This window comes from Vulpes vulpes, chromosome 15, assembly GCF_048418805.1.
Source record: "Vulpes vulpes isolate BD-2025 chromosome 15, VulVul3, whole genome shotgun sequence".
Taxonomy (NCBI): domain Eukaryota; kingdom Metazoa; phylum Chordata; class Mammalia; order Carnivora; family Canidae; genus Vulpes; species Vulpes vulpes.
The window spans coordinates 80,431,257-80,503,345 of NC_132794.1; the positions used below are offsets into that span (position 1 = coordinate 80,431,257).

Sequence of the window (72,089 nt, forward strand, 5' to 3'; positions counted from 1 at the left end):
ACCCTCCTGAGAAATAACTCTCAGAATAAGGCAAATAATGATTGATCAATCACAGACACCTTTCTTACACTGGCTCATTTAAACTTCATAATCACTGTATGAGGTAGACATCACAATCATCCCTACTTTGTAAATGAAAAGGCAGACACCAAGGGCAAATAGTGACTTCCCAGCACTGGCTGGGATTCAAAGTTCTACCTGGGGCTCTCTCACTACACCTATCTATTCCCTACCTTTCCCCAATCCTACGTGACCCTTAGGAGATCACATCACTAAGCTCAGTGGAATAATTGAGTCTTTAAAATACAGAATTATCAATAAATGCAGTATGAAATATATGGGTTTTGAAGACACAGAGAGGGCAGCCGAGGTGGCTCAGCGGTTTAGCGCCTGCCTTCAGCCCAGGGCCTGATCCTGGAGACCCGGGATCAAGTCCCACTTTGGGCTCCCTGCATGGAGCCTGCTTCTCCCTCTGCCTGTGTCTCTGCCTCTCTCTCTCCATGTCTCTCATGAATAAATAAATTTAAAAATCTGGAAGAAAAAGAAAGAAAGAAAGAAAAAGAAAGAAAAAGAAAGAAAGAAAGAAAGAAAGAAAGAAAGAAAGAAAGAAAGAAAGAAAGAAAGAAAGAAAGAAAGAAAGAAAGAAAGAAAGAAAGAAAGAAAGAAAGAAAGAAAGAAAGAAAGAAAGAAAGAAAGAAAGAAAGAAAGAAAGAAAGAAAGAAAGAAAGAAAGGACAAAGAAAGAGGCAGAGACATAGGCAGAGGGAGAAGCAGGCTCCTCACAGGGAGCCCAACGTGGGACTCGATTCCAGAACTCCAGGATCTTGCCGAGAGCCAAAGACAGACACTCAACCGCTGAGCCACCCAGGAGTCCCCTGGCCATTCTCTGAGTAGCTCCCAGACTATGACATACAGCATCTCATACAATTTGTGTTTTTCCACAGTAGAACCTCATTTTAAGAGTCTAAGAATTCTGAAATGTAACTAACTCAATGCAAATAAAAGAAAAAAAAAAGAAACAAAGAAAACTCAAACTAAATTTTATCAGTTGTCAACGGCATGACATAACGACTTACATAGTTTTTAGTTCTCAATGATGTCATTACAAGTGTTAATTTGATGTTGTGACAATATCTATCAAGAAAGAGTAGAAGAGCCTTGAGGACATTATGCAAAGTGAAATAAGCCAGTCACACAAAAGAATAATACTGTGTGATATGAGGTATCTAGAGTAGGCAAATTCATAGATACAGAACATAGACTGGTGGTCACCAGGGGCTGAAGGGAAGAAGGTATAGGGAGTTGTTTAATGGATACTCAGTGTCAGATTTTACAAGATGATGTTTTGGAGATTTTGTGCACAAGAATGTGAATGATCTCACACTTAACGATGGTTACTATGATAAATTTTATGTTTTACCACATAGGTTTTGTTTTTAAAAGAAAAAAATGAGCAGAAGATGGATATCCTTCACATACTATACTTCACATACTTCCCTGCATTTTCACTTTCCTATGATTAAGATTACTAGCTAGCCCTGTTTGCTTAGGACAACCTCAATTCACTCTCATTGTCCTGTGCAATTACTCATGGGTTCTTTTCACTCTTAAAAGTGTCATGGGTTGGGATCCCTGGGTGGCGCAGCGGTTTGGCACCTGCCTTTGGCCCAGGGCGCGATCCTGGAGACGCGGGATCGAATCCCACATCGGGCTCCCGGTTCGTGGAGCCTGCTTCTCCCTCTGCCTGTATCTCTGCCTCTCTCTCTCTCTCTCTCTCTGTGACTATAATACATAAATAAAAATTAAAAAAAAAGTGTCATGGGTGATAATTATTATGCTCATCGTATCCAATATGCCTTTGGTAACAAAGAACAACTAGAGAACTTAAAGCTGGTGAGCACATCTTGCCTATCATCAGCATCCACATTCCTTGATTTACTCCTTCATTCATGTGAAATCAGAAGGACCTCTGCTTACCTTGTATCTGTTATCACTCTGGGCCCAACATTTGTGTTCAGGTGACTGTCTTCCCAGATAGACTGGGGGTCCCTCAAGGGCAGGACTGATATCTAATTCATCTAATGTCCCCAGATCCCAGCCCAGTGCCTGACACACATCAGATGCCCAGCAGAAATCTGCTGGATCACAAGATGTCCTAGTACCAGCTAAAAGACAACAGTGAAGGAGGACTGGCTTTCATTAGTGTTGAGCCCTCAGAACGGTCTTTCCCCTGTGCCCTTGGGGATGGCCTGTTTGGATGGGCAGACAGAGGGAGGGCAAGTTCCTCAGCTAAATTTCTCTCTTACATATTATCCACTTCCAAGACCCTTGAATGGTCTTTATCTTTCCTGATGATACTTTCTATGTTGTTGTTGTTCTTTGACAAACTTGGAAACATTTCCATCAGTCCTGAAATAGATGCTCACAGCAAGCCAATACATGCTTGATAATGCTTGTCCGTGTCCCCCTAATATAAACTACTCATTTATAAATCAGAACTTTAAAACTCTAGTGCAATGGCTCAGAAAGTTGGGCTAATTATCTCAGCTAAGTAGCAGGCTTTGTAAGCCTGGTCTTGGTTTCCTCTTTCCAAGGCAATGCTGCCCTCAAGGTGAGTTTCAGGGAGTCACCTCCTCAGATGCTGCACATTCATCTCCAAGTGTTGGGTTGAATTACACCCTTCTTTGGGTGTTGTTTGGACCTCTTCTAATTTCTAGTGACCTGTGGCCATTTAGGAACTCAGGGATGGCATCTCTATCTTCCAAGTTGATTAAGATCTCTGATTCCAGGAAAGCATGGAGCTTAACATGCTCCAGTCCTCTGCTTACTTCCTCTTCCCTTTTCTTTTCTTCAGTGCACCAGATTTGAGGGCTCAGGAATCCAGGGCAATGGGAGGAGAGGCCTAGAGAGGAGCACTAAGTAAATGTTAATGAACCAGCAGGTTCAGATCAGAGTGTCTTTTAGGGATTTCAGAACTGTTTTGATAAATTAAGCCCAACATCTGGATGGCATTTGGATTAAGAACCATCAAGACTACCTACTTATCCCTTGGCCAGTCTTGCCCAGAGTGCATCCTTTTCATTAGTCTTTTAAAAACAACTTTGGTTTTACTTATCCTCTCTAGTGTTTTTTTTCCTATTTTATTACTTTCTGTTTCCATCTTATGTTCTTCCTCCTTCAAATGTTCTTAACATCTTAATATGCATCTTAGTTGTTAATTTACAACTTTCTGTGGAGCGTTTTTTCCTTTTCCTGCTGATTGTCAGATTCATTGGGGTTCTTCTTTTGACACAGTCCCCTGTGTGTCTTGTGTGCAATTGGATAATGACTAAAAGATGAGACAATTATCTTTCAGGAGGGCTCTGCTTAAGGAAGGAGATAAGATAGTACATGATATGTGTCCAATTAATAACACAATAGAACTGACTCTAAGATTTCATAGGAATGCTTATCAGTGACAGTTCCAGGGAGGAGGGCAGAGCAAAGAGTCTGTCTCTGTGGACAGGCTGAATCTGAATGGACTCAGAGAAGTTGGAGGGAAGGCCGGTGGAGGCACCTTCATAAGCCCACCATGAGCCCCATTCAGGCCCTACCACCTCTGTCCAGGGGAAGACCTCTCCCAATGTGAGGAGACTATGGGGCAAAAGGCCTGAGAAAGGAGCCAAGAACACATTGCAGAGGATCAGTGGTGGGCATGGGGGCATGCTGACACCCAAGAGCAGTGTCTGCATGCAGAGAGGCATCCTTGAAACATCTGGGCAGCAACACGATGAGCAGAGTGAGGTTAGAGAGAGACCGCTTGACTTGGAGACACTGGAAGCAGAGGGACCAGCAGGGAATGAACCGTGGTCAAGATCATGAGTAAGATGACAGAATGGAAGGATGTGGACTGAGTGACTTCCCACCTGAGTTTCTGGAGGTGGGAGGGCCAGGGGGTGCAAGTATGCTCCATGTACGCAGTTCCTCCAGTTCAGACACGGATAGGTCCATTTAACAAAGCATCTTCATGACAAAGTTATAAGTCCAACCTTAGACAGGAGATGGAAGCGAGGCCATATACACGAAGTGGCACCCAGGGAAGTTGCACCCTAGTCTTTGGGGGATGCAAGTCTCTGCTTTCTCTAACACATCCCACCTCCTTTCCAGGCCTTCCTTCACTCAGGTCGCTTTTGATCATATCACCTTATTTCCATCAGAGCATTTCTTATGACCTGGAATTCTTTTCCTTGACCACTAGCTTGTTGTCTCTCTCTCTCAACTACAATATGGCTACTCAAAAGCTATCCTCTGAACCCCCAGTGCCAATGATATTATAATACAGCTGGCATAGAAGGGGCTTCATGTATGTTGGTTGAAATGAAACAACACACCTTCACCCTGGCATCTTCATCCATCACTTAAGAGTGAGAGTGTCACTCTCAAGAGGAACCACAGTGGGATAGAAGGCCAGGCCCATTCTTCGATCAGCCACATGGATTCTCACACAACTTACCAGCCCTGTGGTTCTAGGGCCCCCAGCTCCTACTTCTGAAAAGTGGGAATTCTAACTTGCAAGGCTATTGTGACAATAAGACAAAGCATGTGAAGTGCCCAGCCACACACAGATGGTCTGTGAACAATTGCTGCTATGATCATACCTGATGACCTCACAGGGTCCTTTGTCTGTTTTGTTGTTTTGTTCTATTTATTCAATTTTTCTTAAAGGAAATTGACCCAGGTCACTCAGGACATCAGAGCTGATGATGTCAGGGATACTAGAGGTAGAAGGGAGAGCAGAGACCTGGGTTCCCTGAAGCCCCTGGATGAGAGGAACTACTCCTCCTGCCTCAAGAGACCTTATCCAAGGCTGCAGAAAAACTCCTGTGGCACCCCAGCTCTCCAGGCAGAGAGTGAAGAGTTTTAAGGTTACAAAGGAGTAGGTTTAGACCTTGAGAAGCTTCTTAGATTTTTCAGACCTGCCCCAATAGTATGAGTCAAAATTTCCCAGTAAGAGCCTAATAGTCATTACTCAGGAGAGAAGATGTAGAAAAAGGAGAATTTTGACCTCACAACTGCTGAACAAGATCCATAACTTCATAAAAATTTACCCCCACCCTCGGCCTTTAGGAAACACTCTCTCCTCCTGACTCTGCAGTTTCATTTTCCCCTGGTTGTCCTCTTCCACTTCTGGGGTCCACCTCAAGGTCTCTGTGGGCCCTCCTTCTCCTACCCCAAATAAGCCCTGGTTCCTGTCTATAGCCTTAGTGATTTCTTTCTCCCGGGGCACCCCCATCCCCACAGCATCATCAACTTGCCCACGATTATTGACATGTCCCCCTCGCTTGTCCCACCTCTCTGCTTCAGACCCACATCACATGCCTGACCATCTGCACAGCCCCTCCATTTGGTGGCTCTAAGCATCTCAAGCTCAATATGCCTCACCACCCCCCAAATCTGCTCATCATCTTCCTCTGAAGGCCAGTCTCCAGGTTCTTCAGCTCTGCATGGCTTCTCCACTCCCCAGGAGAAGACAGCAGACAGGAGCTCAGACTTGGCCTTTCCATCCCCAAACCACACACAGTCAGTCATGTGGTCTGGTGGATTTCATCTCTGTTTACCACTCTTCTCCATCTTTTTCATCTTCTCCACACCCTTGCCCATTCAGGCCCTGCCACCTTTGTCCCGGTATCTGAAGAACCTCTGACTCATGTCCCAACCATAGATCAGCTCTTTCCATCTGTTCTCCATGCTTCCATCAGCACCATCTTTCCAAATGCACCAAATGCAAACCAGACAGATTGCATAACCCACTCACCCTTAGCATCCTGTAGGACTCCATTTGATGAAATTGAGTTGAGGTCAAGAAAGTGGCTACTCCTTGAGGTGGGGCAGCAATGACTGTGAGGGGTAGGAAGAAGTCCTCTGTAGATCTGGAAATGTTCTATATTATGATCCAGATGATGGTTACCTGGATAAATAGGTCAACATTCATCAAGCACGAACTGAGCATTTGTATACTTTACTATATGTTAATGATATGTCAAAAAATAAAAGCAGAAAATATATAAATCTATACAATCTATGGAAAGGGGAAAAAATTTAATACCCTATCAGGGCTTTCAAATCTCTTTTAGAATGAAACCAAATATTTCAACATGGCCTGTGTTTAGGATGCCACTTATCTTGGCTGTTCTGGCACAGTCTTGACTTGTGCCTAAGGTCCTGGTATAATTACTGATGTGACCAAATTTGTATGATCAATTATATGGCCATCTCCCTCCTGCCTCTGAGCTTCCCTTGCTGTTCCCCTTTACTCAGTTAACAACTCACTCCTCAGATCCCAGCTAAAACATTATTTTCTCTGAAATGTTCTCTTACTTAGCTCCAAATCAGTCTAAGGATGGTCCCTTTGTTGACTACACCAACAATGACCTGTATTTTCTCCACCCCCATCCAAGTCAGGTGGCAAATTAGGATGGTAATATGACCATCCTTGTAGTTTTGACATTTATTTAGATGTATTCATCTTCTTCTATTATAGGATCAGGAAATATAAACCTCTCATTTTACAGGCTAGGGGCCTGGGATTCAAAGATATTAAGTAGCTCCTCCAAAGTCACCCTGTCAATTATCACCAGAACCAGGACCAGAACCCATAAGCACCCTGATTCAGGGTCCAGACTCCACAAGTTACTGTAGTGATTAGACTTTGGAACTTTGGGGATATGGTTCTGAATATAATTCCTTGGGACTGGCACAACAATTCAGAAAGTATAGAAGATTTAATTTAATGTCTTTGATCCTATTGGCTATCCTGTAAGTTTACCCTTTCAAAAAGCCCTTGAATGAACAAAACTGTTAGCTGAAGCTTTAGGTACCAGGCCTTTCCTGTCGGGTATAGTCTAGAAGTTAAAGTGTCTGTTTATTACTAAGTGTGCATTCATCCAGTATTAATCCATTAACACAGGTGGCTAGCCCACCTATACACTGGCATCCTATGCAGATAGCAATCACTAGAATGGGCTAAAGGCAGGAAGCTGGGGCTCGGGTCACACTATCCAGACCAGTTCCAGCTCCATTCCTCCTCAATGTGTATGACCTTATCTAACCTCTTTAGAACTGAGTTTCTCATCTGAAAGTCTGGGAAATATTCATGCCTACTCATAAGATTGTTTAAATGACTGAATAAAATAATCTGTACAAAAGGCTTCTCATGCTGTAAGCACTAGTAATTCCCAGTTCTTCATCTTCTCCCTCCCCTCCTCCTCCTTCACCACTCCTTCCTCTTTCTTTTCTCCTTCTCCTTTTCTTCTTCTTCCTTTTCCTCTCCTTCTTCTAATGATGTCTAAACAATAAAACCACATCTTCTTAGGATGAAGATTCTTTTCTATTGGCCCAGGAAAGCTACAGTGTGTGAGCCACAAAGTGGTAGGCATGGGAGATGAGGTCATTTTTTATATTATACCATCTGCTTGAGCTATCTTACTGCTTGAGATGTTCTTAGGCCAGGCTTAAGTTTTTTTGCATCCTTTCTAAAAGGTAGGTACTAGAACTAAAACATCAAGGTGTGGTTGTCCCGAGCAGAAAAGACAACCCCACCATCCACCTGCCCAGGAGCCACACTAGTCTTCCTATAGAGTAGCCTAAATAGCATGCTTTGAGGTCACGAGGTCATTGGTTGACTCAAACTGAGCCTTTTGAAAACCTATTTAATAATATGAATTCTTCCAAAATTCCAAGTAGAGGGCAAGGCTGCAGAGGTCAGGTTGTGACCTTCTGAGAGGGAGAAGTTCAAAAGCAGTTCCTCTGGCAAATATTTGCCTGATTTGGTCTGTTACCACAAATCTTGCTTTGTTTATCTGGAGATCACATAGCCTTTCAAGTTTACATCTAACTGGCAGCTGCAGGCCCTGGCAACCACATAGCTGGGCAGATGTTAGAAATCTGAGCTGAGCTGCAGCAGCTGGAATGGCCAAGTGGGTTCCCCAGAGCCAAGGTCTGGGAAAGAAGTACACAAATGACTTTGGGAACACCATCTATCTAGAAGACGAGAAGCCCAGTCTCTGGTGAGTAGCCCTATTGTTGCCCACTGTGACTGGATCACAGCCACTGTTTATACAGGAAGGTCATGTCATTGACCACCTGCAGGACAGCAGGCCCCAGAGCTATTTTGCTGGCAAGTAGGTGGAGTTTTCAAGTCAGCATCACTATTGAGATATTTTGCAAACTTTCTAGCCAGAAAGCAATAGATCTGAGTTTCTGACCTATATTATTTTCTTCTCTTCTTTAAAGAAATTCCATATATATATATATATACATACATATATATATATATATATATATATAGTAAATCAAACCTAAAAGCAATACATTTCCTCGGTTCTTATTTGTCCAAAAGTCTTATTTCTCCTTCACTTTTGGAGGATAATTTTATAGGGCACAGAATTCTAGGTTGGTAAGGTTTTTCTCTCAATACTTCAAATAATTCACATCCTTTTCTTCTTGCTTGCATGGTTTCTGATGAAAAGTAAGGTACAATGTTATCTTTGTCCATCTGTAATAAGGTGATTTTTCCTCTGGCTTCTTTCAGGATTTTTTCTGTATTTGATTGTCCATAGTTTGAAAATGATATGTCTAGGTGTAGGATTTGGGTTTTTTTTTTTTTTGGAGGGAGGAGGGTGGTTTGGGGTTTTTGTTGTTATTATTGTTGTTTTAGGATTTATCCTTTCTGGTGTTCTATGAAATTCTTGGATCTGTGGTTTGGTAGCTGAGTTACTTTGGAGGAGATCTTATTTATTATTGTTTCAAATATTTCCTCCTTATTTCTCTTTCTTCTCTCATAATGCCATTATTCATATATTATACATTTTATAGATGTCCCACACCTTTGTTTTTTCCCACCAGTCTTTATTCTCTTTGATTTTGTTTGTTTTTTGTTTTGTTTTGGAGGGTTTTTTTGGGTTTTTTAATTGTTTGTGTTTGTGTTTTTGTTTTTGTTTTTTGAGGATTCTGCTCTATGTCCTCCAGCACAGAGATTCTTTCTTCAGCCATGTCCAATCTACTAATAAACCCATCAAAAACGTTCTTCATGTCCATTACAGCGTTTTTGACCTCTAATCTTTCCTTTTGGTTCTTAGGATTTCCACCTCTCTGCTTACATTGCCCATCTGTTCTTGCTAGCTACCTACTTTATCTACTAAAGCCCTTAGAAAACTAATCATGGTTGTTTTAAATTCCCACTCCAATAATTCCAACATCACTGTCATATTTGGTTCTAGTGTCATGGAGGGGAAGTATCCTATCGTCCTATGATTAGGTGTCTGCCTTTTAGTAAACCTATGCCTCTGGACTATGAACTTCACAATTGTTTCTTTTCTCCATGTTTTTACCCACTTAGGTGGGACAGGATGGCTAAAGTGGGCTGGAGTTAGGTATTTCTCTTCTCTAGGTCAGTTAGGTTTGATAATATCTCAGCAGGTCAGATCCTGGTTAACTAGTTTCCCCTGAGGTCAAGCATTGTCAAGAACAGAGTACTATGATTCCTTTTCCTCTTCTCCTGCCAGAAGCATGAGCAGATTTTTCTCTGATATTTATGGTGGGCACCTGGTCATTGTGGAAGCCCCATTATAAGTGGGTCCCCCTAGAATTTTTAACTCTCATACATGTTTGCTCTCAGCCTCTAGCAATTCAACTACTGTTCTGATTTTCCTACCCCACCACTGGTTCTCAGGCAGTTTCCTCTTGTGAGTCTTTGGTAAGCTGTGACTTCCTATATTTGCCTGTCTTTCCAATCTTAAAAGCTGTGGTTTGCCCTGTGTTCTTTCCCTCTCTTATAGATTCAAGAAGAGTTGCTGAATTTTTAGTCTATTCAGCACTTTTTCCCTCCATCTATTATTGATTTCAATGCATACCTTGAGGGGAAAACCACCAAGAGTTGGGCTTATTTTACGTGGTTCACTTCTCTCACGAATTTCTGCCACTTAATTCATAGCTATGTTGGTATCTCTTCAATGCCTTCAAAAGATGTTTATTTTGCATTATATCTGGATTTAAAAATTTTTCTTGGCAAAAGAGTCAGTCTACTTCAAGCTACTCTATTTTGGTCAGACTTAGAAATCCCTTTAATTTTATTTTATGAGAGACAGACTAACATACCTCGACAACTCTAGAATTAGAAAGATCTGTGATTCATTTCTGGCTCTACCACTTACTAATTTTGAGAACTTGAACCTGTTTACTTAACCTCTTAATGTTCAAATTTACAAAGTCCTATGACTGCTGGAGCTAACATTTTAATGGCAAGGGGGAAAAGAGTACTAAGAACAAATAAATTAATATATTACAAAATCTGATCAATGCAATAAAGAGATGACAATTATGCATCACTGGCATACAGATAGTATTTAATGATGTGGCAATAGACAGCATCCATTATAGAAACAGGTTAAAGAAGAGAAGAGATTCCAAAACACAGTTTTGAGAAACGACAGCAGCATGGTGGAATTAGGCAAAGAAAGAGAGCTGCAGATAGGTAGTAGGTGAAAAATCGTCAAGTTGCGGCGTCACAGAAGCTGGCAATGGAGGGTCTCAACAGAACAAATGGGTAGACAGCCCTGTCACATACTGCTATGATATAAAGTAAGATGAGGGCAAAATGCTACTTATCTGATTTGATGCTGTGAAAACTGTTGGAAGCTTCAACAAGAGCAGAGATTTTTGTAGACAAAACCAGATAGAGAGGAGTGGAAGAATGAATCAGTGGTAAAGAAAGGCAGATGTCCTATTGAGACAACTTTTGCAAAAGTTCAGCCTTGAAAAAGGGGCAGGTATGGTGGCTATGCTTACAAATTCTCAGCAGGGTGTTTCTCAAGATGCTCCCTCTCCATCTCATAAACCATAGAGATCCACAAACTCAGTGTTGGTTTCCTTTTCCTAAGCTTTTCCAATGAGTCTTTTGTTGTCTATTCATATGGCTTCTCTTTCTCCTTTCCTTTCTATCAGTGGTACAATTAATATTATCTGGTTTAGCGTTTACAGTTTTTAATGAAAGTTGAGTACTTTTTCTTTATTTAAAAAAATATTTCCGACTATGTTTACTTTAGATAAATTAGTTGGTAGTTAATATCTTCTATTTATTTACACTTTTCCAAACAGTGAAATAATCTGTCCTAAAATGATGTAGTCAAATTGCAGTTTCTATAGCAGATTCAGAAGATAGACTGCAGGTAAAGCAGCATGGTAGATTACAGAATCTACAGGATTCAGTAAAAATCCCAAATTCAAGTCCAACTCTGTCATCTGGGGTAATTTATTAATCTTACTTTTATAGATTTTATATAGAGAGAAACCTATATAGCTTATCCATATACAGATTATGTATAAATTATGAATTAATTTAATTAAATTATTTTACATATAAATCTATAATTTTAAGTATCTTTAATTCTTTTAATCTTTAATCATATATATTCATCTATGTGTATATGTATATATCATTTAATCCTTGATTATATATTCATCTTTGCATATATATCTATATCTATACATCTCTCCTTAGTGATCTATTGAGAATCCTTGATTAGATATTCAAATACTGGCCAACAATAAATTGTTCATTTCATTCTTCTTTCCCCACTGCCATCTCTTTAACCAGCAATACACCTTTTTAAAAAGATGTACCCTTCTTTCTTCCTTTTCCAAATTTCTCTTGTTCCTGAGGACCTGTCCCTATTGGCAATTCATCTTGCCTATCTGCTAGGCATCATTCAATGCAATGCAATCGATTTAAAAAAAATTATTTTGCAACTTCCTGGGTCACATATTAGGTCTTTTTTGACACTCATCTTTCATTTCATGGGCTGTTTATTGAGCCTGCTACTTCTTTATTGCTGCTGTTAAAATTATGTTAATAACCATTTTATAGAACCAGTCTTCCTCACACACTTAATTCTTACTTCTGTTACATGATTCCCATCCAACCTCTACCAAATCACTACATTTTCCTATTATCATATGCATCCCTTGCTGCTTGGTCTGCATTTTTTAGATTTAAAATATTCTGCCATCTTCAAAGTCCTGTCTTCGAGGCTGGCTATGTAACTCGTGAGGCCCAGAGCAAAATTAAAATAAGCTACTCTTGTTCAAGGAAACAGGAAAAGGAGTGGAGTTACAAATGTAAAACTATATAGGTTTCCTGTAATAACATCTTATTACAGATAAGATGCAAGGAGACAATAGTGATATTATTTAATCACAGTATAACATACATAAAAAGAACAGGGATGACGTCATGCTGTCCTAGGGCGAAGCCACAGCTGCTGCTGTTACAGCTGCTGCCACACTGTCGTGACTGCCAATCTGGACCCAGATCCCAATAATGACCATCCCTTCAAGATCCAGAAATGCTCAAGACTGCTGGACACACATGGAGCCCACTGTCCATGGTATCCGCAGGGCCTGACCCAAGATGCACCTGTTGCTGCCTTCTCTGATCACACACATGCTCCCACATCCCATCCGGCTTCAATTACAAAACACAAGTCCAAGGATGATGTTGTTAAGAATTTCAAAATGGCCACAGCAAAACAATAAACCAAGGGTGGGCACTTCTGATGAGGGGGCCCCAGATGGCTACCCCTGTTGTAGGCCCACAGATCCTCCAGTCCAGTCTGTCTGTGCCACTGCTGTGGGCTCTCATGGGTGCTGGGAGAATGTGGCTGTGGCATGTCTATGATGGACACACACTGGACTGGCATACCTTTCTTTCTTCCTTCCAAATTAGTTAAGAGTGGCTCAGGACCTGTGTTTTCAAGATTTACATGCCAGCATGGACTGTTGAGAAGCGCACACTTTGAGTTTATAATATTTGTTTCCTATACCTCAGTTTACATACATAAAATGAGATTTCATTTGGTTGTCAAAAAAGTGAGAGGTCATGAATGAAACATTATCTACCCTCAAGGACCTCCTAATTTCTCATTTAAATCCATACCTTTACAGGAGCTTATTTCTTCCAAGCTATCAAATGGAAAGCTTCACAGAGAAATCATCTTGATTTGAACCCAGATGGATGAAAACCAGTTTCTCAAGTGCACAAGGAGAGGAAAGAACATTTTCAGGCAGCCTGTATGTATGAGTACAGAAATGAAAGTTTAGTAAATTTCCCAAGAACTGTAATAGGAAATTTGGAGCAGGTGGCAGAGGGACAAGAAGAAAGCAATAGCAGATGGAATGACCAGGTCATAGGCCTTTGTAGCCTCATGAGGAATTTTAGACTGGATCTTGAGAGATCTTTAGAAAGACTTTTAAACAGATAAATTGCATGGGCAGTTAGTGTTGCTGAGCATTTTTTTTTCTATATACCTATCAGCTATTTGTATGCCTTCTTTGGAGAAATATCTATTCGAGTCCTTATCCCATTTCTTAATCAGGTTTCTTAATCAGGTTATTTGAGTTTGGGTTTTTTTGTTTTGTTTTGTTTTGTTTTGTTTTTTTGCTTTATCAGATATTTAGTTTATAAGAATTTTCTCTCACTCTGTGGGAAAAAAAGTCAGTCTGTTGATTGTTTGATGGGCAGAAGGTTTTTATTTTTACATATTCCCACTTGTTTGTTTTTATTTTTGCTGACTGTGCTTCTGGTGCTATATCCATGAAATCATTGAAATCTTTATGATTTAGTCAAAATCAAAGTCAAGACGCTTTTCTTCTATATGTTCTTCTGGAGTTTTGCAGTCTGGGTCTTTAAGTCTAATTTTGAGTTGATTTTGTGTACTGTGTAAGATAGGGTTAATTTCATTCTTTTGCATATGGATATCCAGTTTTCCCAACACCATTCGTTGAGCAAACTATTCTTTCTCCATTGTGTATTTTTGGTACCCTTGTCAAAGATCATTATTTCTGGGTTCTTATTCTGTCCCATTGATATATATGTCTGTCTTTATGCCAGTAGCATACTGTTTTAATTAGTGTAACTTTGTAATATATTTTGAAATCATGAAGTGTGATGCCTCCAGCTTTTTCTCCCCCTCAAGGTTGATTTAATTGTGTTCTTCTGTAGTTCTATATGAGTTATAGAATTGTTCTTTTACTATTTCTGTAAAAAAAATGCTGTAGGATTTTGATAGGAATTACAATGATTCTGTAAGATCACTTTGGATAGAATGGATGTTTTAACAATACTAAACATTCCAATCCATAAATATGGGATACCTTTCCATTTGTTTGTGTCTTCTTTAATTTTTTTGATTAATGTTTTTGTACTTTTCAGTATATAAGTCTTTTATCTCCATAATTAAGTTATTTCTAAGTGTTTTATTCTTTTGGGTGGTGTTGTAAATGGGATTGTTTTTGTAATTTCCTTTTCAGATAGTTCATTGTTAGTATATAGAAACATACTGACTTTGTATCCTGCAAAGGATACTTACTGAGTTTATTTCTTAGTTCTCAGTTTTGTTTTGTTTTTTGAGTCATTAAGTTTATATATATATATATATATGTATATATATATATAGAGAGAGTAAATATAAATATATATACATATAAATATATATGTATTTCTCTCTATATAGAGAGAGTAAATATATATATACATATAAATATATATATACATATATATACACATATATATGTATATATATATATTCAAGCCTCTTATTTCTTTTTTTTTCCTAATTGCTATGTCTAGGACTTCCATGACTATGTTGAATAGAAGTGATGAGAGTGGGCATCCTTGTCTTTTTCCTGATCTTAAAGGAAAAGTTTTCAGTTTTGACCACTGCAAATAATGCTAGCTTTGAGCTTTCCCTATATGGCCTTTACTATGTTGAAATGTTTTTCTTCTATTCATAGTTTGTTGAGTATTTTTGTCATGAAAATATGTTGAATTTAGTTAATCGCTTTTTCTGCATCCACTGCGATGATCACTTGATTTTTATCCTTTATTACATTAATGAGGCATATCACATTAGTTGATTTTCCTATGTTGACCATCCTTGCATCCCAGAGATTAATCCTGCTTGGTCATAGGGCATGATACTGTTAACATGCTGTACAACCCAGTTAGCTAGTATTTTGTTAAGGATTTTTTAGGTTGTTGGTTGGATTTTTGAGATTGATGAGGTTTTATAACCCTCATCAAGGATATTGGGCCATAGTTTTATTTTCTTGTGATGTCTTCATCTGACTTTGGTGTCTGGGTAATGCAGACCTCATAAAATGACTTTGGAAGTGTGCCTTCATCTTCAATTTTCTGGAATAGTTTGAGAAGGACTAAAGTTAATTATTCTTTCAATGTTTGGTAGAATTCACCAGTGAAGCCACCTGGTCTTGAGCTTTTCTTTGTTGAGAGGTTTTTGATTATTGGTTCAATCTCTATACTAGTTGCAGGTTTGTTCAGATTTTCTATTTCTTTATGATTTCATGTTAGTAGGTTGTATATTTCTAAGAATTTATCCATCTCTTCTAGGTTGTCCATTTTATTGCCTATATTCATTCAGAGTAGTCTTTTATGATCCTTTTTATTTCTGTGGCATAAGTTATAATGCCTCCTATTTCTTTTTTTAAGATTTTATTTACTTATTAGAGAGATACTGTGAACAATAAGGGAGCCAAGGGGGAGAAGGAGGGAAAGGGAAAGAATCCCAAGCAGACTCCATGCTGAGCATGGAGCCTAACACAGGGCTTGATCCCAAAACCCTGAGATCATGACCTGAGCTGAAACTGAGAGTCAGACACTTAACTGACTGAGCCACCCAGGCACCCCTCATAATGCCTCCTGTTTCATTTCTGACTGAGTATTCTCTGTTTTTTTCTTAGTCTGGTTAAGCATTTATTAGTTTTATCTTTCTAAAAAAAAAGAAACAGCTCTTAGTTTTGTTGAGACTTTTTGGTTGCTTTGTTATAACTTCAGATTATCAATTTTTAACACATATATCAATTTAACACATATATCAATTTTTCCAATATCAGCATTGGATTCCTCCTGGCCCTGGATACTCTATGCTTCCAAATGTGTCCCCCCATGCTCACTTCAGCAGCACATATACCAAATGTTTCCCCCTCCTCCTTCTTAAAGTAACCAGTACTTTGGAGTCAAACTTAGGGACAAAGCTGTAGACTGAACAGGAGGCCCATCAAATTTGCCAAGGCCCATTGGAGTGATTCTCTCTGAAACCTCAATTCTAGCAAGATAAAGACTACCTATGATAATTAGGCTCCTTCTGGTCCCCCAGCTGGCTCTCTATTCTGTAGGCAGCTCCACCAAACTGGGAGTTTGTAAGGAAAGTGGTAGAATCTCCCAAGGGTCTATGTTTGGTCTTCAGTGGCCACTTTTTCACTATAAATTCCCAGGATTTGAGGTGTTCTCTGTGGTCCCTGCCTGACTATATACCAGACCTTCCAGTGTGAGTAATCAGCTGGAAGATCTGCTTCTGCCTGAGGTGCAGATTCCTTGGACTAATAATCATGTGCAGCAGCTTCTAGATTCCAGTAAGAAAGTCAATTGCCTCTCAGTCTGCCAGATGGGAAGCAGGAGGAATCATTCTATAATCATTTACTGAAGGGCGTGAAAAAAGAGGATGTGCTTTGGCATTGTACTAACTTTTTAATTATGACTCTGGCAAAACTTTTAGCTTCTTTAAAACATGGATTTTGTTTTGTTTTGTTTTTTTTCATTTGCAAGATGTGAATAATAATATTTTTCTTCTGGCATCATATAAAGATTAAGTATAATGCATATAGGAATTCTTAGCAGAGAGCCTGGCACATGGGTGAGATAAATGGCAGCTGCTCTTTTTATGCAAAGAAATAAACGAATGATTAACAAGGAATGTTAAGAATCACATTGTCTAGTCTTCACACTATTTTTTCTTCATGCAAGGACACTGACTGAATCCTCTAATCTCTATAGATTCTAATTGCAAAAAATATTTTTTTTGTTTTCTTCTTATCATGTATATTGAATTCTGTTTTTTGTTTTTGTTTTTGTTTTGTTTTGTTTTTGCAATAGAAAGCTCCAACTCAATAGCCTGAATCACATTGGTTTCTCAATTTAAGCATAACTGGGCAGACCTGTAGAAATCATTTTGTATATTTCCCATTCACGGAGAATGGGAATATGATAACTTGGAGCAAGGATGATGACCCCGTATTGCAGGGAGAGGTGATTTTGATTACAATATGTGGACTCTCAATAGATTGACCTGTAATACATGAACTAAAAAGACAATAATTAAAAAAAAAAGGAGAGCTATTTTACTAAAAAAAAAAAAAAAAAAAAAAGAAAGAAAAAAGGTGAAGGGCACCTGGGTGGCTCAGTCAGTTAAGCATCCAACTCTTGATTTTGACTCAGGTCCTGATCTTGGAGTCCTGGGATGGAGCCTCACAACAGGCTCCACACTAAGTAGGGAGTCTGCTGGAGATCCTCTTTCTCCCTTTCTCTTTGCCCCTCCACCTCCACCATGTTTTCCCTTGCTCTCGCATTCTCTCTCTCTCTAAAATAAAGAAATAAATCTTTTAAAAAAATGTGAGAATTGGAGGTTGAGGGCAAACCCTCCCTGGGGTCCAACGTAATACAGTGTTGCAGGAGTAGTGGTCAGAAGTACTCTTGCCAAATGAGATGTTTTGGGGGCATACTGGAACATCAGAAAAAGTATGAAAGAATTTGAAGTAGAAAATAGATAACTCACTGCCCTATACAATGAACACTTCCGAAGTATCCCTGCTTATCACTGCCTTTGAGCTGTTTTACAGCCCTATAAATTGTGGAAAAAAGATAATGATGCAAATGACTCTTGTCTATAGAACTACAAACTAATTGTGTTCAATGAAATGTAACTATTGCCCTGTGGATATGCCATTTTTGCAAATAAGTTAATTTTAACAGGTTTTCTCTGCTTATGCATGCATGATACTTTGAATTCACCTGTGAACCAATTAAAAGAAACATCTTACTCATCACATTATTATTAGGGCAACATTATTATAATAAATTATTATACTACATTATCAATGAGTAAAGTATAACACTTGGCAAGTGTTACCTTTATACCTGCATGAGACATTTGGTTATATCCTTTTGAAAAAAATAATCTTTTAACAGTTTGGGATATCATCTGAAATGCTCAGTGAACTCACCTGCAGATGCAGGTTAAATGTGTTACCAGGAAAGTACATAGCATATAAGTTATTTCCCATTTGTGGCAGCAATGAATAAGAATTTTGCCTGACCAGGATGCCTGGGTGGCTCAGTGATTGAGTGTCTGCCTTCAGCTCAGGACATGATCCCCAGGTCCTGGGATCAAGTCCTGCATCAGGCTCCCCCTGGGGAACCTGCTTCTCCCTTTGCATATGTCTCTGCCTCTCTCTGTGTGTCTCTCATGAATAAATAAATAAAATCCTAAAAAAAAAAAATTGCCTGACCATCTGGTCATCTCCCTAAATAGATTAATGGATAAAGATCTACTTTGTGTTGACACAGAATCTGGTTTTAGGCTTTTGTTTGTCATTATGCTTATTTTGACTCAATCAAGAATGGCATGTACAGCTCATTGAGATATAGTAGAAATAGTAGATATAGTAGAAATCAATTGTAACTCTAGGAGAGTTATGGGATCAGAAGGTCCCATCCAAGGATAAAGGGTCTGTGAGGTTTCCAATAGAGGCTGAGATTCAAAGGTGAACTAGGTGTGGGTAGATGAAGGACCATGTCCTCGGTAGAGGAAGCAGTGTGTGAGAAGAGGAGTCAGGGGCTCTGTGTCGTGCCAACTTAGCCATTTTTTTGTCATAATCATGACTGAGCATAGTATGCTCTGTCACAGATGCACTTAATGAAATGAAAATCAATTAAGGACCATCTACATGATTATGGCCATGTAAATACTGTTTCTAGCAGAATGCATAGGTTTTAGGGTGAAGGTCTCAATCCCTGGGCCACTATAAAGAAAATATCTCTATAGAAGGGCCTGAAATTGGAAGGAGAGGTCTATCTGTCTCCAAATTTACCAAATTATTTTGCCTTCCAATCCTCCAGGACATGCTGGCAAGTGGTTCAAAAGTAAATACAGCCGAACATTTCTTTTTTAGCAATGCTAGATATTTTCTGTCCCAGAGTGCACACCACCACAGTCCTGAGCCCTATGCCCAACATCTCCTAGAGCAGACATCTGGCTAGGATGACTCAGGGAACCCCAAAAGGAGATGTTCACAGCCAGGAGCCTGTGACCCTGGGCACCCCTTGGAGTATCCCAGCAGTAAGAGGAGAAACCTCTCCTGGTGACATGGGCATGTGCTTGTGGTATGGGAAAGATTGGAGAGTGTAAAGTTAAAGACTCCAGCCTCTCCTCTCCTGAGTGACAATGGACTTCCTTCTCTGGCCACTGTGGACCTCAAATGGCTTTTCTTATCCTTTTAGGACACAGACACACACACTAGTGGTGTTCTTTCCCTTCTACTCACTCTCTGTCTCTCTAAGCCAGCCCATGCTGGTTCTCATGCTTTGTGGAACATTTAAAAGTCTGGGCACTTTCACTTCCTGCCTTCTCTGGCTCCCTCCTCCATTTGCCCCACTGAGAGGGGAAAGGAGGCAGCAAACTCATTCTCTTCTTTACACTGATTTTCTTTAGTGATGCATGACTGCAAGAAAAGCAGAGGGAGGATTCAGACACCTACACAGATCATTCAGGTCTGAAACCCTTAGTTTGTTTCTGTTGGGAAAGCACAAGCATGTGATTGCTCAAGCTCCTATTTCATGTTGCCTGATTTCAATACAGAAAAATCTAGAGCTGTAAAGGTTATACAAGATTACCTGTTCAACCACCCCAATTCCCATGTTATAGATGAAGAGATTAAATTGAGACCAGGGAGGATAAAGGACCCCCCCTTCCACCCTATTATGGGCTGAACTGTGTCCCTCTCCCAAAATTTGTATGTTGAAGCCCTAACCCCCACCCAGCACTTCAGAATGCAACTTAATTTGGAGATAGGGTTCTTTTGTAGCAGTGATTAAGTGAAAATGAGATCAGTAGAGTGGGCCCTAATCCAGAATAGCTGGTATCCTCATAAAAAGGGGAAATTTGTGCACATCACAGAAGGAAGTCCATGTTCAGACACAGGCAGAAGGCAGCCTACTACAAACAAGATAGAGGCCTCAGAAGAAAGCAAACCTGCTGACACCTAGATCTCAGACTTCTGACCCTACGGGACCATGAGAAAATACATTTCTGCTGTGTAAACCACCCAGTCTGTGCCATAAGTCAGACGAAGAAAGATAAATACTGTATGATCTCACTTATATATGGAATCTAAAAAAGCTGAAGTCAAAAACAGACTAGAATGGTGGCTACTAGGGGATGGGGCTAGTTGGGGAATTGGACAGATGTTCAGGGTTACAAACTTGCAACTAGTGAATAATGAAGTTCTGGAGATCCAATGCACAACATAGTGATTATACACTACAATGCTGTCTTATGAACTTCAAAATTCCTAAGAGGGGCAGCCCGGGTGGCTCAGCGGTTTAGCGCTGCCTTCAGCCCAGGGCATGATCCTGGAGACCCAGGATCGAGTCCCATGTCAGGTACCCTGCATGGAGCCTGCTTCTCCTTCTGCCTGTGTCTCTGCCTCTCTCTCTCTCTCTCTCTCTCTCTCTCAAATAAATAAATTTTAAAAAATTAAAAAAAATTGCTAAGAGATAAGACTTAATTGTTCTTACTACAAAAAATGATTATTATGGGATATGATAGTGGTATTAGCTAACTCTATAGTGGTAATCATATTGTGATTTGTAAATATATCAAATCAACACATTGTATATCTTAAACTTACAAATATTGTGTGTCAATTATATCTCAATTAAAATAATACATCTGAAGAGCAGTTGTGATCTCATGCATATGAAAGCAGTCCTGTATGAAAGGCACAGAAACCTTATAAAAAGTATAAGGAAGCAGCAGTTTCCCTGTTGATAAGAGTTCAACAAATAAAATCCACATGTTATTCACATTTGTTTGGCTCAGTAAACCATTAGCTCCCTATAGCTGAGATATAAGAATAATTGGGTAGTGACATTATTTCATGTGGGGCATGTTCCATGTTCTTAAGCTAAGAAGTGACTATGGGAAAGATCTAGAAGGAGGTATTAAAAGTGTTTGGGTAGCTTGGAAGATAATGGAAGAGGCAGCGTATAGAAGCCCATTCACAGCAAGATTACAAAAACAGGAGGGCTTTATTACTTTTCAATTATGTGATAACGTTCCTATAAAAGTAATTTATGGACAGACCCCAGGCAAAGCTGGGAAGCTGAACTTGTGGGTTTTAGAGAAGAACCCATAAGCTCCAGGCAGGAATTGTGTTGAGTTTGTGTTTCATGGTTGAGGTCACTGCTCTCAGATTTCAAAATTGCTATGCAGTGGACAGCAACAAAGCCAGTTACAAACCCAATGAATCAGGAAGGAATCTAGAGAATTTCCACATCCCCAAGTTCCAAACTGTGCAGAAGCAGGTGATTTCCTATGAGTTTTATGTTCATTTCTATGAGTTTTGTGACAATGTCAGGGAGGGTCACTGGACCCTGATGCACAAGGACCCCCAGGGACTAGGACCAGGAAGATTCAGCAGGTTGGTGTTTGCTTTTACTCACAGAAATAAGTGGAGCTTGGGAGTACTTTTGCAAATGAGATGAAGTACAAAGTGCAAACCTCATTTTTTACCTTATTAAGGGAACACTGTGATTCTAAATTAGTACTAGATGGGAACTGGGAACTTGTGGCCAATGTAAAAGAATCAAATCTAGTCTGGGGTAGAAAAGGAAGGCCTCTTAAGTCAGTAACCTAAAAGTCTAAATAGACTCAGGAGTGTGGGGAAGAGTATTCCAGGCATAAGAACTGCATGTTCAAAGGCCCTGGGGCAGGAAGGAGTTTGGTGAGTTCCAGGAGAAGAAAGAAGGCTATTGTGGCTAAAGCCATAAGTGAGAGCATTAAGATAGAAAATAGAGCTGAAATACTGGGCCAGAGACTCATGATTCAGGGCCTTGTAGGCCATGCTAAGAACTAAAAGAAAATTCTCTGCCATGATATGGGCATGTCACCAAGAGCAATGCAAATGAAATGTCTCTTCAGAGGCCACAAAATACTGGAAAAGTTCTGCCCAGGCTTAAGGACAAAGCCTTTGGAAATGGAAGATCCTTCCCTTTGGGATCCAAGGTCTTTCCCATCAGTGAGATATAGTCATATGGAAATGGAAACAGTGGACTTCAGTATGCCAACTGGTTGGAAGAGCTTCTGGAACATTTCCAATCACCTACTCACCACCATTTAGTTTACATTCCAAAGGGAGTATTTTCTTCAAATTTTCCCTTCCTTCTTTTATTCCCCTTCTATTCCTCTCTCCCTTCTGCCTTCTGTCCCAATCTCTCCTTTTCTTCCTTCCTTCAATTTTTAACACCTTTATTGAGGCATGATTCCCACACAATAAACTGCATACATGGATCTACACACACACTCATGAAGCCATCACTGCAGTCAATGTAACCATCACCCCCCAAATGTGTCCTTGTGCACATTTGTAATACATCCTCCTAATAAGCCCCATACCAGGACAATCCAACTGATATTATTTTCATCACTAATAATTACTTTATATTTTCAGGAGTTTTAATAAATGGAATACTATGTCTCCTTTTTTGGTCTGGCTTCTTTCCCTCAGTGTAATTATTTTGAGACTCATCCACATTGCATATAAGAATACTCTATCCTTTTTATTACTGAATAATCTTAATGTATGCAGTACTACAATTGCTTATCCATCGAGCTGTTGATGGACATTAGGAGTGCTTTCAGATTTTGGCTATTACAGATAAAGCTGTGTGAACACTCATATACAAGTCTTCATGTGACATATGCTTTCATTTCTTTGGTGAAAATACCCAGGAATGAAATGGCTAGATCATTTGGTAGATATATGTTTAACTTTATATGAAACAGACATATTGTTTTCCAAACTGGCTATATCACTCCATATCCCCATCCACCATCCTCTCCCCAAGTAATGGATGATAATTCCAGTTTCTCCCCATCCTTACCAGCACATGGTAGGGTCATTTCTTTTATATGAACCATTCTAACAGATGTGAAGTGACATCTCATTGTGATTTTAATTTACACTTTCCAAATGACTAATGTTGAACATCTTTTCATGTGTTATTTGCTCTTTGGTGAAGTATCTGTTCAAATCTTTTAACTGTTTTTACTGGATTGTTTGTTTTCTTATTATTAGCTTTTAAGAGCACATTCTATACTGGATGTAAGTCCTTTATCAAATATTTGCTCTTCAGGTATTTTCAACCAGTAATTGTTTAGGTTTTTATTCACATGGTGTCTTTCAAAGAAGTGTTTTTATTATTTATGAAGTCAATTCATCATTTTTTTAAAAAATAGACTATGCTCTTGGTGTTGTTACCAACAACAACCAAGATTTAATAGATTTAAATCTATTACCAAATCTCTGTTACCAAAGATTTAATAGAAATCTTTGCCTAACATAAGCTCACAGATATTTTCTCCTATTTTTTCATATAGAAGTTTTATCATTTTAGACTTTACATTTAGATCTACTATCTGCTTTGAGTTAGTTTTTGCATCTGGATCAAAGTTCACCATTTTTGCATTCAGAAATCCAATTGCTCCAGCACTAGTTCTTTGAAAGACTCTTTTCTCCACTGAATTGCCTCTGCACTTTTGTCAAAAAGTACTTGTCCTACATGTGCGCCAGTCTATTTCTGGACTCTGTTTTGTCGCATTGGTGAACTTTTTTTTACTAATTTTGTGGCAATATCACACTGTTTTGATTACCATGGCTTTATAATGTCTTAAAATAAGTTTGTGTTAGCCCTCTAACGTTGCTCTTCTTTTTCAGTGGTATTTTGGCAAATCTAGATCTTTTATATTTCCATAGGAATTTTTAGTACCAGCTCGTAAATTTTTACAAGCAAGCAAGCCTGTCAGGATTTTGATTAGGATTATATTAAATCTATAGATCGATTTGGGGAGAATTGACTCCATAACAGTATTGAACCTTCTGATCCATGAACAAGGTACACCTCTCCATTTATTTGGGGCTTTTAAAATTTCATTCAACAATATTTCCTAATTTTCAATGTACAGATTTTTCATATCTTTTCAGATTTATCAGTAAGTAGTTAATATTTTTTATGTTATTACAGTGTTATTTTTTAAATTTTTACTATTTTATTGTGCATTGCTAGTATATAGAAACAATGTGATTTCTTAATATTACAACCTATAAATTGCTTAACTCAAATACTAGTACTAGCACCTTTTTTTTTATTATTCCATTTGTACCTAGGCAGACAATAAACCATTTTGTTTCTTCTTCCTTTCCAATCTGGATGCACTGGCTTGAAGAAGCCTTCATGACAAGATTGAAAAGAAGATATGGGATTGGACTCCTTGTCTTTTTTCATGATCTTAAGCAGGAAAAAATTCAATTTTTCATTAACCAGTTTAGTTATTTTGTAGATGTTCTCTATCGGGTTGAGGAAAGTCCTCTTTTGCTGAAAGTTTGTCAGCAACTGATGTTAAATTTTGTCCAAAAGTTTTTGCATTGATTTAAATGATCATCTGGCTTTTCCTTTTTAGTTTATTGGTATAGTAAATTTTACTAATAGATTTTCAAATGTTAAACCAACACCACATTCTTGAGGTAAAACTCACTTGGCCATGATGTATCATCCTTTTAATATATTATCAGACTTGATTTGCTAAGTTTCATTTAATTTTGTTCAAGTCCTTACATCTTGCTTCAGGAGAGATATTGGTCTATAGTTAGGAAATGTTCCCTCCTCTTCAGTTTTCTGGAAGTATTTGTATAGAAGGAGTATTATTTTTTCTTTGGTATATTTCTCCAGGGAAGCTACCTGGAAGTAGAGGGTATTTTGTAGGAAGATTTTTCATTACAAATTCAGTTTCTTTAATAGATACAGAGGTCTGCATATTATTCATTTCTTCTTGAGAGTGGTTTGGCAGTTAGTTCACTATCATGCTTTATGAGAATTTGAATGTAGGGAACCATAGATGAATAAAAAACAAAGGAATTTAGGCCAAAGTGACAGACTGTCCCGAAATGGCAAAATAAAATCCCCTAGATACAGATGTTTTCTGAACTTGAAAAGTTGGTGCCTACTGAGGGGATCTTAGGGGCTCTGCTGGCATCAGAGTTGGAAGGATTTGAGGGGCCCCTTGCCACAGGACCCTATTCTATTACTTAGGAACCCTGCACCCATCAGCAGACAGGCCTTCAAGATGCATCTAAATTATTGGGAATTCTCATCTGGCATGCAGGCCACAAAGATCTTGTGAGAATAGACACCATATCAAGTTGTTGAGTCTTTTTGAGAATGTCAGGTCTCTCCCCGCTTTACACAAACCCTCTTTTTCTGAGGAATCAATGTCCTTGAGTTTGCCACTTTCCTGCTAAGTTTTCCTTCCAAGACAAGGCCTCTGATTGTTGATGAGTAATACAGGTAGAGAGATGCCCCAAATAAGACAAGTAATGTTTTTTTTGCCTCTGGCCCTAAGGTACCCTGCTTTCATGACACCAAGATGAAGTGGAGTGGGCAGTACGAATGAGAGGTGTGTGTGTGTGTGTGTGTGTGTGTGTGTGTGTGTGTGTGTGTAAACGCGCGCGTGCATGAGCATGTGAGAGGTCGGAGGTATGCTTGTGTGTGTACACATGTGCATGGGTGTGTTGGATTTGTGCGTGAGATGGTTCTCTTATAATTCAAAGAGTTAACAAATAGCCAATGGCTTCAGCCTGTCTCTAGACGTGAGGTTCCTTGGTCGGAGGTTCTCATAAGGGAGGGAGGCTTCCTGGCCAAAGCTTCTCTTGGACTCTGGTTCCATCTATAACCTTGAGCTTCACAATGGCCAAAATTGTCATTGTTTGAAGGAAAAATTTTATAATGGGTTTCTGAAATGGTTACAACCAGCTTTTTATTATTAAAGAAACCAAAGCCAACAGTTTCCCTTTATAATGTGTGTGGAGAAGAAAAACTTTTAAAAACAGCTTCTCACTATGCTATCGTTTCAAAATGAGGTCCATTCTGTGCTGGTCCCCACCCTGAGGAGAATTGGAAGAATCTCAGCAGGGTGGTGTCTTTCCCCTGCAGCTCTGCCCTGCAGGGTCACGGGTCACCCTCATCACCCTGGGCTCTGCCACAGCTCACAAGGAGTGAATGTCCCACTGGGCTCTCTTTAAAAGACAAAAGCCATAGACCTGGAGCCAGGGCTTGAAATGGGAAGCTAATGTAATCCTTGGAAGAGACTGGGGATTGCCAGCTGGGTTTTCAGACACTTTTCCTGTCTTGCAACACACATTCCTAGTTAGGCCAGAATCACTGTCCTCTAAATTCTCTGAAAGTGCCTCTTCCCATGGGCAGAAAGAGAAGACAGCATGTGCACTGAGGTTTCTCTCTGTTTGTCATGAGTCACCAACAGTGAATATTGATCCTAAGTGCCCTGTCAGCTTGATGTGCAACTAGTCTCACACAAGAATCAGACCAACATTAACAAAAATACATAGGTGAAGATTTCAAAGCTAGAGTCCCTTACAGAACTATGTCCAAAATGTTCTTTCTCTCCATGCCGCCCCCCTCCACCCACAAATAAATAACACCTCAAATGAAGGATAAATTCAGTAGGGATTGAAAATGGAAGGCTCTTTCTCTCACCATTCGGATGCTCCCTTCCTCATTTCTATGTGAATCAAGGGTCTTCATCTCACTCATCATTACATTTCGTGCACACACAGTAGAGACTAGGCACAGGTCAAATATACAGTAATTATTTTTTTCTGTTTTACATTTTGAGACAACTCAAACACAGTGAATAATAGATTAATTGAAGTCACTACATTCATGATGGAAGAGAAACATGCTAGAAAAAATCCTCTTATTTTCTCCCCCAAGCATTTGCTTGGGTACCAGAATTTCTCCACATAGCACCAGCTTCAACACTTTCATGTTGGCCTCCTTCCTGTGCCATAGTCTCCTCTTTTGTAAAGTAGAAATTTCCTCTCCCCTGTAAATGTGGAGAGAAGCATGAAAAACAGACATGTGACAATGCTGGATTCACTCGGCATAAGCTTGGCAGAGAGGAAGATCCTAAGGAGAATCTTTGGGCTTTCCCATTCCCATCCCACCACTCCTGTCTTTGTGAAGCTGCACTTTGGCTTCTCTCTGGGCTCCTGCATCCTTTATCCTTGCTCCCTTTCTTCCTTCTCTCCCTCCCTCCCTTCCTTCCCTCCTGGCTTTCTTTCCCCATCCATCTGATAGACAACAGCTTTACTGTGCTAATAATTCCTAGCTCCACCATGCCAAAGTCATGCACCAAGCTCCCTATAGAGTCCCTCTTCCCTCCCCTTGTTACATGACATTCAAACTTTTCAACTTGGCATTTGAGTCCTTCTACTATGTGGTTTCAGTGACAGAGCAGATGAGGAAGTCACTTATAAAGGGGCAGGGGGGTGGACAGTAGCCTGTAGAAGAAAAGTTCCATAAGAGTTAGGTGGCAAATCACAGCATGTCAAATCACAGCATGTTCTACTTTACCCCGTGCTGCCTGGGCATCAGTGATCCTAGCTTCCCCCATTTTTGACTGCCTGGCCCTTCAAGGCTCATGAGATTTTCCCCAAAATCCCTGGACTAAATCTCTCTTTACTCATGCCTTCCTACCTCATGGAAGTCCTACCAGCATTCAAGCTGCCTCCTTTGTGCAGGTTTTCCTGACCCTCCTCCTTGTAGATCTGGGCTTCCCCCCCCCCCCCCCCCCCCCCCCCCCCCCCCCCCCCCCGAGCCACAGTGTTCTTTTTGTTCCAATTCAAGCCACATGGTGTCAACCATCTCTGGGATGTGGGACTAGAAAGGATTAAGACCCAGAGGAGCAGACAGTGAAGCTGCAGAGATAGGTAGTGCTGTGGGACTGGCTGAAGGGTGATGTTCTTTACAGCTCTGACCACTACATCGTTTCCCCTCTTACCTACTGTCATACAGACGGCAATTGGAATGGCTGATGAATCCACATGGGCATGGGATAAATGCAGTGTATTTCATAGTAGCCAAAACTATTTGAAGAATTGCTTTTGTGAAGCTTCCAACTAGTACCAAGGGCATCAGATCTGCCCTCACAGACCATGGAGAGGTAGTATACTGCTCAGGGCAACTCTGAGCCAGGCTGCCCAGGCTCAACCCCGAGTTGTCCCCACAAGTAGCTGGTGATCTGGGCAGGGTGCCTACCCTTCCCATGCCTCCATCTGTTCATCCATAAAATTACAATAATGTGTACCCCATTGGTTTGTTGTGAGAATGAAGTAATTATGTAAATACTCTGAGTAGTAACTACTACAAAGGAAGCACTCTCCAAGTACCAATGACCACTCTGTAGTAGATCAGATCCAGAGCCACTACTGTCCAACAGAGAGAGCCACACTGATCCCTTTGAATCCTAATCTGAGAATTTTCCTCATGTTCTAGGAAATTTGATCAAACGCAAGTGCAGCCACATTGAGCAACAGAGCCCCCTATAAATAATTTTGCTTTGACTTTCTGCAAAACACATTCTGCAGTGCCAACCAAGTTCACAAAAACAATTGCTTGAGGAGTCTGTTTTCCTAACTTCTAAATAATAGCTCTGCATTGCCTTGAGGAATGTTATTTACATTTGCAAATTTAAGGTTTGTAAAAGAATTTGCCATAATAGAATTTGAAAACTCAGCAAGTTTTAGTTTTGTGACCGGGTTTTTCAAGTCTTGCATTTCCTTCACTTTCATACAAAGCTAACTCTCATATCCCAAATGTTGCAACCAACTCTCAGTGCAGAACCAAACTTTATAATAGTTAGACCTTTGTTTAAAATCTAGCTCTGCCCTTGGGGAAATCACATGCATTCTCTGCATCTTGGTGCCTTCAACTCAAGTGGGAAAAATGGAACTCTTTATGATTTTTATGAATCCTAACACAGAAAATGTACATGCTATACTTGTTTTTAGATAAAAGGCTCAACAAATAATAGTAAATACTGGTTTGGGGACTGATGTTTGCTATGTGCTACACAATTTACTTATGTCCATAGGTTTTTCCTCAAGAGATTCTGAACTTCTCAGTACAAGAACCTGAAGAAACAGAAATTTAGGCAGATGGCCAGGTGGAGAATGACGGAGGGTTTAAAATAGGCAGAAGAAGTAGACACTATACAAAGAGAGGAACAAAAGGCATCAAATTCAATGGAATAGAATACTGAGACAAAAACTAAGAAAGTCTCTTAGAATTGTTACACATGATTTTAGCAACATCGTGTTGGCCTAAAGGCAAACTGGCCTAAAGTAAGTTGGCTGACGTTCATATTGGAAACCCCAAGATGATGTGGTTTAAGGACACCTGAGTCAAATGCAAACATGGAACTCCTGGGTTACTTTGGACATGTCCTGGTGGGTAGTTTTATAAACTTTGATTTACCTTGGAGCAGAAACTCTAATGTCCACCGGTATGATTAGATTTTAGCTTGTTGTTCCTACTCTGTAGAACTTTAAGTAGTAAAAAAAAATGGAACAGATAATGCCCAACAGTAGATTATCTGGAACAGTTTCTCAGACATGTATTAACAACTTATATGATGGAATTTATATAGAAAAGATATTTAAGGACATATTCCAACTTTGGGCTGAGTGGTTGTTCAAAGGCAAATGGGGCTGTGGAGGGTTTTGTTGTTCTTCTTTGGCGTTTCTGTATTTGTAAATTTTTTAATGAACTTGATTTCCTTTCATAATAGAAAGAAAGACTAAAGGTAAGAGAAAAAGATCTGGGACATTTGGAGGTGTTGAAAGAATATTTTCTGGAAAGAATATTTTAATTCATTTTAAGCTAGTGTGATATGGGCTTGTAGGGGAAAATTCTAGAATTCGGGGCCAGGGAATTGAGGGGAATGACCTAAAGAATAAGGAGAGGTGGACAATGTGTGGGTCTGGAAAAGACATGCCAGGACCTCTGATAAGCTCATATCTCCCTCCATCCCTTCATCTTCCATCCTGTGGTAAAAATCACTATCACTGCTGAATATTCAAAGATTAGGCTTTACATTATAATGCAATCTTCTGTGCATGCCTTTTCACCTGAATGGGGAAAATGTCTGCAAGTACCCCAGAGGGATGCTTACTTCTCTTTCTGTGCCTGCCCAGTGCAAAGATAAGGGAAAGACACTTTGCAGTGTTTGTAGTTTTGTTGTTGTTGTCATCAGTTTGCCAGGAATAGCACACAGCTAGTAGTTCCCCCCATAAGAACCTTCCACAGGGAAGCACACAAACAAGGATCTGAAGCTATGCAAATGTCACCCAATGAAGCGAGAGGCAGGAGAATTGGTTGCTGTGTGTACATTTAGTACACGATGCGTGGCTTAGAGCCCTCATGGCAAAACTACCATGTATGATGTATAAACAAAGACATCACACTCTCAATTTGTTGCTTGCTACATTATGTTTTTTCCACTCAGCTGAAATGTGGTAATTAGTCACTGGTTTTGGTTTAGATTACTGCATTTTTCTTTTCTTTTCTTTTTTTTTAAGTGTGAGACTCAAGCTCTTAAAGACAAATGAAGACATTCCTTCTGTCGAATGCGTACAAGAGTTATAGCTTCTTGATTAAATTCATTTATTTTTTAATTCCACATGACTCTGAACTTTTCAATGGGGCAATGCTATAATTTTCGAATTACCAAATTGCAAACTGTCGCTGAATGAAGCATGTTTTTGAACTTGTAGCTCAGATGGATTTGGCAATATTGGTATTTTGCTGTCTCAAGTTTCCGAGCCCTTTGGCTAAGGCATCTGTGCCCTCCATGTGTTCCTCGTTAGAACACTGTCTTTCATTTAGGGAGAAGTTTCAGTGCCTTTGGATGGAACTAAGAAATGCTTTTTCTCCGGCAGCACAAGTGTACCTTGCCAGAGCCATCCAAGAAAGGCAAGGAGGGTCAGGCTGCCTGAAAGACTGGCAAAGTCCACTTCATGGGATAGGACATCTGGAGTTTGACAAGACACTCATTCAAATGACTCAATCGGACAAACTTTTGGAAATAGAACCAATTGTGCTACAAGCATCAGTTACATGCCATGGCACATGAGTCATTAGAGACCACTCGCTCGTAGAGGAAATTTTGGAACCCAGAGATTCCTGAAAATTTGAAAAAAAAAAAAAAAAAAAAAAAAGCCTGCTTCTCTTAGCTCACTGGAATCACTGTTGTGGTGCCAGCCAAGTATCATTGGGACTTAAGTACATATCGTCCGATTGGTTAATAGGTTCATAACAGCAGTTCTGAAATTGGACTACGTCAGACTCATCAGGCAGACTCGAATTACTGAGATTCATGGTCTCCCTAGCTCTGTGCTACCAGGTATCTGTGCATCACACTGGGTTGTAAAGATCTTGCGTTACCATGGGAGCTATGCAGACAGAGTCAAGGTCACTGAACCTCAACTAGAACACAAGAACATGGTGAAGAAAAGGAAATAGTAGTGTGCCAGAAATGCCACAACAATATGCCATAGTCTTAGTGGCTTAAATGATAGAAATTTATCTCTCTCAGCTCGGGAGGCTTGAAGTCTGAGATCAGGGTATCGGCAGGGTTGGTTTCTTCTGAGGCCTCTCTCTTAAGCCTGCAGCTGGCCACCTGCTCACTGTGTGTGTCATCTTTCCATGTCCATCTTTCCTGATCTCTTCTTATAAGAACACATCATATAGATTAGAGCCCACCTAATGGGCCCACCTAATACACTCACATTCTCAAGTACTGGGAATAACTTCACCCTATGAATTGGGAGGAGACTCAATTCAGCCCGTAACAAAGAGCAGAGAGGAATTTGCACCTCTTGCTTTTCCTTGCGTACCTCCTCCATGATGGAGAAAGGGCTAGGATTCCTAGCTTCGTGTCCCAATGCTAAGTATCATATTTGGATATAATACCAGAGAGCCATTGATATCAATAAGGCAACAATTCAAACATCTTTAGCCTTCACCTACTCAGTAATTGCTATATCCCTTATTTCTATCTCCATATCTCAGTGTAGTGGCTGGAAATTCCAGGAAGATAGTAAATGATAATCACAGGCACCACTTCCTTGCATCTGATTTTAAAAGCAACACCTCTTAAGTCTGACATCATGAATGATGTCCACCGTTGAATCTCATTAGATATTCCTTGTCATGCTCATTGCTGATTTACCGACAGTTTTCATGAAGACTCCATGTTGAAATTTATCAAATGACCTTTGATAATTTTAAAAATGAGGTTGTATCATTTCCCCTTTGGCCAATATATTTCGGGTAGTCTCCAAATGGGTTTATTTTCAACAGAGCAGCAATGCATTCTGAAGAAAACAAACATAGGATACTAGTCTTGAAATATGTTGTTGGATCCTATTTGCTTGTTTTCGGTATAGAATTTTTGCTTTGCTATTCATAACTCACCTAAACCTAAAGTTTTCCTCTTTGCTTTAGTATTTTCAGATTTAGTTGCTACCGGGGTACTCACATGAAAAGTGACTTGGGAAAACTTCTCACATTTCTATATTCTCCAGAACAGGTTACACAATGTATAAAGATTATCTCAATGTTGCAAGTTTGAAAAAAATTATCCATACTACCCCACCACAGAACCATTCTGCCACAGTCTATTTCTGTGACTGTTCAAGCTCTACGTTCTTCTGGTAATCTTGGTAATTTCTCTTTTCCTGGGAAATAATTAATTTCATAGGCATTTTTAAACTTGTTAATGTGGTTTTTTCTGAGTGTTTTCTTGTAAAATGTGAAGTTTATGTCTGTGGTTAGATACTCCTCATTTTTAGCTTTTCATCTTTTACTGTATTTTCCCCTTTATTTACACTTGTCAAGCATATCTGTTTAATTGTGGTTGAGTTTCCCTCCTTACCCCGCCCCAAAAGTGTCAGCTCTTTCATCCATCTAAGTGGTTATAAAGTTCTTCTAGGGCCTGAATGGGGAAAGAATTCACAGCATGCATCAGGAGAGAAGAAAACAACTGAACATTTCTCTGGCTGAAGGCTCAGTGAGCTCAACTTTGTGAGGCTTCATGGGGTGAAGACATTGACAATCTCTACAGATTATTGCGACAACATTGTTTAAGTCTCACAGAATCCAAAACCTCAAAGAAGTCTGTCACTCTGAATATGGGACACATTAGGATAAAGTCATAAATTGGTGCTAACGCCATGTTCATGCTCGTTCTGGACAATTAAGGACCTTTTCTATACTGTTATTGTCCTCATTTGATGGAAATAAGCAGAGGAAATGAAAAACAACCCTCTCCCCCGCCACACACACACACACACACACACACACACACACAGGCACACCGACTGTCAGAGCCATTCTGGGCAGTAATCAAAGGAGAGAGAGGAAAAATCACTGAGGTCAATCTTTAGGGACATGGCTTTCAACTCATAATGAAAAGAAAAAGGTGAAAAACATTGAAGAATAATATAATAATAATAGCTTCAATACTGAGGAATTATTATCCAGGGTGTCAGCCAGACTCCTATAATGGGGAAAGACTTGAAAATTAAAATGCACTGCTTTTATTGAGCAAACCCTCTGACCTAGATGTTCTGGGAATCCAGTTGGCCTAATACTCATCTGCAGCACATGATCTTCTGACAGACCAGATCGAACTCCCCTCTGAACCAGGCACTCTGTTGGCAGCTGAGGGTGTCAACATGCACAGAACACAAACTCACAATATTTACTTCTCTTCACTGTGCTTCATCTGCCTTGAGGGGCACACTGATCCCTCAGTGTCGGTCCTCGTTTCAATATATGTTGTCTACACTCAGCATCTTTAACCCATGCCTCTGTGGTTAGCACTTGTCTTGCTCATATTCCCAGAGAATATGCCTGCTGTCTCATCTCAGCTGTTCCACAACATGCCCTTGACTTATTAATCAAATCTGCTCATCACCAAACCAAAAGAGGACTCTTGGTCACATCATCTTGATTCCCCTCCATACATGATAATCCCTCTAATCCTTAGTTTTCTCATCTCTCTTGGAAGTTTGGAATATATTATACATGGGTTAGTAATTTGTTAGAACAGAATATGGCAAGAACAAAATGAGTGGCTCCCTTCAGTTGATGGAATCTTATCAGATAAGACTCAGGATAAGGACAACATGCTCATTCAATAACGGAGCCCTGGTAAGATCTCATTCTGTCACATATAGGCAGTGTGGTTTAACGACTCAGGGGTACAGAGAATGGAGAAGCACGGTGATGGAGATTCTGATCATGGAAGTGTTTTTAATGATGTCCAGTAATACAGATTTGTGAATTATTATTTTCAAACTGAATTCTTTTCAAATTGAATTATTATTTTCGAATTGGATTTCAAACTATGTCTAGTGACACAGATTTGTGAATTATTGTTTTCAAATTGGATTTGTGAGAGTACAAATGTGGACATGTTGCCTCTTCCCTGGCATGTATGTTATCCACGACACAGTTTGGACTATGGCTCATTTCCTATCTGTGAGCCTGGCCCAATGTAGACCTGACACAGGGAAGGAGTACTTCAAGCATGTAAGCATCTATGAATGAAAGAAATGCTGACCTCAGTCTGTGATACCTCTGAAGCATTTTACCTTTAAACTCAGAAATTTGAGGAAATGAAGTGACTTGAAATCTGTAAAATGAGAGTAACCACACCCAACTCACAGTTATTGAGAAGACCAGGAGAGAAAAATGATTGTGATGGCATGTTCAGAATTGTTTGTAAATTGCTAAGACAATGTGAGGGATATTTGTTACCTTGTTTGCAGGAAAACATCCTAAAAATAGATTGGGGTTTCTAACCCCCAACTGATACGAACACAGAACAACTCTCTGCTATCTCTGGGCTATAAATCTTTGAACTTCAGGCCTAAGTGAAATTCCTTTTCTCACATTTTTTAATGAAATCAAAATAAACACAATTACTGAACAGAAGCCAAAGATCACAGGAGGTTAGAAGTGGGGGTGAGGATATAGTCAATACTGTTTGTTTGCATTCTGGCACTGTTTTCTTGGTGAATATTTCACTAATGGGGGGTAGGCTATGAGGGGGGACGGATGGCCTTCACTGCTCCTGGTAGTTGTCTACTGCTGATTTACCCTGAGCTGTAGTAGCTGTGTGATGCCCAGGAAACTGCAGAGTTGCCTTATGAGGACACAGTCTAGTAGAACGTGAGAGATTGAAACCAGAAGATACTAAAATCCCCCCAAGTAAGAGCTTTTTCCATAGATTTGACATTTGCTCTCAAAATCATATCTAGGAATACATAAATATGCATATACCTTTCCATATTGTGTCCCTGCAGCCATCCTCCAAAGACCTTAAAACTCACTTTTTTTCTTTAACCCACATGAGGGTAAATATAAGAATTAGCAGTTTATTCTAATGGAGGATCTATTCTTTAAGTAAAGACTGGAGTTATAATTAATACTCTGGTTAGTGATTAAATTGGCTATTGCTTCCCCATCATGGAGCTAAAGGTATTTGGTAAATGCTATATCCATATCATTGCATTTTCCACAGAATAATCATGGCTGCTAAAAACTGAAAACAGCAAGATATCTGAGAAGCACAGAAAATTAGTAATTATCTAGATTCTATTTCAGTAAATCTCACTTTATTGGAGAAACTGTCTTGTTAAACAAGTAATTTTTGCTGGTATAAATCCCCATTCCCTCTCATTAAGCCATATTATGCATTCAGGATACATATAGGAGAAGTCTTGGCTTCTCCCAGAGGTTGCGGTCAATATCTAATTCATTTGCAATTAGGTATAGTGAGTGCCCCAGACAGCAGAGAACTCCAAAATAAGGCTAACAAACCCGGTTTGTGATTCTCTAATGCAAGTATGCTTGTGTTTTGTTTATACTCGGATCAATGCTCAGGGCTTTGAAATATTAACTCTCTTAAAATCTCTTGGGGATGATGCTATTCTAAAAGAAAAACAGAATGAGTTCAGCTAATATTTGTCAACAGAATTGCAAATATTAAGCTGCTGCCATCTTGCAAGTTGCTAGTCCTCTGTCCCAAACACAGTCACCAACAGCAGCCAAAGGGTGGAGCTTGACTCATTGTTTCCAGTGAGACCAGGGTGGTCTTTCAATCTCAAAGGAGGCACAGGCACCTTCTGCTTCCCTATGTCTTCCTTAGATTTACCTTTGGGAACATGTGAATGTGGAGGAGTCCTTCAAATGCATCTGATGTTTATATTAGCCTGTGAACTGTAGGAAAGATTCCTATAACTTCCCGGGTTACCCTGTCCAAATAAGTGCAGCAGAGTAAGGAAGATATTGTATCCTGATCATACCACTAAATCTTTTTCTTTTGTGCCTCACCAAGAGAACCGTTTCAGGACAACTGTTGACTTAAATGGGTGTTGGAAAAATATGACCAATGTCCTTAGGCTGATTTGTCCACTTCAGTCACACTGGAAGTGGCACAACCACGGAAGATGAGGAGGAGTCAAGGTCACTAGGAGCCCAAGCTTGCCATAGTGGGTCAGGTTGACATTTACGGGCCATATATCTAATTCAGGATGCATGACTTGCTAATGGGGAGTTCTGGACTTCTCCAGCCTCCTGTATGGGCTTTGTTCACAAAGAGAAATGATAACACAGAAATATACATAAGAAGCCAGCTTCTAGAAGGAGCTCTAAAATTCTTTTTTTTTTTTTCTAGTTTAAAAGGCCTTAGAGCCAACAGAGGGTTTAAATCATGCATACTGAGCACTGAGCTTCTGTGCAAGGAAGAATAAATAAATGAAAGATGCCATGAAGGAGAATGCTTGGCTGGCCACTGAGAAGTACATACATTTGAATCTGTTTCCCTCGAGCAATGCATTCAGGTGAGACTGCCCTTTCTTAATTAGTAACAGAACTGCTCTTTTTGAGAAATGAGTTCACTATGGCACAAGTGAGACCTACAACTAACTTGTTGCATTTTTAGATGCCCCACACAGAACATTGCTACTTAACACATAGAGGCAAAAAGGTTACCAGAGAGTAACTATGGGAGCAGTTGGTAGAAGCAACATTTGGGAGGGCAAAAAAATCATGTAGAGGAAAGGTGGCTAACTAGTTCTATCTTGCCCAACACAGTGCCCAATGTTTAACAAAATAGGATTTTGCAATTAATTACCAATAGTTGCAAACCAAAAAGCTTCACATAAAATTCCAAACCCCTGCCATCTCTTGGAAGAAGGCTTAGCTTTCATTCAGGTGTGGCACCTGTTAGAGATGCACCAATCCCTTAGTGAGCCCATGCCCACTAGCTTCCTACCTATAGGCACTGGAGTCTTAAACCCCATTCCTGTTGATCATTACTTATCCACCCCTGTTACATACTTGCCTTAGAACTATGCTCACATCATGCATATCAAATGAATAAAAGAATCCTCTAGGAGAGTATCAGAAACGTGCAAAGATATGTGCTCGGACTAACACCTTCCATGAGTCTGAGAGTCGTGCCTGATTTCTAATCACATATGCTTTGCATTAAAATGACCTGTTTACATAAATACATGTCCCTCAAGATTCTGAACCACCCCTAAGCAGGCATCACTTACCCGGCCCCCACACAGAACAATGACTCTTATGTGTAAGTCGTTGTCAGTGGTGTTTTTAAAGATTGATGACACTGCTCTATCCTTAACTCTTAGCTTTAACTTTTTAAAGAAACGTGTAGAAATTCATTCAATCATAATGTTTGGAAAAGTCATAACAAGCTGAGAGCTGGTTTAGAATTATTTAAGCTATATTCCCCAGTCTCTCCCTACAGAAAGGACTAAACCTCACAGCCCTAAAGGTGTTTGGAAACTCTGGTAATTTGAAATGTCACTTTGTGCATAATCCATTTTATTTAGGGAATAAAAAAGCTAAGTCTGGTTAAACTCTTGAAAATTATACCAGCACCAAGAACAAATCAGTTTTCTCAGATAGTAATCTCACATCATTAACTTATTAAAGGTTTTTAGCTTAAGCTAGTTTGTAATTACTAAATGTTATGCAATAAAATTCTGGAAATTTTTTACCTTACCTTATCTTACTTTTTAAAAAAACAATCATTGTCAGTGTTTGAAAAGAAGAAGAAATATGGACTCTGCTCCATAATAAATGGGTCTACTCTGGGGCACAACACCCCCCCCCCCACCATGATCTCATTAATCATTAATCACTGAGGCTTCACTGGGTAGACTGTCAGAAGCAAGGCAGTAATGAAATTCAATCCCCATTTCACAGATGAGGCCAAGGCAGCAAGAGTTAAGTGATTTTTGAAGACGGTACAGCAAGGGGGTGGAGGAACAGAGCTAGACTAATGCCTGAGCTATCCTGGAGGCTCCGTGAAGCCCCTCATGAAGAAGTGGGGAGTAAGGAGCCTGCAAGAGGGCCTAGTGAGGGGGCCCTTGACTCAGGGTGGGGTTACAGTAGGAACCCCACAGGCCTGCTTTCAAAACATCTCCCAGTTCATGGACTGTGACTTTGGCTAAGGAGCTTCTCTGAGTCCCATTTACTCCCCTTTCAGAGAGTTATAAGGATAATCACAATTAGGTTTGCAGGGAAACTCGCTTAAAATTCACATATGAAGAATCTCTGGCACATTATGGACATTCAGTAACATCTCCCTTTGATGCTGCAACTCACCCACAGATAAAAACTATTCTTTCTTCCCATTCCTGGACTGAGAAACCCTGTGTCCACCCTGTCACCCATCAAGAGGACTGGGGAGGATGGATAGAGCCAGCCTAGGCTCTCCACAGTCCTGTAATATTTCACCTGTATCTTGTTAATCTATGCCATTAGCACCCATTTATGATGCGGAGGAATTGCTAGGATTATAAACATCATCTCCTCCAACCCCTCACACGTGTACTCTGGGCCTCCACATATTTATAAGTATTTACTTCCTTTCTAAAGAGGCCTCTCTATATAGCGCATAAATAGTGTAAACACCCTTCTGCTTCTCCTTTATGTAACATTACCTTGCAAAGAACATCACCATTTGTCCCAAACTGAACATGAATTTCCTTTCAAAATTATTCATAGAGATGGATTAATCATTGTGAATCTATGATGTATGGTGTAGGCTAAAAAGGGAGATGGTGAGAGGATCCCTGGGTGGCTCAGTGGTTTAGTGCCTGCCTTCGGCCCAGGGTGTGATCCTGGAGTCCCAGGATCGAGTCCCGGGATCGAGTTCCGCATCCGGCTCCCTGCATGGAGCCTGCTTCTCCCTCTGCCTGTGTCTCTGCCTTTCTCTCTCTGTCTCTCTCATGAATAAATAAAATCTTTAAAAAAAAGGCGGGGGGGAGATGGTGAAATAGTAAATAGTGAATAGACAGTGAAACATTCTTTTTTTTCTTTTTTCTTTTTTTTTAAAGATTTTATTTATTTATTCATGAGAGATACAGAGAGAGAGAGGCAGAGACACAGGCAGAGGGAGAAGCAGGCTCCATGCAGGGAGCCCGATGTGGGACTCGATCCCAGGTCTCCAGGATCATGCCTTGGGCTGAAGGCAGTGCTAAACCACTGAGCCACCCGGGCTTCCCTGAGAGAGAAACATTCTAAAACCCACAGGGCCAGGAAGATTAGAAAGCTTGAATGACCTGTGTCAGAGGACCAGGCATCCGTGTCCCCCAGCCAGACACACGGGAATCATCCATTGTCTCTCCTCCCTCTGCCGGCAGGCTCCGTGTCCTCCACACTACAGGTCCTCCAGCCTTTGCAGGGCTGTCTCCTTCCCTGAACCCCCCTTGGCTGCATGCCAGCCGTCAGCATCCATCCCATGTTTGAACTGTGGTAACGATCTTCTAGCTCATGTCCATGTTTCCATTTTTATCTACTTCCTGTCCGTCCTCCACACAGAGCCAGAATGTCCTCTAAAGCACAACTGTTACCCTGTGCTTGCTGTGCTTAAATTCCTTGGCGACTCCCCTGGGCCTGTGAGGAAGGACACACAATGTTCTCCCGGAGTGGAGCCTGCCTCCCTCTGCGGCTCTCCCTCGCACTGCGGCCACTTTCCACCCCTCACACCCACATGACTGCCTCATTTCCCCTGAGCCTCACAAGTTGGTCCTGATTCAACGCCCCATCACTCTGCTCCACATCTCCCCATCAGGCTTCTAAAGTGGCCACCTCCCTAGGCCAGTTCTCTCTTTCTTTGAGCCTCTCTGGGGCCTGGGCCCACGGGGCCCTCCTCAGCAACTAGCTCTCTAAATGCTCATCCCCTTCCCATGCCTGCTGGTCTAGACCATTCTGTGGCTTGACCTCCATGGCTCTTGATGTGTTGTCATTTTTCTTTACCCCTTGGGACTCCATATCCAATGTTAACTGAAGATGCAATATGCGTGGAAATTTCTGGGACTTTGATATGGCCTCCCACATCCTCTGTGTCTTCCCTACTTTTATAACTCCTGTTAGATGGACACTGGCTCTCCTTATTCTCTCTACTTCCAAAATTATGGGGTATGTTTTCTCTCTCCAGACAGGTTGCTCAGTTCCATCACCCAGGGATTCACTCCTTCTTCAGGTCAATCTAACTTGCTGGTATGTTATCTTCTTGTTTATCTCAATTACTGCATTGTTATTTCGGGAAATTCATTTGCTCAACTTTGCCTTGCTAGTTTTGTTTTTCCCCAGAATCCATTGTTTCCTTTGAGATTCTGGTCCTTTTTCATCTCTTGAATACATTAAAAGAGGCTTATTTTTAGCTTCTTGCAAACAGCTTGATTATCCCACATTGCTATGCATTATTTTCATGTTTGTTGTGTTTTCTAAACACTTCCCACAGTTGACAGCTGTCTTGTACAGTTCATCATTCCTGTTTTAAGGTGAGGAATTTATTTCTCTCTGGCACTTTGGGCACTCTGGACTGTGGGAAGGCCCAGACAGAGTGGCTTTGCCTGTGTTCCTATGGGGCACCTGTTTTGTGGGGGGGCTATAGTGATGCCAGGCTAGGACTGCCTGGGGCCCTCACCGGAACTATATGCTTGCAGCTGAGCCCCCACAGACGTTTCCTTGACCAGAGCCAACATTGAAGCTAGACCAGCCCTCATGAGTTTGATGATCTCAAGAGGAACCTCAACCACAGTCATCATGGAACTGCAGAAAGACAAGCTAACTTTCTTCGTCACAAGTCTTCAAGGGTACATGGAAGACATGGGACCACAAAGTGAGGTCATACGGAGAAACAGAGAGAAAAAAAAAACATGGGCCTGGGGTTCTGTCTTTATTGGGGGCAAGAGTAGGGGGCCTAGGGCTTTGCAGTTTCACTCTCTCTTGATGAATTTGAAACATAAGAGTGGGAACAGAAGTAGGGGAAGGCAGGCACCCTAGATTAGGGACTGGCTCTCTGTTTTGGCTCAGGGCCTGATCTCAGGGTCATGAAATTGAGTCCTGCATGGGGATCCACACTCAGCATGGAGTCTGCTTGAGATTCTTTCTCCGTCTCCCTCTGCCTCTCCTGCTTACACTCTCTCTTCTCTAAAATAAATAAATCTTACCAAAAAAAAAAAAAAAAGTACAGGAAGGGAAAAGCAGGATCACATAAGCAGTCAGTTATCTTGGTCACTCAGAGCTTTCCATAAGGGGACTTCATGGGCCTGGCTCCTCATCTAGCTGTGTAGCTGGCAGTGTGTTTTTTCCAGAAGGACATCTTTGAAATGAATGTCTCCATAGTCAGAAGTTTAATGTCGGGCACTCATTCTGTTACAATAAAAAAATCCCTGATTGCCAGGCCCTTATAGTACAACACCTTGTCGGTTCAGTGTCACACTCACTACTCAGGGGTTTTCATACCATATGGGGATGTACACCGGAACTCCATACCACCCCTTTGCATGGCATGGGCTTCCTGTTTTGATACCTTACAGGTTACTTTTCTTTCCTTTCTACTCAGAGCCCAGGTGAACAGTAGTCTTCCTTAATGCTTCCAACTTTGAAGCTTCCCTTTATAGAAGGACTTTCAGACTTCCAGTTCTTTTTAGGCCATCTCAGATCCAACCTCCAGCTTTCGACAAGCCTTCTACCCCTTCTCTTATTCTGGTGGGGTATCCTGTGCCCACCCCCAGCCACCTGGACATTCATCCAGATTTCCTCCTCTGCTGTCTGAAACATCTGATTGCAGGCTACTTTCCTGCCTTTGGGTTCCATTTCATTTCTGGCATGTGGAAATTTGCCTTTCTTTCTTCTTTCTTTTTTCTTTCTTTCTTTCTTTCTTTCTTTCTTTCTTTCTTTCTTTCTTCTTTCTTTTTCCTTCTTCTTTCTTTCTTCTTCTTTCTTCCTACTAAGGTCAGCTATATTTCCAACAAGGCTTTGTTTTGGTTACACTTATCTAGTATTTTTCTGCTTTTATAACTGGAAAGGTATCACACATTAGCCCTGTTCACTTGTTTTATGAACTGGGCTCTGTAGGCCTTGAATTAGAACATGTGGTTTATTCAGCATTCAGCAAGTGCCTCCAACATATGAGATACTTAGACTTTGCTAAATAAATAAAACCTGAGATGAATCTCACCTTCTCCATTTAGCAACTGGATCTTAGAAAAGCCATGAAATCCCGGTAGGCCTCAGTTTCTCCATTGTCAAACCAAATGAAAATAATCCCTCCTCCATTGTCTCACACAAAGAATGGGTTGTGAAAGTCAATGCAATAATATTAAGAAAGACCTTTAAACAGTCATAAGCTCTAGTCAAGTGAAAGACACTAAGGAAAAAATAATTCTATATTAAGTGATCATTCCTACATTCATTCACTTCTTTCTCACCAGGAAAGGGAGAGCTAGAGAGGACTGTTCCTCTGGTGTCAGCCAGTTCGTGTCAAACTCTTCAAGTGACATCAGCAAAGCAGGACAGATAGTTTGACGATGCTCCACACATTTTCCCTCAAACATAGACTCTTCTTCTGTGGTCTTGTATTTGAATATTTTGTGTATCAAAGTTTGAAGGGGTCTGCTGTTTGTCCTGTCTTTGTCCAGTACTGGGAGGATTGGGAATACAAAGGGCAGTGGCCCCCCTGGTGGAATGGCACTGAGCAGTAGCTCTCTCTCTCTCTGACTCACACTTTTTGTTTTCATTTATCTAATGGTCTAGTTGGCAAATACTTATTGAATGCCAGCCATGTAACTGTGATTATGAGAGGTGCATTTTCCCTTTCCTTTGGGCTTACAGGTACTTACTGTTGTAGAGGAAATACGAGTCTAATCATTTGAATCATTTGCTGTAGGAGTCTTTTTGCCCCTACCTTCACATGTTCTAGATTTAATCCAGTGCTTTTCACCATGGGGAACCAAAGTCCCCTCTGAAAGCCTGTCCATCTTTTCCCTTACCCCCACCCCCCACACACACACTCCATGCCTAGGCATGCTCTAGTCATCTCCTACAATGTTCTACAATATTGGTCCCTGGGATATCATTTTACCCATTGAGCAGATGCACATATCAAAGCACAGAAAAGGAAATGTCATGGGGACAGACACATTTCTATGTTTCAGTCAGAGCCAGAAATAGAACTGAGGCATCTGTGTCTCACCCTGTGGCCAATAGCATACACTGCTTTTGCATAGCATTACTGTTAGCTATGAAGCACAGAGGGCATAGTTCTTGGTTGACCGTGAACAATAAAGCGTTTCAAATTAGTGTGGGAGAAGGAACAACATGGAAATGACAAACGTACACTCATTCATTTAAATATCAGTTCTCAAGTATTTGGTATGCCTCACAATACACCTGGGCAGGGTATGCATAGATAAGAAGTGGGTGTTCCTAGAAAAGACCTCAGAAGACCTCAGAAAATGCAAGCAGTCCTTGAGGTGCCCTAAATGAAATTGAATTAGATGTGCACAGTTCAATGAGGAGTGAGCCAGAATCCATTTACTATTTTGCAACTGGCTTTTTTTAAACTATAAAAAATATCTTATATTGTTCCACATTAGAACATATCAAGGTGCTTATTATTCTCATTCTTCTTACAGCTGCAGAGTATCTCATAATATTCTTTAGCCAGTTCCATGCTAATGAATATTTAGCTTGTTTCCAAACATTTGCTAGTTATAAAAATTTTTAAAAGACCTCAGTGATATCCTTACACATTCATTATTTTACACATGTGCCAAATATACCCTTAGAAAGGGTTTTAAGAAGTGGATTTGTAAGTCAAATGACATGTGTATTTTACGTTTTGATGGATATTGCCAAATTATTCTCCATAAAGACTGTAGCTGATATTCTAGTTTTTAAACATTATGTATTTACTTCCTACTAAAAACAGTGATAGACTGTTATATTTTTTCCTTTTTTATTCTTTTTCCTAAGCATTTCTTTTAATTGTCTTATTTCCCTGGATAGGACCTCCTTAGCAATAGAAAATCTAACTGGCAAGAGGAGACCTCTTTCCCCATTTCCCTACTGAGTTAGTTTCCTTGTATTCTACTTTGCTGAGAGATCATGCTCTGTATCTTAAGTGAGTCTTGAACTTTGTCATATCTTTTTCTTGTATCTGTTAGGATAACTATATGTATTTTCTCTTATTTTGTTAATGTGCTGAATTACATGGGTGGATTATCAAATACAAACCAACATGCATTCCTGGGGGAAGCCATTCATGATCATAATGATTATCTTTTTAAAATATCATTTGAAAAAATAATTAAATATAGTTTGATTCATTTTGTCCAATTTTGCTAAAGATGTGTATTTCTGTCCTCAAGAGACATTATGGTTTCCTTTTTTTGTAATATCTTGATTTAGTTTTGGTGTCAATATCATATTGGCCTCAGTTTGGGGAGAATTCCCACATTCATTTCCGAAAAGAATTTGTGTAAGCTTGGTATTTTTTTTTCTTTTTAAATACTTGATAGAATTTATCAGTGAATCTATCTAGGCCTGGAAATGTCTTTGTGGATTTTTTTTTTCTAATGAATTCGATTCCTTTAATAGATCTAGAGGTATTTGGATTTCCTATTTTATTTGTCACTTTTACTAAGTTGTATTTTTTATAGAATTTGTCCATGTCATCCAAGTTGTCAAATTTAATAACATAATATTACCCATTAGGTTCTCTTACTACTCTTTTGATGGTTTTTAGGATCTGGAGTAATAATTTCTTTATTGTTTCTGTTATTGGCAATTTGCATTTTCTCTCTCTCTCTCTCTTTTTTTTTTTTTATAAATCAGTCTTGCCAGAGATTTACCAGTTTATTAATCTTGTCAAAGGACTAACTTTGGGCTTTGTTAATTTTCTCTTTTATGTATCTATTGCTTACCTCATTGACTTCTGCTCTTTATTACTTCTTTCTTTCTAACACTTGGGTACTTTTCACTTTCTTTTTTAGCTTGTTGAGATAGAAGCTTAGATAACTGATATTATATCTATTTTCTTTTCTAAAATAAATACTTAAAACTCTAAATATGCCTTTTCTGCCACAAAATTTTGATATGTTGTATTTTCATTGTCATAGAACTTAAAACAGTTTCTAAATTCCCTTGTGGGAAGGGAGAAGAAATGTGTGGGAAATATCAGGAAGGGAGACAGAACATAAAGACTCCTAACTCTGGGAAATGAACTAGGGGTGGTGGAAGGGGAGGAGGGCGGGGGGTGGGGGTGAATGGGTGACGGGCACTGAGGGGGACACTTGACGGGATGAGCACTGGGTGTTATTCTGTATGTTGGTAAATTGAACACCAATAAAAATTAATTTATTAAAAAAAATAAAAATAAATTCCCTTGTGATTTCTTCTCTAACCAATGAGCTGCTCAGTAATGTTCTGTTTGGTTGCTTACTATTTGGGGATTTTCCAATTTTATTTTAATTTATTTTGTGATCAGCCACTTATAATTTCAATTCTTATAGATTTATTGATACTTGGTGGCCCAAATATAGCTTCTCTTGATGAATGCTCCACGTGTACTTTAAGAAAATATGTATTCTGTAATTGTTAGATGTAGTATTCTGTGAAAGCCCATTAAGTCAAATGTATTGATTGTGTTTTTCAAGCTGCTAAAAATATCTTAGTGATATTTTCTCTCCTTGTTTTGAGTGCAACCCACTGAGAGCAATGTTGAAAAATGCCCTACTATTAGTGTGAATTTATTGGTTACTCTCCTAAATCTTCCAGTTTTGGTTCAAGCACTTTATTTATTTATTTTTTAAAGAGGCAGAGACATAGGCAGAGGGAGAAGCAAGCTCCTCATAGGGAGCCAGATGCAAGACTAAATCCTTGGACCAGGGATCACACCCTGAGCTGAAGGCAGACCCCTCAACCACTGAGCCACCCAGACGTCCCTGCTTCAAGCACTTTAAAGCTCTTAGATACATAAACATTAATGACTGTAATGTCTTCCTGATAATTGAATGGAACTGATCATTTTATTATTATAAAATATCCCTCATGCAAAGTACTTCTAGGATGGTGGAATAAGTATCTCCTAAAACAAGCTCCTCTATAAAAGCAACCATAATGCTGGCAAAGATTATCAAAGTTAACTTTTTCAGAACTCCAAAAATTAGTCAAAGTCTTGAAACTATCCCACAACATTTACTCAAGAAAAATGTCTGAATCCCAGTAAGAACAGAATATGGCATTTTGACTTGCCATATTCCCATCCTCCTATATTCAGCTCCATGATAGCCTTGGAAACCAACAGACTCAGAACCATACTAGATGTGAAAAACAGCAGCCTAGCAGATATGGAGGGGGCAGAATGGGTTTGGAGCACCCCAGAAAGCCTCATCCTGAAAGAATTGTCACATTTTATCTGTCTGGAAGCTCCCTGAAAAAGCCCTAATAATAGGATTTATCTTTATTTGACCTGACTCAGAGCTTGCTCAATGAAGAGAATTCTAACCCCAGAGCATTTGCTGAAAAATCAACTGCAACTGTTTAACATCCAAGCTGATAGAGGCAATGCTAATAATTGGGCAAACACGGGGCTGACAAAAATAAATTTTAAAAGAAAATCTAGGGAATGAGATTGGAAAAGCTCAGACATATTCCTGGGAATATAGAATACTCTAGGTTCTAGTTTTCACATGGAATTGTGACACATGGGGGCTTATTACAGTATCAAAAATATTTTATGAGCAAAATATATGAACACATGAATAAAATCAGGCCATGAATTGACCAATGATGATAGTATCATGAACAAAAATGATGCTGCATGCTCAAGGTGAGGGAAAGAGAGACAGAGGAACATCGAACGAGTGGGAGACAACAGTTACAGATCATGATGTGAAGTTAGGAGGCATTGTTTTAACTTTATTCCTGTCTGGCATGGCCAAGGCCAGCCCACCATAAAATGTTACAGAGAGGGCAGCCCTCTCTGAGCCCAAGCTGGAGCAGACTCAGCCTGAGGAACCACTCACCTCATCTTACTTATCTGTACCTCACTCCTCATCCGTTCCCTGAATTTCTGAGTTGAGGGTTGTGGGTTTTTTTTTTTTTAAGATTTTATTTATTTACTCATGAGAGACACAGAAAGAGAGAGAGAGAGGCAGAGACACAGGCAGAGGGAGAAGCAGGCTCCATGCAGGGAGCCCGACGTGGGACTCAATCCTGGGTCTCCAGGTTCACTCCCGGGACTGAAGGCGGTGCCAAAAACCGCTGAGCCACCCAGGCTGCCCTCTGAGTTGAGTTTAAAGCCAGTCTGTGCTTCCTTCCTGCCACTTCAGCTCTCTGCATATGTGTTTCTGTTGTAGATGGTTTGCTGTTCTTCTGACCACACTATTGCCTCTGTATGTCTACTCAGCCATTTGCATCTCCCCCAAGTTACAGCCCACCCAGAATTGGAAGTCATCTTAGGGACACTCAGGTACCTGTGTCCTGCTGTCTGACCCTACTCCCCACCCAGTCCCCAGATGGGGAACACAAAAATTATGTTTCAGTCAGTCTGAAGGATGAATTGAAGGTGCTAAATGCCATTTGAGATTAATATTTTACTTCTATTCCTGCATGTCATGAAACACATGTAATTGAAAAAGAACTTTGTTTTCCAAAGGCTGTCATACTGCTTGATGGAGACATATGATAACGCTGTAAAGCAGAAGAACCATGGGACTTGGCACATCCCAATGGCCATTGCTTTGTGGGAGGAGAGAGGAAGTTTAGACTAGGGCTTGCATACCCAAATTCTGGAGCCAGACTACCCAACTTTGCATATTGGTTTGGCCATTTCCTAACTGTGTGATCATACCAGCAGGGTGTTTGTCCCAGTGTTCGTTAGTGCCCTAATCTGACAGATGTTGATAATATGAATCCAGAGGGTTGTTGTGAGAGATACAAAGGCCATAGGTTAGCATACATAGCACCCTCAAAATAGTGCCTGGTACAAAGTAAATGCTCTATATGCATTTGCTATTATAATTGCTCCTTTTTCCAATATTCCCACCTGTCTATATAATTAGGAAGAAGAGGGTGGTTGGTTCTGTGGGTCTTTGCTGCTCTCTCAAAGCCTGTCTCCTGTTTTCTCAAATGTGATTGTACATGTATCCACTGCAGGATCTGGCAAGAAAGGTGGTTTGGAGAGAAGCTTTGCCTGCCTTTCTGCTCCCTATGCTGCCTCTTCTGAATGCTTTGTGGGCAGAACTCATAGCAGATTCCATAGAGGGGTTCTATCCAGTCCCCTCACATCTTGTCCATGGGCCCATCTGTGGGGGTGGCAGAGGTTGAGTTCTCAGTGATGCCTAAGCTGCCTCAAATCATGCCCAACAGCTGGTTTGGGACCAGTTGTGGGGAAGTCAAATCCCAGGTGTGACACCAGCTGGATCCCCCACTCCTGACACCACACACTTCAGATGATGAGAAAATGATTAGCAATTTTAAGCATCCCAAGAGGTCTGATAAGCTTGTACAATATGCTAGGAAGAAATAAAACTGAGATCCATCCAAAGATATCTGGCTTGAAAAAAAATAGCTGTGTTATTCAAAACATCTGGTTCTTGACAGAGAATAGGATTTTGCCAACCAGTTCTCCCCTGCTAAAGCCCTGAGGTCCATTCTATGTGGTTCTGATTCCTTTTTCCTGGCCTCTATCAAAGGTTACATAAGGACCATGGGGTTATTCTATGTCCACAAAACTTTGACTCTATCCTGCCCCCATGCCATGGCAATTCTCCCAAGTGGGCTGTATAGCATGGCTCAGCCCCAATCACCCACCCCAAGTGGATATTTGCCCAAGGTCAGCCATGCTCCCAGCCAGTGCAGTTTCACAATGCATGGTGTCATGGCCTCCCACAAGTACTCCCATGTGTTCTCTCTGAGAGTCCCCTGATACTCTCTGGGTGCTTGGCAAATATGAAACCACAAACAGAACTGGAGTTCACAGACATGGTCAGCTCAAAGGGGATTTCCTCAATGTGCATTCTTTTCTGAGAACCTCACTGATTGCTCTCCTGAGGCTGATTTTGGAAAAAACTCTGAATTCACCCCATTTTGGTAGATCAAGGGCCTCACTTAGGGGAAATTATCAATATAAGAACGAAGATGAGGCAGGTCAGATGTCAGAAGTCCTCTGAGATACCTCTGGAGTTGCAAAAAAAGAATGTTTTTTTAAATGAAAAAAATTACAGCTGGGTTCCTAACTTCCAGTGACAGAGTCCATAGGGTGATACAACTGATAGCTCTGTGCTGAGTACCTCAGAGACCTGTCATCAGGATGCTCATATTTAATTACAGTTATAATTAAAGTAATTCATGCACATGATTAAGTATCAAATCCCTGTCCCCTCCTATAAAATGGCCTAAAATGAAAGAAAAAATTATTTCCTGTCCCTGTTCAACTCCCCCAAAACAACCTTGGGTTCTGGCAGTTGCCATCATTTATAAACTGAGTTTGGAACTGTTCCTTCTTCTTCTATTTTCTGGAAGAAATTGTTTAGAATTGGTGTTATTTCTTTGTTAAATGTTATTTTAGAATTTGCCAGTGAAGCCACCTGGATAGACATCTCTTTTTCAAGAGTTGTAACTACAAAGTCAATTTATTTTATAGTGGTTATCTATTCAATTTTGAGTGTGTTTTGGTAATTTATGGTTTTTAAAAATGTGTCCATTTCTTTTAAGTTGTCAAATGTATGAGCATAAAGTTGCTCATAATATTCCCTTATTATTCTTTTAATGTCTGCAGGATCTACAGTAATACCCCTTCTTTCATTTCTGATATTGATAAGTTGAGTCTTCTCTCTTTTTATCTTTGTCAGTTTTTCTAGAGGTTTGTTTTTTTTTTTAAAGAATCAGCTTTTGGTTTTATCAATTATTCTCTATTGTTTTTCTGTTTTAAATTTCACTGATTTCTGGTCCTACCTTTCTTATTTTCTTCCTTCTGCTTGCTTTGTCATCTTTTGTTCTTCTCTTTATAGAGACTTAACATGAAAGCTTGGATTATTTATTTGAAACCTTCCTTCTTTTCCAAACATAAGCACTTATTTCTATAAATTTGCCTCACAACATCCCTTTACCTTTATTCTATAAATTTTATATGTTGTATTTTCATTTTTGCTCAGTTCAGGCAATCTACTTTCCCGTGAAATGTGTATTCTGCTCTTTTAGGTGGACAGTTCTATAAATATCAATTATATATATAACCACTTGGCTGATGGTGTTTATCAGTTCTATATCTTGATGAATTTCTGTTAGTTCTATCATTACTGACAAAGCGTTGAGATCTCTGACTAAGATTGTGGGTTTGTTTATTAACCCTTTCAGTTCTGCCACCTTTTACACTATTTATTTTGAAGCTCTGATTTTAGTTTTCACACATGTATGGTTGTTAAGTGTTCATGAAGAGTTGATTCTTTGATCATTATATATTTTCCTTCTTTGTCCCTGGTAATTTTCTTTGCTCTGAAGTCTACTTTGATATTAATATAGCCATTTCAGTATTAGCTTAGTGGTAAATGTTTCTCCATCCTTTTACTTTTAACTTGCCCATTGCTGTCATTTAGACAACATATAGCTGTGTCATGTGTTTGCTTATCCATTCTGATAATCTCTCTTTCATAATTGGTATGTCTAGACCATTTACATTTAATGTAATTATTTATACATTTAGATTTAAGTTTACCATTATGTATTTGATTTCTATTTATTACCTCAGTTTTTCATTTGATTTCTATTTATTACCTCAGTTTTTCATTTCTTTGTTTCCTTTTTCTTGCCCTCTTTTGGGATATTCAAACACTTTTTAATATTCTATTTTCATTTATCTATTGTATTTTCACTATATCTCTCTGCATAGTTTATTTTCTTATATTTCATTTGTCTGTCTGTTTTGGTGGTTGTTCTGAGGATTAAGATAAACATATTTAACTTTAAAAATATCTGGAGTCAATGTTTTAAAACTTCAAGTGGGTTGTATAAACCTTGCCAATATACAGGTCCCTTTTCCCTCTCCCTTCTATGTGGCAGTTATCTCAAGTATTACACCTACGTGCATTGAAAGCCTCACCGGACAATGTTATATTTTCTCCTAGCCATCCAGCTTATTTTAAAGAACTGAAGAAGAGAAAAGTAAGCTATTGTATTTATCCAAATATTTATTATTCCTATTGCTCTTCCTTCATTCCTGATGTTTCAAGTTTCCCTCTGATACAGTTTTCCTTCTGTCAAAAGAAATAGCTTTAGAAATTCTTTTATAACAGATCTGCTGGCTTTTACCTCTCAAGCCCTCTAATCAAGTAAGCCTATTTTATTTACAGGATCATGAATACATGTTGCCAGAATGGATAAATTAACCAATCATGCCTTTCTGTGAAGTCAGACCAAATTTAACAAGCTCCCTTAAACAATGAGAGGTATGATGCTAACTGTGAAGTTTTCACACTTTGGTTCACACAGATAAATTATTGTTACAGCTTCCTTTCATATTCAACCAAGGATTTTTAGGCTGCACTTATCCTGCCTTGATCAAGAAAACACACACACTCAACTTGTCATGCCTAGTGACGCAAGGCAAAGAGTTTCTCTATATGAGTGCGGTCTATTGTCTGGATCTCCCTCTACCCTTCATCTTTCCCTACCCCCAGCCCACACATTCCAGATCAGGGGCAATTTTATAGAGGAGATGGCAAAAAGGGTTTGCATCATTTAGCCCCAACATGATAAAAACAAAACAAAACAAAACAAAAAATTATCAGATGTTTCTATTTGCTCTTTTTGGATCTGCTCTCAACTCCAGAGTCATTAATCATCCCTTCCCATAGGAGTCAGTCCTTCTTGATCCTTTTTCTTCCCTCCTGGATTTGTCTCTGTAGGAACATCAAACTCCTCCCCTTCTCATTTATTAGACAGAATTTTTCTCTTCCTCATGGAAACTAGGCACCAGCCCAAAACCCAGGTCCTTAAAGCTTGTTACTATCCCCTCAATGGACTTTTAAAACCAACTTCCAAAAAAATCCAAGTCCCTTATGAGTAAAGAATTCTTATAATAACCGCTAAGAAGAGAAAACATTTCTTCACTTTATGACATGTAAATCTCAGAAGAGACATTTGTGTTCAAGTTGTAGGGACATTTCACTCTAACCCTCAATGTTTTGTCCAAATGAAAGCCCAGTACAGCAAATTCCACAATGAGTGTGGTTTGTTGTAAGCACTGTTTCCTCTAACATAGTTGTGGGGTTTCCTGTGGTCATTTTTCCCTCTACTCACCAATAAGAACACATTGGGGAAAAAAAAAAAAGAACACATTGCACTGTGTGTTTTGTGTAGGGTCCCAATTCAGCTTCTCCTTTTCCTATTCCACCAGTAAAATATCATTGGAGCCAGCCAGGCTTACACCTTTAACTGGGCTAAACTACAGGCCCATACAATTTCAGCCAACTTCTGTACTCAAAAGTTTGAAAGATTGTACCCTAAGTCACTTAGTTGAGGGTAGCCAGACACCTATATCTTGGGTGAATTCAGCCCCAGAAAAACCATGAAGGACACAGTAAAGAACTACAGCAGTAGGTGGAAATTCCACATGCCTGTTGCCCAGTTCATAAGCCTTGACTCTTTAGTACTTCATTCTATTCAAATGGCTTCCCTATTATATTCTCAAGTGTGATTCTGCCCTCCTACTCCTAACATCAACTCCTATGGCTCCAGTTCATAAAACTGAGCATTTGTCAGCTCCTTCTGATTTCTTTTTATTACCTCCTGATTCCCCAACCCCTGTGAGGACTAATACCCTGTTCTACTTTTATTAAACTAACAGAGTGAAGTGAGGCACTGACTGGGAGCTATGCCTGCCCCCAAATATTATCAAATGGTGTAAGGATTACAACAGGAACAGCTCTTGATGGAGAACATGAATGTTAAAGGCCAAGTTCAAGGAGCTCCTGGTTCTTGACATAAGACTACACTGTCATCCATTTATTTCACTTATTTGTATGCTATAAACATCCAATAATTGTTACTATCGCTACTTTAAAGAATTAAAATTTTTATCAATTAAAAATAAAAAAGGTAAAGATTCTATTTGACCTTCATTTTTCCCTCTCCAACACTCTTTCTTTCTTTATGTAATCAGTTTCTCACTGTATCATTTTCCTTTTACCTAAAGAGCTTCTAAAACGTTTGTTAGAGGACAGGTCTGACAGTGATGAATATCTTCAGATATTTTTTTCTAAGAAAGTTTTTATTTCTTCTTAAGTTTTGGAGAATAATTCTTCAGGATACAAAGAGTAGGAGCCAAATTTTTTTACTGGAGTGGGTGTTGATAGATAAGTAAGGGGAGGAGGCTAAAATGTTCCATATAGAAATGCATTAGAGTTGGGGAAATAAATTCATGTTTAGATTAATATAGATACAAGTGGCTACATATATATAACGTATATATGTACAGGCATACACACATATGAGTTATATATACACATATATTTCCTACCTGTATACCCTAAGAGGATCCAGAAGCAAAGACACCCCAATAGCAAAAAGCATACCTACCACCCAGATCTTGGTTTCTAATACCATTCTTGATATAAAGAAACTGTGCTCCTTAGAAAAAAATGGTGATTGTAGGAATGGGGAAGAAAATGTACAAGATGAGCCTAGAGCATCTCATAGTGCCAGAAAGTAAGGAAATGCTCGAACAACAACAAAATATATTGATGGGGGCACATTAAAAGGACACAGAAGATGAATGAAAAAGTTTCCAGTGGCCAAAGTTGGAACAAGTTGATTAACAAAATAAATAATGTAGTACAGTTGATCCTTGAACAACATGGGTTTGAACTGCACAGGGCCACCTATCTGTAGATTTTTTTCAATAGATACAGAACTGTATCTATTTTCTTTTCCTTATGATTTTCTTAATAACATTTTATTTTCTCTATCATAGGCATATAATATATAATACATATACAAGCTTTGTGTTAACTGTTTATGTTATTGGTAAGGCTTCTGGTCAATAATAGTCTATTAATAATAAATTTTGGGGGAACTCCAAAGTTATATATGAATTTTTGACTGCACAGGAGGTCAACACTCCTAACCATTGTCAACTGATATTAGATTATAGCCCATAATATAAAGTAAATACTCATGAATCTATGCTGATGTAAATAAATGATTGAATAAATAAATAATTGGGGAGAAGAGACAAATCTCCCTTTAAGAATTCCAAATAAGTTATGTAGATACTCAGCCCTCAATGAAGTGGGACATAACTCTCCCTGTGTGAGTTGTACATAATGAGTTCCTTCCAAAGAGTAAAGTATAAAAATAAGAGAGCATAATTTCACAGTGGAGAATCCTGACAAATACTTTCTCAGTCAGGTGATCAAGGTCAATATCAACAATAATGTCATAATGATAACATGTACCCTTGATATGATGTGATGAAAATGGCTCTTTACATCTATGGTCTCCCTCCCAAGAACACAAAACCCCAGGCTAATCATGAGAAAAAGCATCATACAAATCCCAGTAGAGGGGCATTCTAAAATTCTAAAATATACCTGACCAGTACTCCTCAAGACTGTCAAGAATACCCAAAACAAGGAAAGTTTAAAAAACTGTCACAGCCAAGAGGAGCCTAAGAAGACATGATGACTAAATGTAATATAGTATCCTGGATGGGATCCTGGAACAGAAAAAGGACATTAGGTAAAAACTAAGGGAATGTGCATAAAGTATAGACTTTAGGTAAATTTAATAAATCAATATTAAGTCATTCATTTTGGCAAATGTACCATCTAATGTAAGATGTTAATAAAAGGAGAAAATGGGTGTGGGAATATATGGAGCCCTCTATATTATCTTCACAACATTTTTGTAAATGTAAAACTATCCTAGCTTCTGGCTTTTGGTCTGGAGGAGGTGCAAGTACAACTGTTCTCAGTTGTCCCAAGTCCAGGTTCATGCAACATGAGCTGCCTCCACCATGCAGCCCAGGTTGGACCCCAACAAGATTGAAGTTGTATACCTGAAGTACACCAGTCAGGCATTCAGTGTCACATCTGCCCTGAACCCAAAATCAGCCCCCTGGGTCTGTCTCCAAAAAAAGGTTGGTGATAGTATCGCCAAGGCAAACCAGTGATTGGAAGGGTCTAAGGATGACAGTGAAACTGATCATTCAGAACAGACAGGCCCAGACTGAATTGGTTCCTTCTGCCTCTGCCCTGACTCTATCAAAGTCCTCTGGGAACCACCAAGAGACAGAAAGAAGCAGAAAAACATTCAGCACAGTGGAAATACCACTTTCAATAAGAATCATTGCCTGACAGATGTGGCACTGATCTTTAGCCAGAGAACTCTCTGGAACCATTAGAGAGATCCTGGGGACTGCCCAATCTTTGGGCTGCCATGTTGACAGCCACCACCCTCATGACAGTGCAATAGCAGTGCAGTGCTGGGCATTCCCAGTAAATTAAGAATTACAAAAGAAAATATTTCAATAAAGGATCATTTAACAACTAAAACATTTTTTAAAAAATTTTTAAAAATTTTTCATAATAAAACTAACCTTAAAAAATTAAATGCATTTTAAAACAAATGAGTACAAACTTCCGGATAAACATAACAATCCAACTGAGGAAATATTTTCAATCAATACTTTTGGTTTTAACCCTATAGTAGAAATATTAATATACAAAAAGTTGCCCATATTTAATGTTATACATTTTGATGAGCTTGAATATATATATATATATATATATATATATATATATATATATATATTCTGATATATATATCTGATAGCACTTTTCTCAAAAAATTCCTTGAATGGATTATCACCAGACCATTGGATAGGGAAGAGGCAAGACAGACACCTCTAGGTGCCAACTCAGTGTTTATCCCCCTTCTTATTCACCAGCAGAATATTTTGTTTAGGGCAGTAATACAGCCAATTGCTTCTCCAGACAACCTGCCCTGAGCTGGGGTTCTCAGAATAGGTTGCCATCCTTCTCTGCACCTATCCTTCTGTCTGTCTGGAGTGCAGACACAAAGCCGTGGAGAAGCACCCTCCTATGAACATGAGACAGGAAAGGAAGCGAGAGGACAAAAGCCTCACCTACAGGCAGGGTGGAAAGAGGATCCTGGGGCACAGGTGATATGGAGAGCCACTGTGCCAGCCTGGACAGCTATTTCAGGACTTCATTTGGTGTGAGAAAGCAAATCCTTAATTGGTTAAGCTATTCTATTGTGTTTCCACTCTATGGATTTGAGCATAACTCTAATAGAATTAAGTGACTTGCCCAGGGCCTCATACATAGGACACACACACCTGGCCCCCACATCAGATTGATGTGATCTCAAAGCTTGAAACTCCTGCATTTTCCTTCCTTTTACATTTGTGTTCATTGCTCATCATTAACTGTTTCATCCCAGGCCTTCCCAGCTTCCCATTTTCAATATTGACTATATAATTGAGACACTCAAAGATCTATTCCTGGGCTCTCCCTCTGGCTCTTCCTGGTCCTGGCCACCCTAGGCAGCAAACCCACTCTTGCGCACATCACTGGTCCCTGGGGCGTGGGGCCCAGACAAAGCAGACCAAGTGGGCACTCACTTTTCAGCTGCAGCTAGAATTCACCCCCATGTACTCATAGGCTCTTTGATCTCATCATGAGACAGCTGTTCTTCCTAAGCCACATCTCTCAACCCCAGACTCCCATGAACTCATACTAATCACCAAATCAAATAATCAGGGTCTAACCTAATGTCAGAGTCCTGGGTTACAAGCAGAGAAGATGATGGTAGCAGTGACTGTAAGGATGGGCCAGTGGTGAGCACTGCGGGGAGGATACCTCTCACTCCTCCCTTCCCATTTCCTCTCTCCTGCCTTTGGTTAATGCTGTTCTTAGCACATCACAGACAGCAACTTTTGGAAAAAATAAATCAGTAGGGGCCACTGTCCTCTGTTTACCTCCATCTGTCCAGAGCTGCCGGGACCTGCACAGAACTGTGTGTCTGCAGAGCGGGTACCCTGAGCAGTGCCACCGGCTCAGTCTGTTGTAGGCTGAGACCAGGACTCAGACCCCTCTGGAACTATACTGCACCAAGGACATGAGCACAGAGCGTCCCCAATGCCCCATTGCCTCCACTCTGATGCTTCTGAGTCTCACTGCTAAGAACAGAACTGTTCAGAGGCCAGGGGCAGGGTCCTCAATGCATCTTGGTGCTCACAGTCCCTCAGGGCACCTGGTGAGCACTGGCTGGAAGAATCCACAGGCAATGCGCACCTCCTGTGCAGCCATCCCTGGCCTCCCTGCAGAGATGCAGCTCTTTGTGTCTCCTTTCTTCTGGCCACTGCCACCTGATGCCCCCGAGGATAGCCCACATGGCACAGTTCCCCAGTAGAAATCAATCAGCTCCCCTTTCCTAACCTGTTCTTTTTGGAGCTATCAAACAACATTACAGCCATCCTCAGCCTCAGGCTCTGCAGAGAGAAGGACAGAGTCTCCTCTGGCTCACTCTTCTCTCCTTCCTCCTCCTGATCCTCCCTTTCCACAGTCATAGCCCAGCATGGCCTTGCAACCTGGACTGTCCACTGCTGCTCTGTGTCATCACACATATTTCCATCTAACCTGTATTTGAAGCCCTCACTATGATGGCCTACCTCCCTCTTCTCCAGGATCCTTCCCCATTATTCCTCCAGCACACTTGTTGCATTCCAGGCCCATCCCGAAAGCTCCTTTTCCATTTCATTCCCCCTAACTCCACCTGTTGAAAGTGGGTATCTCCCTTGCAAAGCCCCTAAGGCCCATTTCTCTCTCTCTCCCTCTAAGAGCAGATTTTGTTTTCTACCTAATCATGCACTAGATGGTATATACATCGTGTGCAAGCTGACTGTGAGGCAGGACCATCTCTGCATCCTGTATGGTCTGAGAGGACTCATTTTCCATGGTGAGTACTCAGGAAGGAACAGAATCTCAGAGCTTACAAACCCAGGCCCAGGTATCCACATCCCATTGCAAAGGTGAGCTTCCTCAGAGAAAGGAAACAGATTGCTCAAGGTCACACCCCTCACTCAAGGGAGGGTTAGCATCAGATGACAGCTGCATTATGAACAAAAATATGTCAGACTTGGAGTTGTAGGACATTTGTAGAATTCCAAATGTCTGTTTGGAATTCCAGCTCTGATCCCTCATGGTGGATACATAAACAATTTAAAAAGGGCTAACATGGATTAAATGATCATGAGATGTAGGTGCACTGCTAGGAACTCTAGGTGGGCTATCTCATGTGATCCTCACAACAGTCTTGTTACTTACGGCTAGCTTTGCCCCCACTTTCTAAATGACCCTGTCTTAAACTAAGCAATTTTCCAAAGTCATGTATACTAGTTAAATTTGTTAGAAAAGTTTGAACCTACCTTGTCTCACATAAGAAATCACACTCTGAACCAACACATTAAGTCACTCAAACTCTCTGGAGTTTAATTTTACCACCTGTAAAATAGGTATAATAGTAGTTTATCATCATGGCATACAATATATATGAAAAAGATACAGGGTGTGCATTACTCTCTATAGTTCAGTGGAGACTCTAGAGATCTGAATATTCATCTCAGCTCCTGCAGTTTGGCCTGAGGTACACAATTCTTCACCTCTTTGTGCCTCAATTTCCATAACTATAAAAGTGAGGAGCTTGATCAGACAATATTTAAGACTTCCTCTATTATAGTCTGAGCATCCTTGTGGTGAGTCTTCTGGCTAGAATCTGCTAATATCGAATTGATTTTGTTTTGTGCGGGGTCATGTGCTCATTGACATGTGGCACCCTTAACAGGACATACCATGTTCATTGACATGTCCAACTTGCCTCCAGCTCTATACACAAAAACAAAGCTTCATATGATATTTTCTTTCAGTGTTTATTGACACTTAGTTTAGGGACTATACTTGCAAAGAGATTTTTCTTTATTTTTTAACTAAAGATTTTATTTTGCACAATACTATCCATATGTTACTAACATTAAAACTTAGAAATATGCCTTTTAGGTCACTTCATGGAATATAAATAAATATGTTTCGTTATTTTTAATAATTATATAATGTATATAATATGAATTTACCTAAAATTTATTTTTTTATTTTGAAGATTTTATTTATTTTTTCATGACTGACACAGAGAGAGAGAGAGGCAGAGACACAGGCAGAGGGAGAAGCAGGCTCCATGCAGGGAGCCCGATGAGGGACTTGATCCCGGGTCTCTAAGATCACAACCCCGGCTAAAGGCGGTGCTAAACCACTGGGCCATGGGGGCTGCTCTAAAATTTACTTTGTTTCTGCTATTTTCATTAAACATTGCTTGAAATATTTTTCTTCATTCAACATAGTTCTATACTTTTAGAGCTTGCATAAAATTTCATTGCAATAAGTGCATAATTTATTAAACTTTAATGTTGGGTATTTAGGTTATTTCCAATTTTCCTTGGATTTAAGTGCACATTTTTGAAACAGTGGCTTTCTGGGTTAGATTGAGGCATAGTGCACCATCTAAAATTGGCAACAAAATAAAGTCCAATTTTTCAGTTCTAAATGAAAGGACACACTAACATTACCCAACAGTGAAGTTCCCATATATGGTTCTGTGTTAGACCCAAAAGCTCAAGCTTCTATGGCGAAGAGCTGATACATAATGATTTTTTAATTTATTTCTTCATCATCCATTTACTCAATTTATCTAAATATTTATTTTAGGCATACTGTGTTCTAACCATTCTGCTAGGTTCCAATGATGTGGGTAGAATGCCTTCCCTGACCTTGTGGGACTTATAATCTAGTAAAGAAACAGTACAGCAGTAAAAGAAACATGTATGAGAGATCACATATGGAAAAAGAATCTAGGTATAGATTCTGCACCTCTAGGTATAGAAGTATTCTGCACTTCACCATCTTCATCTGTAAAATAGACAAAATAACAGCATATATAAATGCTTAAAAGGGTCCTTGACACATACTAAGCACTCAATATGTTTTAGCTATTATTGTTTTTTGCATTAATTATTCACTGCTACATAACAAATCACTTCCAAACTTAGCAGCTTCAAAAAGAATCTATCATTTCACATTTATTGACCCAATTCAAAAGGGTCAGCATGTGTGTTACAAGACAATAGCAAGTGGGAAAGGAAGTACCTGGCACAGCAACATCAACCATCACATAAACACTCCCCAGAGATGAAGTCACTAAAGTCCAATAGGTCTCAGTCTTTTGCAGTTCAGAAATAAGGGAAGGGATCAGGGAAAGATCTGGAAGCAGCTTAGCTGGGTGGTGCTGAGTCTGGGTCACTCATGAGGCTGAAATTATCTGAAGGCTCAGCTACAGGGGGAGAATCTGCTTCCAAGATGCCCCCTCGAGATAGCTAGTGGTAGGAGGCCTCCATTGCCTGTCCAGTGGATGTCTCTGTAAGGCTGTTGAGTGTCCTTACGCTATGGTATCCAGCTTCCCCTGGAGCAAGTGATCCCAGAGAGAGGAGAAGGTAGTATTTTTTACGACCCATTCTTGGAAGTCCTACACAGCATCACCTCCACCTCAATCGATTTGTTAAAAGTGAGTCACTAAGTCCCAATTTCACTTAAGGGTCCACTTTTTGAACAGTGTCAAAGAGCTTGTGGACATGCTGCAAAAGGTCACACAGACATGAAAGGACCTCTCAGTGCCTGACCCACAGAAGGGGTCCTCTCTCTATCTCTTTGGTGCCCCTCAGTGGAGTAGTCTATACAACACAGCCCCTCCATAAAGTTCATTCACAGAGATGCCTTCTATAAACTTTACCCTAGCTCAACAAATCCCCATCATCTTCATCACCAGATACACAAAGTAACTCTTTTGTTTCCAATCTTATGTATTGTATTTAAGAATACAAGCCAGCTTCTGGGATGCCTGGGTGGCTCAGTAGTTGAGCATCTGCCTTTGGCTCAGGTCATGATCCCGGGGTCCTGGGATCGAGTCCCACATCAGGCTCTCTGCGGGGAGCCAGCTTCTCCCTCTGCCTAGCCTCTCTCTGTGTGTCTTTCATTAATAAATAAATAAAATCTTTAAAAATACATACATACAAGCCAGCTTCCATTCCTTTCTATACATATCTCTAAAGAAAATTCCTTTACTTTAGAAAAGAAGTAATGTTGGAGAGATGCAGGGCAGCCTGCGGGTAGAAAATTTGCAATGACAGACTAGAGGCAACTTCCACATCTCCCAGGCCAGGTCGGCCTGCCTGCAGGATGCCTCTTCTAGCCTTCCCCACAGCTGCCTGGCAGGTTTCACCTGGCCTTTTGTTTCTCAGAGACCTACTCCCTCAATCATGTTAGTCTCCCTTTGGGAAGATATTTACCAGTCCTACTGTATTTTTCAAAATTCATGTAGTTTTAAGATGCCACATCCTTTGCATAAGCCATTGTCAATCATTACTTCAACTCCAAAAACCTCACCGTAAATGAGAAACTTGATTCAAGTTTCAGAGAAACCAAGATACTTGCACCAGCTCACACAATGATGGAAGTTCGGAGCTAGGCTTGCTGGACTCCATATCCATTTCTGTCAACAATGCTGCCATTCCTTAAGGTTTTATTTCAGAGCCTCAAGACTGTAAAACCCTGTAGTCCTTCATGTTATTCCCAGACATGCCAGTTCACTTGTCAAAGCTTTTCCATAAGCCTCTTCAACCCTCCTATGACAATGAGACATCACCCACACATGGGATCACCTGATAACATACAGAATGTTGAATTAAATTTGCATGTCAAATAATTTTGTTAGTATAAGTATGTTTCATACTTCAGCTAGAAAAGTTTGTTGTTGAAACACAAGTTTAACAGAGCACAAGTGATAGCAGACTAGAATGCTTACATCTCTCCCTCACCACCACAGATCTGGAGGTCTGAACAGATCCAAAGGTTTCTGATTTCTTCACAAAACCACCCAGGATGTAAGACCTAGATCACAGGAGCTCTGGGCTCTGTGTTTCTGCAGTGGAAACTGGGCAGGATGTCCCAGGAAGCTGGGGCTTCTGTTGACACTGAGATATCATGCCCCTGGCTGCTCCACTGTGAATAAATGCAGGATAGTTCAATGTTTCCCTTCTGTTTGGTCAAAGATGAGTTTAATTGTGGAGACCTGATTCTGTGTGGGTTACTTGTAGCAAAATTGTCACCACAAATTCATGCTCTTTCATCACCCATGTGTCTTGGAAGGGCCCCATTGCCATTCAGTAACTAATGACCTTGGGTGCAAACCACAGCTGGGAAGAGTCTACAGCAATCCCTAATAAGGCAGGCTCCCTGGAATTAAGCTTTGTTTTAGTGTCGAACCAAGTTGGCCGAGACAGCTGGACACCACTATTGTCCTACACTGTCCTTGCCCAAATCCTGGCTGACCTCTCCATCATCCCTGCATGCAGCCATAGCTGGAGAAGAGGATGTGCTTCTCCCAGTAGCTCTGCAGACTCTTAGGACATGTGTATGTTTTCAAAGGCAAAATCCACCAAAAAATCCCTTAGGATAAAGTGCCAAAATTCTGGAGTGTGCTACAGGCTCTGCGTGACTCTCCCTTGCCTACAGGTCCCTCACTATCTCCCACCTCCAGTCACAGTGGTCCTTCAGATCCCCAAATGATTTCCTTTTCTGGAATTTTCTCATTCCTTCTTCTGGAGAACACCTACTGACATTTCAGGTAGCAGCTGAAACACGATTCTTACAGGAGGCTTTGGTCAATCCTACCATCTCCCCATCACATCTAGGTTAGGTTTGCCAATTAGCCACGTTCCACATGCTCAATAGCCACATGTAGCTCCTAGCTACCATAGGAGTATGGGTATAGGACATTTCCATCAGCACAGAAGAATATTTTTCTTTAAAAAAAGAAGGCTTATTTTGCTTTTTTCCCAGTGCCTTATGGAATTGTCTCTGGTGGGGCTTTCTATTCATGTGCTGTGAGTCCATCTTTGTACCCTGGCCTTCCACCTCCTTTCCCCATCCCCTAGGACATAGATCTGATGCTTTCATTTGCTTCTCCAGAAATAGCCCCGAGTACTGTCCTTGACGATCGCATCTGTCCTCATAATGATTTCCACCAGGCAGCTCAAGCTCTTGCTTTTAGTGAATTTACTCTTTCAAATTCAAAGTATAATAAGAGAGAAACAGATCCAGACAAAGGTGACTTGTCAACAATTTCCAAAAGTCAAAGTTTGCTTATCCCGGGATAATGACCTTCTTCTGGAAAACGAAAGAGCCAGAAGCTGAGTACAGTGACATCTATTCTTCTTACTGAATGTGCAGTGAGGCTACAACAGAGCTTTCTGAAGCTGTGGGCACATCCCGTTTCCTGCTGTGCCCTTTACCTGACAGAGTAGGCAGAGGGCTTTCCTCTTGGAAACTTCCTCCTAGACACTTTCACTCCCTTCTGCTCTTAACCATCTCTCTTCCCATAAATTGGCTTTTCTTTATCAAAAAAGAAAATCCAAAAGCTATCTATTTTTTGTGTACGTGAAGAGATAACTGCTGGGAGCTAAACATATGAATGAATAAATGAATGAAATGAACAAATCTCCAGATTCCATTCCTTGGTAGAAATTCCATAATCTGTCTGCATATTCAGGGTGAACCACACACCCGGGTCCTCTCATCTTTGAGCATATCTCAGGAGAGAGGAAGAGTGAAAGGGCAGACAGCCCTGCCAAGCTCCCAACCTATGAGGGGCATACAAGAGGAGGTGTTGTTCAGGTTGTGTGCATCTCAGATGATGGATTTCTGGGGCTCAGGCATAGGCTTTAAGGCCCAATAATAAACACATCCTACATTTCCCCCATTCCATAGTATTGTTCAAAAGCAACCTGATTAGTAGGAAGCAAGCTTGGAGAAAAGTCTCAGAGCTCCACTCTTGTGGTGAGAGCGCTATCTCAGCAGTGCAAGCTATTTGGGCCGGTTGGGGCTTTTTCCCACTTGCCATCCCTATCAACCTCGCTCAGCCAAGCCTGGACCACCCGGGAGCAGCAGGGCTTCAGAGCAGCTCCTGCCACCCCCCCTGAAAATTGCACAGGTGTGGAGGTAGAATAAGGGACATTAATAGAAGATTGGCTGGAAGCTATTGTTTCCATGTAAGTCATGATTTTAAAGGATTGGAAGACAGAACGTTGTCATCAGACAGAAAGGGTGGTAAACTTGGATGCAAGGGCAGTAATCATGAATTCGTTGGAAAAGTAGGGACACTTCCAATATAGCTGGAGAAAAAGAAGAAAAGACAAGCCAGTCAGCTTTAGAGTGTTTGCAGATATTAGAAGCCATAAAGTACTAAGGGCACCAGTCTTTATAAATGCGTGCACAGAACTTGGGTCCAGATACAGGAGGACATTTCAGTGGGTCGAAATATAGCAGGCTCACCGTTTTTAACACTACAACTGCTTGTTTTTTCTACAGCTCAACTGGCCTCCTTCATGAGCCCCAACTGCTGGTGATTGAGAAAAACAATCAACTATGTGTTCAAACTAATTTATTCTGATCTTCTACTTCAAACAGTCTTTAGGGGAGTTGGGGTCGAAAGGCTAAGTCCCTCAGACGCCTCCCTGTTCTTCACCCCCTAGAATGACATCTGAGGCAGGAGATGAGTGTGTGCAGAGAGGCCTCTAAGTGAAGGGCTTTGACCTGGGGTGCCAATACCCACTTGCTAATGTTTCAGGCTTCCTGTTTGCATTTTCATCAAAATAATTCTCACAGTTTGATTTTTGGCTTGTTGGCTTGTGGATAAATGCTAGGCAGCCATTCATTCTATAATTGCGGGGGGTGGGTGGAGGAGGAATTAAAACTGTGTGCTGAGGATGGGGGACACGTCACTGCCGTGGGTCCCTATAGCCAGGATGCTGCTGAGAGCTTCTGGGCCCCTGGAGATTTAGTAGCATGAGGAGTTCCCATATCCACCACAGCCCCTTCGTGACCATATTCTGGTTTTTGGCTTCCCCCTCTTTTTCATATGCTTAAATATGAAAGCATATTTTCTTCCTTATTCCCTCAAAATCTTTGAACCACCACATCAGATGATGACCCACCTTACTTAAACCCATTATATCCCCTTTAAAGGATTTGTTCTCTTTTGGATTTCATTAATGTGAAGAGGAAAAAATTAAAAATATGCCCTGACTTCCATTTTGCATTAAGATTTACTAAAAGTTTTGAAAGTTGCAAAGTAATCCTGGCAGTGATGTGCTGGCTCCAGCCTATGAATGGAGTGGTTTAGTGCTCTAGTGGATGATTCTTCTTCCATTTCCATTTTGATTTTTGCTTTATTTATTTATTTATTTATTTATGATAGTCACACAGAGAGAGAGAGAGAGAGAGAGAGAGAGGCAGAAACACAGGCAGAGGGAGAAGCAGGCTCCATGCACCGGGAGCCTGATGTGGGATTCGATCCTGGGTCTCCAGGATCGCGCCCTGGGCCAAAGGCAGGCGCCAATCCGCTGCGCCACCCAGGGATCCCTTGATTTTTGCTTTAAACCAAGAATTTGATATAAAGTTGTTCTAATTTTAAGGTTCTAAGTGCTAAGTATTATTTTGGATTTTTTTGTTTGTATTTCTGAGGGAGTTTGGAGGGACTAGGAGAGATGGGAGTGGATGTATTTTTAATTTATTTCTAAAAATACATAATTGTATTAAAGTCAATGGGTATGGGGGGGGATCCCTGGGTGGCGCAGCAGTTTGGCGCCTGCCTTTGGCCCAGGGCGTGATCCTGGAGACCCAGGATCGAATCCCACATCGGGCTCCCGGTGCATGGAGCCTGCTTCTCCCTCTGCCTGTGTCTCTGCCTCTCTCTCTCTCTGTGTGACTATCATAAATAAATAAAAATTAAAAAAAATTTAAAAAAAAAATAAATAAAGTCAATGGGTATGGAGTTTTGTTTCCTGTTTTGAGGATTTGCTGTCCCTATGAACTGACAGAAATGTCTGTCCTCTGTGTCCTAATCATAGTTCATTTTGTCACTATTCCTGGGGTATTTACAAGGAATGTGTGATGATCTGTGTATTTTATGTGTAAAATCTTTCAAAGCTTTAACCCTCTGAGGATTCTGTCTTTGGAGCAGTGTTTGGAAATTCTATCTCCTCCTCAGGATTATGTAAAGACTCATCTATATTGTTTTAAGGCATAATGCTTTCAGGTTTTATATTTAAAACATTAACCAACTTGAATTAAATCTGACCTGAGACAGGGGCCTCCACCTCTTTCTGTGCTTTCCAAATGATTATCCAATCAACCCTCGTTTCCAAATAACTGAGGCATCTTTTCCCTCTCATTCAATCTCACACTCAACTCCATTAATATGCATGTGTCTGTTTTGAAACCATGTGATGCTTTCACATCTGTTGGTGAAATTCTCCCTTTACTGTTCTTGTAGTACAATTTCTTAGCTAGTAGTAGCCATATGTCTTTCTACTTGCTAGCAATCATGTGATATATTTGATCAGGATTAATCTAAATGAGGGCACCTGGGTGGCTCAGTTGGTTAAGTATCTGCCTTCAGCTCAGGTCATGATCTCAGGATCTTGGGATTGAGCCCGCTTCAGGCTTCCTGCTCAGCAGGGAGTCTGCTTTTCCTTCTCCCTCTGCCCATCCCCCCTGCCCATGCTCACTCTCTCTTTCTTTCTATCAAATAAATAAATAAAATCTTTTAAAGAAAAAGGATTGTTCTAAATGTATGGGAAAATGAGACAGAACCAATATCCTTCAACAATGTCTTTCCATTAAGCATTTAGAATCAAACCCCTCATCAGTGATGCTCACACATAAAACTGTCCCACGTCTCTGGAATACATGTGTTCTACGGGAATATTATCAACAAGATAATGTTTTATAATACAGTAAAAGAGGAATGTGTTCTGTTCCACCTTTACTTTAAGTTTTACCTAAGCCTTTTTAGAGAAACTGTAACTCTTCCCCCATGCATAGTCAACAATTGGGTGATGCCCACAGTCCACTAGACCGTGCATCTAAGAATGAATTAAGATCAATTCTTCTCACCTCCAAATCAGCCACCTGCCAATATTTAATTGACTCCTATCTAAGACTCGGGTCCTATAGGTCAATTCATTTAGTTACCTGAATATACATTTTTGCAACCAATTTATCTTGGAGGTTTCATTAGAAATAACATTGCTTAAAATTAATCATTCTCTGGGTAATGATTGGGAATTCTCTGGGAATTATTGGAAAGTCTTATGGTCATGGTGAGTGACTGCAAATATTTACTCAGAACATTTTCAGAGTCACTGTAACTGCATTTTATGGTTCAGAACCTGGAAGACTTGGACCTATTTGTCCTGTTTCTCAGGCATGTCAGGACTGTTTTCTTACTCCTGTTCAAACACATTTCTTTGTTCCACCTCTGTGTGAAGATTGAATGGCCTTCTTTTCAGGGACAAGTCTTTTCAGACACTATACTTTCCCTCAAGACAAGTTAGCCCACCATTTGTGTTTTTGAAAGTTTGGATCAGATCTTCTTTGGGATACGCATGAATTTTGCTCCAAGTCTTTTTTTTATTATAACCTCAACCTGTTCCTCAACATTTGTCCAAAATGCCATTATGAGACATGTGTCCAGAGCCATAGCTATCTTCCAAGATACCTCTGTACAAATTAGACAAAGAAGACCTTCTGGGTGGATATAACTCTGCAAAAGTATGGCTTGGAAAGAAAGCTATATCTTTTTTTTAATTGTAGCAAAATATATAACATAACATTTATCATCTTAAAACCTTTTTAAGGGGCACCTGGGTGGCTCAGTGGTTGAGCATCTGCCTTTGGCTCAAGTCATAATCCTGGGATCCTGGGATCAAGTCCCACATCAGGCCTGATTCTCCCTCTGCCTATGTCTCTTCCTCTCTCTGTGTGTCTCTTGTGAATAAATAAATAAAATATTTTTTTAAAAAATCTTTAAGTGTCCACTAACGTTAAGTATATTCACATTGGTGTGCAACTTATTTCCAGAATTTCTTCATCTTGGGAAACTGAAAATTTACTATTAAATGACTCCTCATTTCTCCCTCCTCTCCTCCAGCCCTTGGCAGCCACCATTCTGCTTTCTGTTTCTATGAGTTAACTGTTCTAGATATCTCATAGAAGTGAAATCATACAGCATTTGTCATTCTGTGACTGACATATTTCACTTAGCATGATATCCTCATTTTCTGCCAAGTGGTAGCATGTGTCAGCATTTCCTTCCTTTTTAAAGGCTGAATAATATTCCATTGTATGTATATAGCACATTTTGTTTACCTATTCATCTGTGGATGAACACTTGGGTTGCTTCCACCTTTTAGCCACTGCAAATAATAATCTGTGAATATGAGAGTCTCTTCAAGACCTTGCTTACAATTCATTTGGGTATATAATCAGAAATGATAATTCTATTTTTAATTTTTTGATGTCTGCCATACCATTTCCCATTCCCACCAACACTCACAGGGTGCCAATTTCTCCACATCCTTGCCATCACTTGTTATTTTCTGGGGTTTTTGTTGTTTTGCTTTATTTTGTTCTTTCACAAAGTTCTTCCAATGAGTATCAGGTGGTTCTGATTTGTGCTTCCTGAATTACTAGTGATATTAAGCATCTTTTCATTGGTTTCCTGGCCATTTGTATATCTTCTTTGAAGATTAATCAATTCAAATCCTTTTCCTATTTTAATCAGATTATTTGGGTTTTTTGTTGTTGAGTTGTAGGATTCTTTATATATTCTGGAATTAAGCCCTCATATGATTTGCAAATATTTTCTCCCATTCTGCAGTTTGCCTACATTCTGTTGATTTTGTCCTTTTGTGGCGTAGAAGTTTTTAAAATTGATGTGGTCCAATTTATCTGATCTTATTTTTGTCTCCTGCACTTTTGGTGTCATATTCAAGAAATCATCACCAAACTCAATACCATAAAGATTTTCCCCTATGTTTTCCTCAAAGAGTTTCATACTTTTAGCTCTTAAAGTTAGCCCTTTGTTCCACTTTGAGCTAATTTTTGTATATAGTGTAAAGTAAGGGTTCAACTTCTTTCTTTTGCATTTGGATATCCTTTTTCCTAACATCATTTGTTGAAGAGACTGTACTTTCCCCCATTGAATGAGATTGGCTTTCTTGACAAAAATCAAATAATAAACAAGAATTTATTTCTGGGTTCCCTATTCTATCCCATTGATTTTTATATGTCTTTTTTCTCCAAAGCCATGATGCTTCAAGGATTGTAGCTTTCTAATAAGTTTTGAAATCAGCATCTGTGAGCCCTCTACTTTTGTTCTTCTTTTTCATGATTTGACTGTTTGGAGGAGATTACACTTTTTGATTGAGGAAAAGGCAGACCTTTCTCCTGGGATGTAGCCCTATGCCAGGGCATCCAGCTTGCTGAGCAGAATTGACCCCTCACCTGAAAAACCATGTAAAGGGATCAGCCTGCACATCCAGCTATAGAGGTCCCGCAACTCTGAGAACGCCAGAGGCAGATGACCCATTTTGTCTTCTAAGTTTGATCAATTCTCCTTTTAAAAAAGCCAGTTTGTCAGGGCTGTTGACTGTCCTCAGTGATGAAACACTGAAATGCACCAAGTTGCTTTGACATTGCACAGATGGGATCTCATTTCCCTTTGCTTTTCTGTGATGCCCAGTTTAGGGTGAGGGTGTTATGAAGAGCCACAGGCAGCATTTGTTCATTGCTCTTACTCTAAGAGGATTGGGGAAAATGTGATTCCCTCACCAAGACCCATAGGAGAAATATGTAGCATCCCCAAGCACTGTTGTATTACATGGACACTGAAACTGGTCTTCTCTGGCTGATGTCATAAATAATGCTGTTTTTCTGTTTTGATTAGTTCCTAAGAGACTTCAAGGTAAATGTGCAACCCAGCTTTAACAATTGTGGAATATTACTCAGCGATTAGAAACGACAAATACCCACCATTTGCTTCAACGTGGATGGAACTGGAGGGTATTATGCTGAGTGAAATAAGTCAATCGGAGAAGGACAAGCAGTGTATGTTCTCATTCATTTGGGGAATATAAATAATAGTGAAAGTTAATATAAAGGAAGGGAGAAGAAATGTTGGGAAATATCAGGAAGGGAGACAGAACATAAAGACTCCTAACTCGGGGAAACGAACTAGGGGTGGTGGAAGGGGGGAGGAGGGCGGGTGTTGGAGGGGAATGGGTGACGGGCACTGAGGTGGACACTTGACGGGATGAGCACTGGGTGTTTTTCTGTATGTTGGTAAATTGAACACCAATAAAAATTAATTAAAAAAAAAAAAAAACAATTGTGCAGAATTTTCTGGCATATACTTTTGAGTAGCAACTTAAGCTAGCCCTACTGTATTTAGGAATGGCGTCCATACTCTGGAATGAGAAGAGGTTTGTAAATATACTTCATATCATAAAATAGCCATATCTTTTTGACATTTAAGAGAACATACATTGTATTAAGGCTCATTTGGTTATATTTAACAGAAAACTAACTCAAACCACTTTAAGCAAAAAATTGGATTTTATTTGCCCATAGAACTGGGGAAAATGGCTGGATCTAGGGTCTCAAAGGACACTTTCAAGACAGTAACTCTCATCTCCTTTCTTTGACTCTAGTTTTTGTTTCCTCTGTGGTGGCTGTATTCTTAGTAGGGCTTTTCTTTCAGCTGGCAAACTGATCCCAAAGGACGAACTTATGGGCCACCTTCTTAGCAATCCCAGTAGACCAGGAGAAGATACATCTCCTAGTAGCTCCAACTTGAACTCTGGGAGGTTTTTCATTGTTCTCTCTTGGCTATTGTGCCCACCCCTGGATCAATCACCATAGCAGGAGCAGTCAGTGCTCTGGGTGGTCGAGTCTGAATCACATGGCTCCCCCACTGCTAGAGATGGAGTCCTGGTGCTAATCATGGACAGATCATGGGAGTTGGAAAACTAGGCAAAAAATGATTTTTTCTATACCATATCTAAAAGGATTGCTCAAGAATACAGCTTCATTCTCCTTCATACAGGAATCTCTTGTACAGTATTCTTGCCAGATGTTTTACCTGGCTTCCCTTTGAACAGATCCCAGAACTCACAACTTCCAGTTGTCTTCCAGTCCAATGCTGGACAAATCTAATAGTCAGAAAACTGTTTCTTTTCCTCTTTTTTTTTTTTTTTTTTTTTTTTTTGCCAGTTCAAGTCTTCCTATAATTTCTAAGGAACTATCTTAACTCTACCCATCAGAACTCAATAATTTAGAATTACCACTTCATCTTCCTAAAAGAGTGTTTTAAATTTGAGTCATATTTCAGGTTTTTTATATTTCATGTTCTACCTTGTCAATACCTTTTGAAGATTCCTGACACTATCTCCGTTCCACATCAAGAATATTTTTTATAGACCTAATGGACTCTAATGATCTTTTGGACTTTACCAACTACCAGGGATTTCTACTTGGTATGTATTATGCCATTAAATAATTTAATGGCTCACGTGTTGGAAATAGTTTCCAAATGTTGATTAAAGTCTGATTCTAACTCCCATAGTAAGTTCAAATATGAATTATTTCTTACCAGTCACATCATAATTTTGGTTCATATTAAGCTTAATAGTAGTAGTTACC

The 72,089-nt window shown here is 40.0% G+C and overlaps 1 long non-coding RNA gene across 6 annotated transcripts; it reads left to right on the plus strand.

The window, feature by feature from the left end:
* Positions 1–7,876: 7,876 nt before the first annotated feature.
* On the plus strand, positions 7,877–53,516 carry LOC112917516 (uncharacterized). 6 transcript variants are annotated; one of them, XR_011997483.1, is made up of 9 exons: positions 7,877–8,044; positions 36,767–36,932; positions 40,565–40,626; positions 40,871–40,910; positions 41,076–41,225; positions 47,778–47,890; positions 51,481–51,582; positions 51,771–51,866; positions 53,267–53,516. It is a non-coding gene; the product is annotated as an uncharacterized lncRNA (long non-coding RNA). The 6 variants fall into 6 exon arrangements; XR_011997482.1 differs by lacking the exon at positions 40,871–40,910; XR_011997484.1 differs by lacking the exons at positions 40,871–40,910; positions 51,481–51,582.
* Positions 53,517–72,089: the final 18,573 nt, after the last annotated feature.